Raw genomic sequence first — 72,089 nt, 5'->3', positions numbered from 1 at the left:
AAGGAGTAGTGGTGACCGAGATACCACAGACTCGAGATCCAGAGCACCTTAAGTGAAGTCGTAGTGACCCAAGGGAAGAACCCAGAGAAGGCACAAACTTCCGAAATCATGGGAAAGAGGAATAACAATGGAGCAATGAATGCCCACAATCTCACAACATCAGAACCTGATAAAATAGAAATTCAGAGATTCCTAGAAGATCAAATCAGGAAAATAACTGTAGAAATAATAGAGGTGTTTTGAAAAGAATTCAGAGAGAGCCAAAGAGAGATAAAAGATGCAATTAATGAAGTCAAGGCCTCAATTCAAAGTACAAACAACTGATTAGACCACATGGAGAATAGAATCTCGCTCCTAGAAGATGATCATTCAAAAAATGAACGCATAGTTTCTAATTTAGAAAAAAAAAATCCGACAGCAGGAATCTGACATTGAAGAAATATGGGCCCATTTTAAGAGAGCTAACCAAAGAATAATTGGAATAGAGGAGGGAAAAAGAAGGTGAAACCAAAGGGATCAACAATCTCTTCAAGGAAGTAATAGCAGAAAATTTTCCAAACATAGAGCAAGAGGTCGATACACAGGTCCAGGAAACTTATAGAACTCCCTTTAGACAGGATCAGAGAAGAGGATCCCCACGCCATATAATTGTCAAAATGACCAATGTGGAAGCCAAGCAGAGAATCTTAAAGGCAACAAAAGCAAAGGGCCAAGTGACATTCAGAGGCAAACCAATTAGAATCACTCCAGACTTCCCAAACCAAGTCATGAGAGCCAGAAGGGCTTGGAGTAACATATTCCAAACCCTGAAAGAAAACAACTTCCAGCCAAAAATTTCCTACCCAGCAAAACTTTCTATCAAATTATAGATGGGGAAATAAGAAGCTTCCACGACAAACAGAAACTGAAGGAATTTATATCTTCAAAACCAGCTAGAGAAAATACTCAAAGAGATTAACTACAAAGAAGAAATAGGTAACTTTACACACACCAGAACCAGAGAAACAAGATTCTCCATCCAACAGACAACTAAGATTGGTTATCTGTGGTGATTCATTATTTGTGTTAGTCTTTTACCTATCTCTAAATTGTATTGTTTGCTTTTATTGTTGCTAATTTTTAGGATTTCTAGTTGGAATATTAATATACCTTCAGATATAGCATTTGGAAATATTTTATCCCATTCTATCAGTAACTTTTAACTCTGTTTACATTGTCTTTGGATATAAATTTTTTTTATTTTTTAGGGAGTTTATTTACCCTTTTGTTGCCTGTGCCATTGAAATCATATCCAAGAAATCACTGCCAATTTCAATGTTGTGAGGTTTTATGACCCAGATTTTCTTCTAAAAGTTTATAGTCTTAAGATTTATATTTAGGTCTTTTATCTATTTTGAGTTAATATTTGTATATGTGTTAGGTAAGGGTCCAATTTTATTCCTTTTCATGTAATTATTATTTTTCAACAATATTTAGTTAAAAGATTAGTAGTTCCTCCACCAAATGTTCGTGGAAACCTTGTCAAAAATAACTTGACAATATATGGAAGAATTTATCTCTAGGCTTTTATTTAAATCCAATGGTTTATATATCTGCCTTTAGAACAGTACTACACTGTTTCAATTATTGTAGCTTTATATGGTTTGAAATCAGAAAATATACATCTTCTAGCTTTGTTCTTCTTCGAGATTTTTTTGGGTATCCATACCAGGATAGATTTTTTCTGAAAAATAAATAAATAAATGTATGATAGTTTCACCTAAAAAAAAAAATATATTCTCTGGTAAGAAAGAAAGCAAAAAGAAATATTGAAATGTTATCTTTAAGTCATCAAAAGCTTGGTATCAGACAAATGAAACCATTATGTGAGATTATCATCGTTAATATTGGATAAATTGCTATAAAACTAGATGTCAACCACTAAGCCAAGCATGGGAAGGAGGGATGGGAAGGGAACGGGGTGGGGATCGGGTAGGGGCTAACTGGGCGATGTGTGCATGTATGTCTACAAAAGTATTTTCTTTATACCATTATGATGTATGAATACATTGCACCAATAAAAAATAAATTAAAATAAAATAAAATAAAGACAAAGCCAGGCATGGTGACACATACTTTTAATTTCAGCATTTGGTAGGCTGAGACCCAGAGGATCATGGTTCGCGGACAGCCTCAGCTACTTAGTGAGGCCCTCTGCAACTCAGTGAGACCTGGTTTCAAAGTAAAGAATAAAAAAATAGGGCAGGGGGTGTAGCTCGGAGGTAGAATGCCCCAGGTTCCAATCCCCAGACCCGCAAAATAAAATAAAATAAAATAAAATAAAATAAAATAAAGACAAAGCTAAAAAATATAAATATAGCATGGTTAACCTGGATACTTATTATTGGGAGGGGTAGAAAAGGAAGGGGGACAGGGTACTAAGCATAATCTAAATGTATGCCATTTTCAATATGTTCCACGTAAAAAGAAAGAAAGAAAGAAAGAAAGAAAGAAAGAAAGAAAGAAAGGACAAAGCTATGAAATATAAATATTAAATAAAATATATCATTAATAAATCAAACTGGCCCTCATTAAAATAATTAGTAAAAGATGTGGTACCTTGTCAGAGAAAAAAAAGTTAAGATACAACAAATTACGAGCAACATCAAAACTTATTTGTTTAATGTTGCTAAAAATTAAGTAAATGTTTACTACATATGGTAGGGAAAATTAAAAGATGGCCCCCCCAAAGAATCCCTCCCTTGTGTTGGTGGTATCTGTGAATATGATAAGATATTCCAGCCATGATTATGTTATGTTCAAGGAAGAGCTGACACTAAGAAAGGGAGATTATTCTGGGTGTGCATGGCACCTCCTGCTGAGTTCTTCGGTGATTGGGCTCTTTTTAGAGAAATTTGAAACACAGAAAGATTTGATGTGGGAAAGAATTTATTGCTGCCCTTCAAGATGAAGGGGGCCACATGGGTGATCTCAAGGAACCAAGAATATCTCCCAGTTTTCAGACAATTAAGAAATGAGAACCTCATTCCTACAACCACAAGGAAGTGAATTCCGCCAGGACCACATAAACCTGCACGAGGGTCCTACGCTCCAAATGGGAACATAACACAGCTCTGACACCTTGACTTGAGCTTTGTGAGACCCAAAGCAGATAATCAAACCATGCCGTGCCCAGACTTCTGACCTACATAACCGTGAACAAATACATAGCATTGTTTTAAACCACTGACTTTGTGCAAATTAGTTATGCAACAAGAGACTATTTTAGATGGATTAGTTTAGCAGCTGTAATAATGATTGGTTGTAATAGAAAGAATCTAGAGACTGCCTAGACATCTAGGATGAATTAAAGTCCTGAAGTGAGGTATTGACCTCAGAAAACAGGAAGAACCTATCACGGATGATGACAGAAGAGTCCATTAGACTTTTGTCCACAAAACATGCAGAGACAGTAAACTACTTTAGCAATGATTAACTTGATGATTCACTGAAAATAAACCATGTGTTTTCTTCTAATACCTTTCCTGCTGTCATCTTGGAGCGTGGTTGAAATGTTGCATTTGATTTTTGTGTGTTTTGGGATTAGCTTCTCAACTAGAAGACAAGTTCTTTAGGGACAGAATTGTTTAAACTTCGTTAAATTCCCCCACACGATCATATAGAATCACATTATAGATGTGAAAGTATTTGATTAAATTACACCATAGTCTACTACATACCTATTTGTCTGGCTCAAATCAAAACAAGCTGACAACATCAAGTGTTAACCAGGACACAGAGCCATGGAAATGGGGAGCATTGTGGCGGAGGAATGGAAAATGGCACAGCCGCCTTGGAAAAGTTTGGCAGTCTCTTAAAAAGTTAGATATACGTACCATACAATCAAGAAACTCCGCTCCTAGCTATTTACCCAAGAAAAACAAAGCTATATATCTTCGTATGTGTGCATATTTACATATTTCTATGAACAGAAACTTACACCTAAATGTTTATAACAACTTTAATGATAATAATCAAAAACTTGAAACATCCCAATTATAACCATCAGTTGATGGGTAAATTATGACAGATCCTTACAATGATGTACTACTCAACAATAAGACAAAACCAGTTACTGAGATATCTACTAATATGGATAAGTCTCAAGAAAGATGCCATTTAAAAGAAGCCAAGACCACATACTGCATGATTCTGATAGTATTACACAGTCAAAATGGCACACCTCAGAACAAAGAGTAGGCTTTATAGCTGCCAAGTGCTGAGAGTGGACAGTTAGTAAAGGGGAACTTCTCAAAATAATAAAAATATTCTCAGCTGGGCATGGTGATATACAATTGTAATCCCAATACTTGAGAGGCTGAGACAGGAGGATCACATATTCAAGGACAGCCTCAGCAATGTAGAGACTCTCAGCAACCTAGAGAGACCCTGTTTCAAAATAAATCATAAAAAGGGCTGTGTTGGGTTCAATTCCTAGTAACACACACACACACACACACACACACACACACACACACACACACATCTCTATCATGATTGTAATGGTGATTACAAGACTGTGAATGTCTATCAAAATTTGTAGAAATGTATATCTAATGGGGTAAATTATTTTTATGAAGCCAAACTTAAGAAGAAAAAGGGAAATGAGAATTATAATACACCAATAAGCTCTAGTGAAATAAGCCCCCATTCTGATCCTTAGGGTTTTCTCAAGGATGAAGTCAAAGAATAATTTAAATTATCCTCCCTTTCACCACAAATCTTTGCAAGAAATACATGTTTTAAGCCAAATAAAATAAGCAAGGAAGACCTGCCAAGTCCAGACAGCACATCTATGAAAATGTGTACCAGAGCTTCCAATCTGGTTTGGGCACCAACTGGTAGCATCCTTTGCTTCTTCATTCTATTTGGCATCAGATATCAACAACAACTCGAATCCTGGAGAAATCTGAACCCATCGAACAAAAGATTCTGTGACCTTTTATTCTTGTTTTTCATATCCTAGAAAGGTCCTGCACATGGCAGGCCAGCATGATGGCACCTGTAACCCCAGTGAGTTTGGAGGCTGACGCAGGAAAATCTCAAGTTCAAGCATCAGCCTGGGCAACTTAGTGAGACACTGTCTCAAATGGGCTGAGGATGTAGCCCAGCAGCACAAAAAGGTCTGTGTTTGCATTCCTTGGTTTATTTTTCCACTGACAAAATGCAGATACAGATGATTTTCGGTCTGTCTTTGACCTGGTTTGAATATATTTCTGTATAAACAGGGAGAATGGATGATTTTAAGACTCATCTCTAAAATTAGGGAAAAGAAGAAGTACTCACCCCATTCTCTTCTGGCAGTTCTATGCATGAGCACCAGTACTTCCCCCATGTACCTGGCTGACACAGTTTAGGAAGGCGTGTTGAGTGAAGCGCTGGTGTCATGATGGAGCAGGAAGGAGCGGTCATAATAAAATAGGATTAGTAAATGCATTACTACTGAAAAGGTATTAGAAACGACGCAAAGAAGTTCTGTTTTATGGTAATGACACTTTATATTCAGAAGGCTATAGGCATTTCTGATTAACTATATTGGTCGTCTTTCTTGGGTTTTAGATTCAAGGTAGGGACATAAATTTAAAAAATAGATACTGCTTCCTTTAAGAATAGAGAAATTTGAATTTAAGATTAACAGTATTTTCAATATGATTTTAGTTCAATATTTTCTTAAATCATGATTGTATCTAACAGACCATTCTAAAGTATAATAAATGATGTATTCTAAATTCTAATAATGGCTGGCATTACTTATGACCCTTTCTGTAGCAAAAGCCAATAAAAAAGATCATATTTTCAGTATATACATACCATTTTGAAGACCCTAATGTTAAGAAGTGAGTCAATTTATTTAATTTATAGGAATATGAAAGCCATTCTAGGAATAACAATTTATGATTCTACTCTCATTAATATCGGATACTCTACATTTTCTTATTAAGCATCTCAATTTTCTATTGTCAAGTCTGAATTACCTTTATTATCGTATTTTACCTATTTAACGTCTACATCTTTTTCTTTATAAATGAATTCACCAGTTGAAAGCCACAATGAGCCTAGGAACATATGAGATATAAAATACACTTTAGTGATCATATAAGAAAATCAAATTAGTGCTCTCCTGATAAGAATTGTTTGTGTTTATCTTATTATTAATTCTGACTTATTAAAATGATCTCTTAACAGCAATTAAAGCAGAAATATATACTAAAACTTGACTTTGCTATTTTGGGACTTTTAAACAATATGGTTTTTTGTTTTGTTTCGTTTTGTTTTTGTGGTACTGGGGTTCCTGGAAGCCCTTCTACCTCCGGGCTACACTCCCAGACACCTATTTTGTATTTTTATTTGGAAACAGGGTCTCTTAAGCCAGCACACGCGCCTGGCTTCAAACCTGCGCGATCCTCCTGTCTCTGCCTCCCAAGCGCGGGGATTACAAGCGTGCGCCACCACGCCCGGCAAGGGGTTTTTAAACAATTTGAATGCTATTACTCCTGTACTTCCAACACCTGCCTCATGGTTTTGGTTTTGGTTTTGTGGTACAGGGAATTGAACACAGGAGTATTCTACCTCTAAGCTACATCCCCAACTCCATTTTATTTTTTATGTGGAAATGGCCTTGCTAAGTTGCTGAGGCTATCCTTGAATTTGTGATCCTCCTGTCTCATTCTTCCAAGTACCAGGGTTACAGGTGTGAGACTCCACGTCTGGCCCCACTATGTGTTTTACCTAAGAAAAAAATGAAATCCAATGAAAGAAATATGTACAAATATCAGAACTTGTATATGAGTAAAGATCTAAGAATCTACATATAAATATAAAATACATGTGAATAGCAGACAATACTGCAAAATGACCCAGTAAAACCTGTACTAGTAAAGATACTTCAACTACTAGAGATCGAAAAATTGTTAGATCTCTAGTAGTTTAGAATAGTAGTTTAGTTTAGAGAACTGGATAATTAATTTCAGATGAGCCCTTGTCTGGTCAATTAAGTCTATGAAAACTTTCTTCCGGTTTTTCATTCATCATTTATGTTTCCCCAGTAGGCATTTTGTAACAACTCAGAAGATAATTCTGATTTGTTATGACCTAACCATTGTGTGTTTACACTGTCTTATTTAACCCCATACTGTACAGGATCTACATATTTGCCTTCTATTTGAACAGATAAGAGAAATGAAAGAGAAATAAATACGGCTTTATTTCATAAAGATCAAAAGTCATCTAAAAGCTGGGCGTGGTGGCACACGCTTGTAATCCTAACATCTGGGAGGCTGAGACAGGAGGATCCGGGTTCGTGGCCAGCTTCAGCTACTTAGTGAGGCCCTCTACAACTTAGTGAGACCCTGTTTCAAAAGAAAGAATAAAATATAGGGCAGGGGGTGTAGCTCTAAGGTGAATGCCCCTGGGTTCCATCACCAAACCCGTAAAAAAAAAAAAAAGTCATCTAAAAATTTATTAGCCATGGCTAAATATTTGACCCTCATAAAAAATTTTTTATCATGTTTTAATCATTTTATATTATTAATTGCATTAAAGCTTTCAATATTTATTCCTCTGATTATTTTCTCTTCTCCCCTAGCCTGCAATGAGTTTTTCCCTTTGACTAGCTTATTTTAATTATCCTAATCACTTTATACAAACTAAATTTTGCATTTTCCACTAGAGAACGAATAAGATTGTCTTGGCTCTAATACTATTGTATACTATTGTATACAATTTAAATTGTTTTAGAATGATTAGATTCTAAAGACAGAAACTGAGTATGCATCTTCAGAAATTTATTGCTAGGTTTTGTAACATTTACCGTAGTTCTAATTTATGGTCTAGAAACTTAGATCAAAGTATGTGCAGTGATCAGCCATTCAGGAGAGAGTCTAAGTAACATACACCTGGCATCTTCCTCACAAATATTTTTAAAAATTGGGACTGATTTTGTAAAGCCAACAAATCTTTATAGTACATATTTGTTTATCCCAAAATGAAATGTTGTGTCATTTAAGATGTACAGCTGCTAAGTTTCGTGCACATCTTCTGAGCTCTGCACAGTCTACCAGCTCAGTTATCTTCATTTTCTACAGTGTGTTTCTGAGTTCACATTTTTTCAGTATACAACACCAGGAGACTGTGGGCTGTTGCCCTAACCTTAGGTTGGATGTCAGTCTTTACAACATTATACCAGGCAGTACAATTTTATTTTGTGAAATAATTTTTGTTCCCAACTTGCCTTTTTTGACATTGTCTAAATATGCTGGTAGAAAAAAAAAACATAAAATAATTTTAAATGTGTAAATGGAATAAAAGGCCAACAAAATAAAACTGTTCTCAGCACTGGATAATGGAGTTTTAATGTATTTCTGCTGTCGGGTTAGTATATTTGTGTGATAATTTTATGTGACAATGTAATTAAATTGTAAAACAATTCCCATTTCCTATGTATTTTATCTATTTATCATCATTTATTTCTTTACCTTCTTTTCCCACAATAAATATTATTGTAAAGAGAGTTAAATAAGTTAAACCAATGCAATTACTTTTACGGATTGAAATTAACTTCATATATCAATTTGTACACATTTATATGAAGTACCTACAACTTGCCTGGTATAAATAAATGTGTTTATTGCGGTATATTTATGATGTCACTGTGGTTTCCGTGTTTGCCTTCCTTTTGAGTAATGATATATATGTTTAAACTTGACATTTTAGCAGTATTTTCAAACAATTTCATTCATTATCAAATAACCATTTATTACTCTATGGCAATTTCATACCATTTACTGAACCCTTTAGACACTCCTAAACAATGATTTATCAACCAATACCAGATTTTAATGCTTATCACAGCAAATACAAAAAGTAACATTAAATAGTGACTTGACAAGAGATAACTAAATTATCTTCTTTTTTTTTTTTAATCTTGATGAGTCATGTCTAGTTACAGCCAGAATGCATTTACAGCTATACTGGAAATCCAGAGAAGATATTAGACTGTTACATTCTTTCTGCATTAAGATAGTTAGCTACAGACCTATAAAAATATTAACCACATCATTCCAAATGTTGATTTTAAAGAAAAAGAAGAAGAAAGAGTATGTCAAATGTCAGGATTCTGAGCTGCTTGGTAGGTTTTTGGATCTTGGCCTCTCCATAGGAGGAAAAATATTCCAGTTCAGAAAAGTCACTTCTGGATATCAAATCCAAGCCGGGCATGGTGGCGCACGCTTGTGATCCCAGTTCTTGGGAGGCTGAGACAGGAGGATCGCAGGTTCGAGGACAGCCTGAGCTTATGTAGTGAGGCCCTCCGCAACTTAGTAAAACCCTGTTTTAAAATAAAAAATAGCCGGGCATGGTGGCGCACGCTTGTAATCCCCGCGCTTGGGAGGCAGAGACAGGAGGATCATACGAGTTCGAAGCCAGCCTCAGCTACTTAGTGAGGCTTTCAGCGACTTAGTGAGACCCTGTTTCCAATATATATATACATACATACATACATACATGGTCTGGGAGTATAGCCCAGAGGTAGAACGCCTCTGGGTTCCACCCCCAATACCACCTAAATAAACAAATAAATAAATAAAATAAAGAGGGGTGGGGTGTAGATCAGAGGTAGACTGTCCCTAGGTTCCATTCTCAGTACTACAAAAAAAAAGAAAAGAAAAAAAAAGAAAAGAAAAATCTAAACAAATCCAGAAGGATCATGTTGTATGAGACAAGTGGCTACTTAAAGTAGTCCAATCTGTTTACTGCACACAAGACATAACCAGATCATTTTAATCCTCAAGAGTCTCGTCATACTGTACTTGCTGGAGCATCCCGCCAAAGGCATATGGTTGGAAAGTTCTATAAAATTTGATTTCTCTATCCGAGAAATTGGCTTTCTGAAGAAGCCAATTCAGAAGCAGCACGTGTTACCTTGGTCGTACCACACAGGTGATCCGGCGAATTGTACAGCTTTATGAGAAAGCTGAAAGTTTAGATTTAAAAACAAACAATTAACAGGGACAGAAAGGGAGTAAGAAGGAACAAGACAAGCTTCCTCTCAAGTAACATCATTTACATAAAACATTAAACCTGATAAAGGTGTCTGTCAGCGTGTGGGAGGGTCTGTATTTCTTCACATATCCACATCCAGAATGAATTAATTTGACACTAATTGCACAAGGATTAAATTTATTCAATCTCTATGGACTACTCCTTGACTATTAAAATTAAATGAAAATAAAAATGAATTATTCTTTCCTAGATAAAAATTTAAACATCAAACCAATTTATGAGGGGGTGGGAGGAGATGGACAATAAAGACCACAATCTATCATGTGTTATTTTTTCTAAAATAAGCTGAAATAAGAATCTTATTTTTGGATAGATTTACTAACTTAACAAAAAGATGTTTTATTTAGGAAGGTTCTGGGACACCTTTTAGAATATATTCTAGACAGAACCTAAAAACATCAATTTGTATTAAGACTTTAAAATACATATGTATATTTAGTTAAGCAAAAGAATTATTTGCGGAAGAATGACTTTGAAATTAGTAAAACTCAAAAATAATTATTAATACTGAAAAAAGAACATGTTTTAAATGATTTTTACTTCAGCACTGAGGCAAAACCATAATAAGAGACAGTCCTATAAACTAAACTAAAAGGAACTCCCCACTTTTACAATGGTCTTTTTGAATTTTATTTATTTATTTATTTATTTATTTATTTATTTATTTATTGGTGCTGGGGATTGAACACGATGGCCTTCTACCTCCAAGCTACACCCCCAGCCCTATTTTATTTTTATTTTGAAGCAGATTATTGCAAAATTAATGAGAGTCTCATTACTTTCTTAAGCTGTCCTCAAACCTGTGATTCTCCTGTCTCAGTACTATCAAGTACTGAGTACTTGATCTAGTACTATCTAGTAGTATCTAGTACTATCAAGTACTAGGATCATAGGCCTATTCACCCAAGCCCATGTTTTAAAAATAAACAATCACTCAGGCTCTCTCAGTTGAGTAGGTTATTTTTAGTATTTTAGGAAATACAATTATAGAACATTTACTCCTTGCAACAGTAAATTAAATGATGTTAACCTTTTTTTTTTTTTTGGTACTAGGGATGAAATGCAGGGGCATTCTACCTCCGGGCTATGCCCTGTTACACACACACACACACACACATACACACATACACACACACACACACACACACACACACACACACACACACACACTTTTTCTTTCTTTTTTTTAATTGTAGTTTGAAACTGGATCTCTCTACTGCTGAGGCTGGCCTTGGACCTGTGATACTCCATTCTCAGCCTCCCAAGTACTGGGATTACAGGTGTATGCAACCATTCTTGGCAATTTTTAATTTTATATTTGTATTAAATTAAAATATACTTGCCTTACATAGACCCATGTTAGTGCTTTGTCTTGTTAAATATAATAAAACTTAGAACTGATTCAGCAATTGCTTGTGAATTTTGAAATGCACTTCTCAAGTGAGATTGTGCTTTGACTCTGAAGATGTGGAATCATTAGAGCAGTGAATGATTACTGCATAGTGATAGTGCTGTATCTACCTTTTATTGTGGATGAGATGTCTATAATTGACCACAGACCAGTTCAGTTCATCAGTTCTCACTTTTACTCAACCCAGAACGGAAACAGGATCACCAATCAAAGCATCATCGTCACCATCAACCGATCAATTACTCAAACCAGCAGCTTTTTTTTTATTTTTCCTGTAGTGGGGATTGAATCCAGGGGCATTCTACCTCTGAGCTATTCCCCCACCTCTGTTTTGTTTTTATTTGGAAATAGGGTGTCACTAAATGGCTGATCCTGGCTTCGAACCTGGGATCCTCTTGTCTCATCCTCCCAAGTGTTGGGATAACAGGTGTGCTTCAACACATTAGGCTAATTAGCAGCTATTTCTTACTTAAATTTTTCTAAATATAGATGGTCATAGTGCTACTAACATTTCATATCTTAAAGGAGATAAGGAAAAGTGAGATTTACTTCTCTCTTTGAGGTTAATCTTTATTTTAATTATAAACCAGTCACGGTGGTATTATATTTTGATACTTTTGCAAGAGTATTAGTTATTAATTACAGTGATTTTTGCAGTAAATCTTATTCAGGACAGAAAATCTTGTGTTCTATTCAGTATAGAGGATTCAGTGTAAATAGACCTTTGTCCAAATGGCAACCATGTTAGTAACATGGTGGATTTTTCAAAATTTATGATTTTACATAATAAAATATGTACCTTTAGATAGTTTTAAACTCCTGTCGTTTAGTCTGCGACTCAAAAACATTTTCATAGAGGACTGGAACACTAACTGAATACTGACTCTAAGGTTTGTTCACATTATTGTTTTTTGGTTTTTGTTTTGTGGTACTGGGGATGGAACCCAGGGCATTGTACCTCTGAGCTACACCCCCAGTCCTACATTTTTTTTTAGTCTTTTATTTTTTTAAACAGGTCTCACTGAGTTGCAAAGGGCTCTCCCCCCAACCGTGATCCTGTGATCCTGCAGTCTCTGTCTCCTGCATGCTGTGATTACAAGAGTGCACTACCACAAGCATGCACCACCCTGGCTGGTTGTTGGTTTGTGTGTGTGTGTGTGTGTGTGTGTATGTGTGTGTTGCTGGGTATGGAACCCAGAGGCTTTCTACCTCCGGGCTACACTCCCAGACCTGTTTTCTATTTTATTTAGAAACAGGGTCTCACTAAGTTGCTGAGAGCCTCACTGAGGCTGGCTTTGAATCTGCACAGTCCTCCTGTCTCAGCCTCCCAAGTACTGGGATTGCAAGCCTGCGCTACCACGCCCAGCTATTTCTTATTTAAAAACAGGTTCTTCTCTAAATTGCAGAGGGCCTTGCTAAGTTGCCGAGGCTAGCTTCAAACCTGCGATCCTCCTGTCTCTGCCTCCCAAGTACTGGGATTACAAAGCATGCGGCTCACTATTGGTTTTGACAAGTAGCCTAAACTAGTATTAGTCTTTCCTCACTCCGCTTAGATAAAAGGCACATCCTCAAAAAATACAACGGTATGCAGATCTGAATTTTCACTCTTGCATAACTTCAAACCGTAACCCAGCTATTTTTCCCGAGTGGATTAAGTCCTCAAAGTCCTATGTACTAAAACCTTCTAACAAATCCACCTAGTTTTTCCCTAGAATGACTATAATCTAACTCTGCACATGGAAATATTTCTTATAAATGTGTGCTGCTGCTTCCTCTAGTACTCTCTGGGATACAGAAGCATCACACACGGGTGATATGTAATGTATGTGTAAAGTCCAATTTGACTTTCTGAAATAGGAAAGCACAAATTCTCTCTGGAACAATTTCTTTGACTAGTTCATTGTAGAAGAGAAACTTGTTACCATGCCAAAGACAAAACTGCTGCTGGGTTTAGTTTTGAATTTTATAAAGTGAATAAGTAAAAAATATATACACATTCATTTCAGACTCAAGTTATGAATAATTAAATGAATATATAATTGTATCCAGTTTTACCCTCCAGCTTAACTAGCAAAGACATCTGCAGTCCGTGTAAAAAGGGTACTTTATGGGTTTTTTTGAAAATTATAAGTGAGCTGCCAAACCACTGAATTTATATGCTTGTAAGCAAGAATAATTATCTGTCTATAAAATCCTAGTGGCGAGTAGAGCAGAATCCAGGATTCTGCTTAGGTCTTCCAAATTTTGAACTTATACCAGCGTTTTCGTAGTGTTATCTCAAATATCTTATTCTTTATCTCTCACCTTATCTTTGGTCAAGATGGGGTTCGAGGTTAGGGGGACAGGCCTAGTGAGCAGTATGAAATAGCCTATGTAAAGGTGTCTAGAAACTGCGCCTTCACATTCAGAGCCAATTCTCCAGAAATGCTTTACTAACAGGATAAAGGAGTCCTTCTATTAAAACTTTTAAATTTTTAAATTACACTTAATTCCAAGACCTTAGTGAAGAACAAGAGCCAGTCTGTCCAGGTGCATCGCACTCAACAAGGATGTCTGGGCTCAGATGGAAGAGTCTTTTGAAAATTTGCACAGAGAAGCCAGGCATGGCGGGTCATTCCTGTAATCCCAATACTTAAGACAAGAAGATTGCAGGTTAGAGGCCAGCCTCAGGAACTTAGTAAGACTCTCAGCAACTCATAAAAAAAAAGAAAAAGGCAAGCCAGGCGTGGCGGCACAGGCTTGTGATCCCAGTACTTGGGAGAGGGGGACTGAGATAGGAGGGTTGCAGGTTCGCAGCCAACCTCAGCCACTTAGTGAGGCACTCTGCAACTTAGTGAGACCCTGTTTCAAAATAAAGAATAAAAAGTAGAGCTGGTAACGTAGATCAGTGATATAATTCTTCTGAGTTCAATCCCCAGTACAACAATAAAATAAAATAAAATAAAATAAAATGGCTGAGATTCATCGAAGGTAGAGCCTGGGTTATAGCCTCAGTACTCCCCCTCCCCCCAATTTTTGTACAGAGTTGTCTACATGAGAATAAAAAACATCAGCCTTCAGCTTATCACCCTTGTCCCTGGGGCTTCATCTAGCCAGAGGGGATCGGTTACTTTGCAGAAAATTGCCACATGGACTTTATGGGAACTTTCTTGTTCTAATAGATACCTTGATTGTGTCATCTGTAAGTCAGGACTCGTGAGAAACATCAGGCAAAGCTGTGTGAGGAGATTCTCTTTTAAAGACAATTTGAAGTCAAACAACAGGCCTGATAGCACAGAGCAAGAGGACGCCCATATTTCTCCATTTATTGGGAGTTGCCAGACTTGACAAAGGAGGAGAGACCAGAAAAGCAGCAGAAAGGAGCTAGCCATGCATCTGTGCTCGCAGGGAAGACAGCACGGGACTCACTCACACTGTGGGAGGGGTTGGCCGGGTGAGGAAGGAATATCGGGTACTTGAAAGACCACGGCCTTCCATGTGGAAGAGTCCTCAACACATCCTCATCATCTACAACAAAAGGGAAGTGGGGTAGCGATTAGCACTTCCCGGGCAACAAATGGCTCTTCCCTGTGGAAACTTTGTGTAAGAGCAGGCAGAGCTTCTCCCCAGAGAAGTGACACTCCACCACTGCCCCTGAGACACTGTCATCACTCTGGCTTTCAAGGAGATGGCAAGGACTTACTCCCAGCAGTGCCTGGCAATGCCACTCTTTGCTAGCCTGGCTCAGATGGTTACTTCTACCTTACAAGCCAGCCCTTGTCCACACCCCCAGCCCTGCTTCACTTCCTGCCATTCTTGGTGCAGATTCGGCACCCCCTCAAGTTGATGTTGGCTTGAGCACTTTTATTTTGGTGCATGAAGTAGGATAAAGCGTCATGACTGATTTTAACACACACACACACACACACACACACACACACACACACACACACGGAGGCACATATTCAAAGGAATGGTGTTGCTGCCGGGCATGGTGGCACACGTTTGTAATCCCCATGCTTGGGCTTGGGAGGCGGAGACAGGAGGATCGTGTAGGTTCGAAGCCAGCCGTGCTGGCTTAGGAGATCCTATTTCCAAAAATAAAATAGGTCTGGGAGTGTAGCCCGGAGACAGACGGGCTTTCAGGAACCCCAGTACCACTAAAAAAAAAAAAAAAAAAAAAAAAAAAAAAAAAAAAAGAATGGTGTTCCCCTCAAAGATGCTCTCCCAGGAGGACTTGTCTTTTGATCTTTTGATCTCTTCTTATAAAGCAATGGCTAGCTCAGTGGTAGGACTTACCTAGCATGTGTGAAGCCCTGGGTTCAATCCCAAGAAGTGAAAAAGCTAAAAATAAACATATACACACAAAGATAAAATGATGGCTGGTAGTTTGTCTTGCTTACTATATTGTCTCTGAATAAAACATTATCATAAAAAATTACTCTTTTTAGGGTGTATTCATTTCGAGTCACCCCCCCATGCCATTTTGGCATGGGGCTGTATTTCTATCTTTTTAATAAACTTCTTTAAAAATTCAAAAAAAAATTACTTTGTAGTGTGTGTGTGCGCGTGCACATGCACGCCCGTGCGTGCATGCGTGAGTGTGTGTGTGTGTGTGTGTGTGTGTGTGTGTGTGTGTGTGTGTTAGGGATTGAACCCAGGGGCATTCTATCTACTAGCCATCCCCTCAGCCCATTATTTATTTATTTTTATTTTATTATTTATGTGTTTGTTTATTTATTTGCTAAGCTGCTGAGAGTCTGGTTACATTGTGGAGGCTATCTCAAACCTTCAGTCCTCCTTTCTCAGCCCCCCAAGTATTGGGAGCCCGCTGACAGCTTATTTGTATTGTGGGCGGCTCACAGCTGCCCCTCTTCCATTACTTGTGCGCTCATCATGCTAAACAGTGTGCAGTTCCAGGGCCTCTGAACCTGCAGAAGCCAAACCCTCAGAAGATCATCGCCCTCGGGTCTTTTTGCGGATCGTCTTTCTCACCTGCAGTCTGTTAGCTCACTTCTAGCTACCTGTACCTTAGAAGTGTCAAAGTCACCTCATCCCTCCAAGCACTTATGGCCCCTGTCCAGAACTTCACGTGCCCCTCTCCAGAACTAGCTGATGAGCTCTTAGAAGACAATGTGTCTTCGTTTCCAAAGCACCTGGCAGCTCTGACTTAAATATTGTTCAATCAAGACCTATCGAATGACTAGAAACTTGAAAGAGGTGGGTAACCTAAAATGACTACTTTGCCTGAGTCCTAGCTGAAGGATGACTAGATGACTCAATCCATCATGTTAGGCATACTAGTCAATTTAATAAAGTCAGCTTCCCTATTTTATTTTATAAGCATATACACAAAATTCTGATTGCATTTAATATTTATATGTGAAAAACAGAAACTATAATATCATCAGAAAAAAACAGTGGTGGCCATTTGTATAATTTTAGAGTGAGGAATATCTATTTAAACATAAGACCAAGCCAGAAACCACAAAGGGAAAGGTTGATGGTGGCTCTAAATGAATATATCATTTTCTACCTAGGGTCAACCTAGGGTCTGAAAGCCTTAAGTTTTTTTTCCTCTGAACTTTTTCCAATTTTTTTTTTTGTTGTTTTTGTTCCAGGGAGTTGAATCCAGAGGCACTCTACCTCTGAGCTACACCCCCAGCCCCATTTTTTTTTTCTTTTGAAACAGGGTCTCACGAAGTTGCAGCGGGCCTTACTAAATTGCTGAAGCTGGCCAAGAACCTGTAATCCTCCTGTCTCAGCCTCCCAAGTACTCAGATTACAAGTGTGTGCCACCACATCCAACTTTCTTCCAATTTTTGTAATTAACTGCTTACTTAGGGAGGCACATAGAAACAAAAGATGATCTTAAAAATACACTAAATATTGCCCCAAAAGTCTAGAAATGGGAATAAAGAATATAGTTATTTTAATGCATTGTTCTTCAGGTTAACAGCTGGATCCATTGGTTTCCAGTATAGAAATTGAAGAAAATATATTAATCATATTATCTGAAAATGTAACAATTATATGAAAATAAGCTATTTCTATGTTTGTGACTTTTTTGTTTTTTGCAGTACTGGGGATTGAACCCAGGGACATTCTACCTCTGAGTCACACCCCCAACCCTATTTTTTATTCTTTATTCTGAAATAGGTTCTCACTAAGTTGTGGAGGACCTCACTAAGTAGCTGAGGGTAGCTATGAACCTGTAATCCTCCTGTCTCAGCCTCCCAAGTACTGGGATTACAAGCGTACACCACCATGCCTGACTTGTGTTTGTGACTTTTGAACACACTGTGAAGTGCTGCTTTTAACTACAATAAAAGCACCTAGATGTTCAAAGAGGGTTGCTAATAAATAATCCATAATAGATATGATGGTGTTGAAATATATTTATTGACCTAAAAAGGAGTTCATGATATATATTTTTAATGAAAAGAAAAAAGGATATTAAGAACTATTAGGTTCATTACCTTATTTTTATAATGACAAATGAACAATTTATATAGTTATATGTATGTACAAATTTGAATGGATTACATAAATATATTAATAGTGATCTTTTTGGCTTAGATGTAGTTTCTAATGTTTCAACAATAAGTATGGATAATTCATGAGATGAAGATTAAAAAGACAAATAGTGGAATGCCTTATTCAAAACCAAAGCAAACACTGATCAAGCTTATTAAAGGATAGTTACTAAAATGGAAAAGAAACTAAAGATCACAGAAACGACTAACTCTACATGTTTTCAAATGATTTTCTGCCACCCTGTGGGGAATGGTACACATTACAAATCACTGAAACTGAAGTTTCTTACATAGCCCAAATTGTTGTTAAGTTCTGATTAATTTTGTCAGATATTTAGGGAAATTGCTAGGAGAAAAATAATGACGCCTAACACGTATATACGATTACAATACGCCAGGGACTATCCTTCTGTATTCCTTTGTCTCACAAAAATCCTATGAGGTAGGCACTACTTTTTTCCCATTTTATAGAGGAAGCACAGGGTTTACCCATCTGCCAACAGTGAATAAACATTGCCAAGAACAGCTGTAATATGGGCCAATGACTTAAATTGCTGACTTTTCTGTTCTTATGAAGACTGATCATTTCCTAACAGAATTACTCAATTCGTTGACTGCTGGACCTTTTTACCGATTTAGCAGAATGAAACTTCTGAAACTGATTATGTCCTCCAAACTAATCCCATCTCCCCGAAGCTATACAGCAAAGTAGCTTGTCAAAGTAAGGTCCAGTCAGGAGCCCTCCAGAGAGCTGTCTCTGTCCACAGTGGGGGAGGGGGTTACATAAATGTAAGACTTCATGGCATTTTACATGTGATTTTATAGCTGTTGACTCTAGTAACTCCAATATTTTGGCTGGGGCTTTGTACATATTTTCTTCGCTTTTCTGTTTTAATTTTATCAAAATAGGATCCACAACTAACCGAAAATTTTGAAAGACAGTTAACTGACCGCTCCCCACATTTGTTTGAGAAGCACTGCTGTAAATGAAAGCTGTTCACCCTGGAGAATGTTACAGAACTCTGATTCTTCTGAGTTTGGTGATCACTATGGACACGCAAAAAGAAAACGAAATATTCGTTGAGAAGGAAAATCGGCGTTGCAGCTGAGGGGAAATCAGGAGGAAATTCGGGAAGCTGGGAGACGCCTCCAGAAACACGTGACGCCCCGGGTCCGCCCATCAGGAGAAGCCGCGCATGCGCGCGCCTGCGGCCGGCCGAGGGCGGGGCACGCGGGACTCCGAGGCGAAGCCCCGCCTCCGCTTCCGGCCGCGGCCGCGCCCGGAAAAGGCCCGCAGGGCGTCACTTCCGCCGAGGCCGCTCTCTGCGTCCGGGTCAGCTGCTGCCGCCGGTACCGCAGCTGCAGCCCGAGGACTGGGCTGGGGCCCCTGCCGCCGACCGAGGGGAGCGGGCTCCGCTCGGCGCCGCCTTCTGCGACCTGGCCGTCAGCCCCAAGTCGCCGGCCTGGAGGGGCGAAGAGGACGAGGGGGCCGAGGCGTCCTCCGGGGTGAGTGCGGCCTGGAGGGCTCGGCCGGCGGGTCGGCCTGGGAGAGCGCCCGCGGCCGCCGCGGAGAGGAAGCCAGCCGGCGGGCTGTCCACCCACGGGCGCCCGGGAACCTGCTCGGGAGGCGCTTCCCGGGTCCCCGCCCCGCCGGGGTCCGCCCTTGGCTGTTTGCGTTTGCCACCCCCCCTTCCTTTTCCGTTTTTGATGGTTGTGCCTGGGATGGAAGCTCCTCCACTCCCCCACACCCTGGCCTGGGCGCGGCGACGGGCCACGTTGGTTCCGTGTTTATGACCAGCAGTCAGTCCCGGTGCAGAACAAAGAAACTTGGACTTCTGCTGAGCCTTTTACCCTTGGGAGATAGACGCGGAAACCGCATAAGTAATCAGGGCTTTAATAGATCTTCCTGGTCAAGCTCAACCAAATATAGATGTGTACATGAGAAGCCGAGTCCCCGCGTGTTTTCAACACTACCTTTTCTTTGTATGTCTGGCAGAAATGGCTTGGGTTTCTTGAATGCATTTGATGCCACTTGGAGAACTGTTAGATCGGCTCTTGTTCAATCAGAAACTTTTTGACGTCTTGAGTTGGTTGCCTGGGGCCTCCCTTTGTCAGTCCCGGTAGCTCTGTGGGCACAGCTTTTGCCGTCCTCTTCGAAGCCGTAGTGCCTCCCTTACGATTGCTGGTTGAATGAAGTGTGTGCCTTTTAGTGTTGCTTTTTCATCCTCATCTTTAATTGAGATCTTTTTTTTCCAGAATGCCTGATTTTTTTTTTACAAAAATTTCTGAAGTTGCAAAAGAAGTTTTGTAATTTATAAATAGTTACGTTTTCTAAGTTCTTACTGTAGTAAGCCAATTAAGTTACCCTGCAAACTAGTAGGTCTTTTTAACATGCACATTTTTTCCTTAGAGCTCGTTATTTTATGTTCTCTCTAAACTTCTTAGTCTTCATAATCTTCTCTGGTGCTACCAGATATCATGGAGTTTAGACAGGAAGCATGACATTCACTTCTCTATTACATGGAACTTAAACTACATTGTAATAACTAAGTTCTGTTACGGTCTTTAGGCATTAAAGGACCTTGAAGCTAAGAGTAACCAAATATAGCATTACTGACATATTCTGTGTAAAGTTACCAGTGAATTAGAGATGGTATTCTATATTAGAAACCGTTCTGGTCTTCAGCTGGGAACCAGGATGTGTCATTTGCCTCATATAAGATAACATGGGGATAGGAACGCTCACTCGTGTTGGTTGAAACATACATGATGAAGCCAGGCGTGATTTGCACACCTGTGCAGGAGGGTTGCAGGTTGGAGGCCAGGTTCAGCAACTTAGGGAGATGACACCCTGTTTCAAAATAAAAAGGGTTAGGGTTGTACCTTAGAGGTAGAATGCCCCTGAGTTAATCCCTGGTGCCAATAATAATATTAATAATCCCTAGTTCCACAAATATACTAGTAAAACAACAACCATGAGATGATGGATAAAAAAGTGATTAGTAAATGTGAAAAACACTCTTTGGGACGGTACTGTCCATTTTTTTTCTGGAGTAATGCTAGTAGGAATGTAAGGGAGGGAGGCATCTGAGAGCAGGAGCATACATCCAGAACCAGTAAATTAACCTTGGCTGACAGTGGATCAAAAGGTATTTTGTTAAATTTAAGTCTTATAAAACAGAATAGCAGTAATTTCATATCACTAATATAACTATAGTAGAGTGTTAGATATTGGATATTAGGCTTTAATCTTGTTTTGTTTTGCTGTGGTACTAAAGACTGAACCTAGGGGCGTTTACCTCTAAGCTACACCCCCAGCTTTTTTATTTTTTGTTTTGAAACCGAGTTGCATTACATTGCTGAGGCTGCCCTCTTACCTGCAGTCGTCCTGTCACAGCTTCCTAAGTACTGAGATTACTGGCCTGGGCCACCACACTCAAGCCCCAGCACCTATGCCATGGCTAGATTTTAATCTATTTAAAGCTATCAGAGCATCTTCAGTATGTTGTGCATACTGATAATTTAATAAATGGACCTTTTTAAACTGGCATAATTATCCTGTGCTTTATTTTCCCAATTTTGAAAGAAGTCAGAACCATCCTATTTGTTGTTTTTTGTTTTCTTTTTTTAATTTTGTGTTAACATTGCTGATAGAGCTGGTTTTTCTTTGTGCCAGCTGTAAATGATTTCAGCATACATGGTCATTATTTGCACCTATTCTAGCAGCAGTGTTAAAGTACATAATAGTAAAATTGCCGTGTAAAATTGTAGGTTATAATTTAGAAAGATTCTAAATCTGATCTTTTTTATCTTTTTATTTTTTATTGGTGCATTATATTCATACATCATATTGGGGTAAAAAGCTTGTGTGTACATACATGTACACATCACCAATTTAACCCCTACCCAATTCCCACCCCATTCCCTCCCCGTCCCTCCTTCCCTTGCTTGGCTTAGTGGTTGACTTCGATATGTTTAAGTACATTGTGTGTTTTAGAGATTTTCCTCTTCCCCTCTCCTTTTTCCTCCTTTAGGTTGTCTTGTTTGCTCCTCTATAGGATTTCCTTTTTCATCTAGAGTTTCTCCTATGACCCTTTTCTCCCTAGCTCTCACATATTAGGGAAAGCATCTGCTTTCTTATTTTTTGTGACTGACTAATCTCACTTAGCATAATGTCCTCCACATTTTTGCCTGCCACACTGTGTGTGAAAATGGCCTTTTTCATCTTGGTTGGAATTACTACAGCAGCTCCCCCTTTGAAGCTGTGTTGGGAGAAAATCTATTATCACCTTGATTTTTAACCTCACTGAGGTCACAGACTGTTTTGAATTCATCATTATGACCTCTTCAGAAAATTGACAGAAGAAAGTGCTACTACTACCACTGATCTATTGAGAAATCAGATTATTTCTGTTGTGTTAGGTTATTTTAACAAATAACATATTAAAGCAATAATCTCCTTTCTAATATGTTTTTTTTAATCTACAAACAAAAAGTGGGAAACAACCACAGTTAACATGTGAGTCAGCAATATCCTTATTTCCTACAAAGTAGTTATGCTTATATTAACTACTTTCTTGTTTGCTTCCTGTTCTTAGCTGCTTGGTGATAAAGTGCTTCCAAGAACAGTACTTTCTCAATTGTTTAAGTTGTTTTTATCTACTTACAGTGTACTGTTCTGAAGTTCTTGTTGAAATGCTGGAGTTAATACATTTGTGTGTGTGCCCATGCACATACATACATACATACCACATACTGGGAGTTGGGCCCAAGGACATTCTACCTCTGAGCTGCACCCCAGGCCTTCTTATTTTTTTGTTTGGAAACAGGGTCTCACTAGGTTGCTGAGAGTCTCACTCCATTGCTGAGGATGTCCTTGGAACTGGTTCTCCTGTCTCAGGCCCCTAAGTACTGGATTACAGGCATGTGCCACCACACCTAGCTGGAGTTAATCCTCAGGTTTATCTCTCCTCCTTTATTGCATTGAACTAATTTAATTAATTATCCCTCAAACTATCACAATATACTGAGGTGTATTAACACCGCTTGATTCCGTATATTAGAGCAAAAGTGAAAAAGTAGGCTGAAAGAGTTAAAAGTTTTTGATAAACTTGTTCAAGTGGTAAAGTAACTAAAAAGCATAGTTGACCTTCTAGGCCTCATATGAGAAATATTTTCTTTTAAAAGTAAGAAATACTTTTACCAACAGAAGTTAATAATGTGTGTATGTAGATTCCCATAAAATATTTGCACAAGATTGAGGGGTAAAATATAACAATCATATGTCTATAGTTTAAGAGCAAAATAAATATAAGATTGAGCAAAGCCCTACTATCCAGTATCATACTTTACAGTTAAGTATTTTTCTATTTAATAATGACAGGCCTATAATGTGCCCTGCCAGGAGTGGAGAGTACATTGATTGTAACTTATAATCACTGTTTTTATTCTTGAAATATTAATATTTTCTGATTATTTGAGATATTTGGAAAAGACACTCAGAACATCTTGATATTTTTCTGACACATAAAAGAAAGGTGAGACAAGATAATGGGAAGCTTTTTTTATTTACTGGATTTAGAGAAATATATTTGTTTACTGAGAAGTATAGTGAATTTAAAAGTCTGGGAGGAGCAAGCATGGTGGCACACATCTGTAATTCCATTACTTGGGAGGCTGAGACAGGAAAATCACAGCCTCCAAGCCAGCCTCAGCAACTTAATGATACCCTGGATTCAAAATCCCCAATACCAAGTAAAAAAAAAAAAGTATAAGTTATGTATTAGAAACAGAAAGTGCTAAATAAATCAAGATCATAGTATTTTCAGTGTTTTTGTATTAATTCCTCAAAATTATCTAGCTCACCTGGGCATGGTGGCACACACATATAATCCCAATACTTGGGAGCCTGAGACAGGAGGATTGCAGGTTCTCAGTCAACTTCAGCAACCTTGGGAGGCCCTACACAACTTAGTGAGACCCTGTTTTGTTTTGGGTGTTTTTTGGGTTTGTTGTTGTTGTTTGGGGTTTTGTTGGGGGGGGGGGGTTTCTGGGGTGGAACCCAGGGGCATTCTACCTTTGAGCTACATCCCCAGCCCTGTTTTTTATTCTTTATTTTGAAACAGAGTCTCACTTAGTTACAAAGGGCCTCACTAAGTAGCTGAGGCTGACCTTGAACTGTGATCCTCCTGTCTCAGCCTCCCAAATGCTGAGATTAACAAGCATGCGCCACCCCGCCTGGCTAGTGAGACTGTTTAAAGAAAAAGAAAGAGGACTAGAACTGTAGCTCAAAGGTAGAATGCCTTTGGGTTCAATCTCCAGTGTCACACACACACAAAATTAGCTGGCCCCTTGTTTTCTTGGGGGATTAAAATTGCCTGTTATATATAAATAAACTATTTTTCTGAGTAAACACTTTGATTATAAAGAATTATAATCTGCCACTTTTTTCTGTGCTAATGAGTGGATCTTCAAGAATTTAAACCTTTGGGGAATGTTTGAAACTTTCCCCTGAGTATAGGTAAACATTCAGACTAGAAGGAAAGCCTAAATTTGGTTTACCATGTGCTTTTCATTTTGAGTTTGATTATGTTCTGGAACATAATTCTGGTTCTTTCTTTGTTTTGGTCTGGTTTTTGGGGGGATGAGTTTGTCCTTTGAGGGTTATAGTGACAGATTAATAAAGCAACTAACAAAATAGGACATCTATTTTAGAAGACCACTTGCTATGAATGTGAATGGATAACATTTATTTGATACATTTTTAAAGTTACATATATATATATGTATATGTAATTTTTTGTTTGTTTTTTGTTTTGAACCCACATGCATTCTATCTCTGAACTGTGTATACCAGCCCTATTTTATTTATTTTGAAACAGGCTCTTGCTTAGTTGCTGGGGCTGGGTTCATAACCTGCGATTTTCCTGTCTCAGCCTCCCAAATACCAGCTACATATATAGTTTTTAAAAATCAAATAGTTTAAGCAGAGCATAGTGGCACATGCTTGGAATCCCAGTACTTGGGAGGCTGAGATAGAAAGGTCACAGGTTCTTCGACATCCTCGGCAACTTTTTTTTTTTTTTTTTTTTTTTTTTTTTTTTTTTTTTTACTAGTGTTCAGTTTCTAGAATCAACCTCTATCCAAAGGACAGAAGCTGGATGTTATGGCACATATTTGTAATCATAGCATTTGGGAGGCTAAGACAGGAAGATCGCTGTTCAGCTACTTAGTGAGACCCTATTTCAAAATAAAGAATAAAAAATAGGGCTGGGGTATAACTCAGAGGTAGAATGCCCCTGGGTTCCACCCCCAGTACCACAAAACAAAAATTTAATTGTGATTCTGTAATAAAGAATATATTTATTTTTTTTTTATTCTAGTGCTGGGAATCAAACTCAAGGCTTGCACATGCTAAGCAAACACTGCCATGAACTATACTCGAACCTTATATTTATATACTTTTATTTCTTGCCCCACTTCAATATCTTTTATTTAATCTATAGTATGAAAGACATTTTAAATCACAACCTGAAACCCAGTGAGCATATATGCAACTCTAAACAAGTGATCTCACTTAATAATATTTTATTACAGTCTTTCTCTTACTAGAATAATATGTACCATGAATATATTTTCTTCCTTGTTCTAATTCTTTAATAGACAAAATTTTGACCTGATAAATTGGTTTTATGACCAGACCATTGAAATTAAAAGCTCTAGGATTGATAGGGTGAAAGTGTAGACTAAGGTATTGTGTACCTTTTCAGCAGATAAGGAGTAAAGTGGAAATAAAGTTATTGTTACTCTTCCTCTCTTTGCAGGACATTGGCTCTCTGGATATTCAGGAGTCTGTAGTTGACATTGAGTCCAGGCTGAGAATGGAAGGAGTGGAGCTGAAAGAGGAGTGGCAAGATGAAGATTTCCCAATGTGAGCACTGCGTTTCCGTGAGAGCAGATTGAGAGCGCAACCTCAGGACTTATGTGTTCAAATGTCACTTAATGAATACTGGGCTTTTTAAGAAAAGTAGTACTTCAAGGTGATCACATGATACTAGGAAATGAAAGTTCCTTTCTAACATGTAGAATGGTTCTCTTATCTTTTTTGTATGTGTGTGGTGCTGAGGATTGAACCCAGAGGCATTCTCTGAGCTGCACCCTCAGCCTTTATTTTTTGGAAACAAGGTCTCACTAAGTTGCCATGGCTGGCTTCTTATATCTTACTTTCCCTCCAAATACACATGTGATCTTTAATTTTTCACTTGTTTTGCTTATTTAAGTTACAAAATTATGATTGTTACAAACAGTACTGTGTGTGTGTGTGAGACAGACAGACACACACACACACACACACATATACACACACACTCACACTCACACTAGGGATTGGATCCAGAGGTATTCTACCTTTGAGCCAAACTTCCAGCTGGATTTTATTTCTTATTTTAAACAGAGTCTCACTAGGTTAGTACTTTCTTAGCCTGTCCTTGAACCTGCGATCCTCCTGTCTCATCCTCCCAACTACTGGGATTACAGGTGTGTGCCGCCACACCTAGCTTAAACAGTATTTTAATGTGATGTGTTTTTTAACTAAGGTCTGAGGAGCTTTTAAAAGTAGTCTTTAGTTTTTGTCTATAAGAATTTTTTAATTGTGTGGTGTTTTTTCCCAAGAAAAAACCTTGGCAAATAAACAAGAGTCTTATATGTCATTTGACCGGCCACCTTGACACTTCTAAGAAGACAGACTTTACTTAATGTTTTCATGCCATAATGGTCAGAAGACATCCTGGTACACACTAAGGCATCTCAGCAATTGGGATGTATGTGGATAGCTGGTGGGAGAACTGAGTCAGGATGGCACGTGATGCTAATAATAAAATAGGAGTGCTGAACTCAGAGTTGTAACCATCATTACCATACTTTCATTCTGAGTTAAAAAAAAAAAAAGTAGCTTCTTCATATGGTACTTTATACATCACATTGTACATAGGTCTTATACTTGCATAAGAACTGTTACATAAGGAATTTCTGTCTACTTTTATGTGTTAGGTAGACATATATAAATCCAAGTGCTTTGTAAATGAAGTTTGAGAAACATTGCTTTATTCTGCTTTTCACATGATTGTTCTGGTAAGGTTTTTGTCTTATTTTTTCATGGTGCTGGAGACTTAACCCAGGGATATTCTACCTCGATCTATACCCTCAGCCCTCTTTCCTTTTTGGTGGTACTGGGGTGGAACCCAGGGCATTTTGGTTTTTTGTTTGCTTGTTTGTTTGAAACAGGGTTTCGCTAGGTTGATGACGGTCTCCCTACTTGCTGAGGCTTTAAGCTGACTGTGATCCTCCTGTCTCAGCCTCCCAGGTACTGGGATTACAAGTGTGCACCACCATGCCTGGCTCCACTTAGCCCTATTTTATTTTTTATTCTGAAACAGGGTCTCACTAAGTTGCAGAGGGCCTCACATGCACCACCACATGTGACTAGAAGTTATATTTTAATAGATCTTTGAACTGATTTTTGCTTTAATTTCTGGGTAAAGAATATGTTTGTGTCTTCTAGACCTTTACCGGAAGATGATAGTATTGAAGCAGATGTACTAGGTGTAACTGGACCAGAGAGCCAGCCTGGTAAGAACTTGTTACTTTTATTTTCAGTGGACTTTGTATTATTTTTAAACATACTTCTTTATCAGAAGATAAAAGAAACACCTTTTATTCTGTCATAGGGGGCCAAAAAATAAATTGGGCATTGAACAGAGCAGTTTTGAAACACAAAGAATTTAACCTTTCAAAAACTTACCGTTGGTTTTGGAAACTTTTAAGAGTGGGAGGAGATTACCATTAATACCTCATTGATCTCTTGCCAAGAATATAAGAGCAATAGTAATCATATTCTGAATTTTGTAAATTAGTGCCTTAGAATTTTGTTTAATGTATTTCTCAGGAATGAAGTGACTAAAATATTTCTCTTATTCAACTTGAGCATCTGAGCATTCCTTCTGATATATTTTTTTCTTTTGTTTCCCACTTCCAGGCACACTAGAAATTAATGGAAATAAAGTGAGAAAGAAACTGATAGCTCCAGATATTAGCCTGACACTGGATCCTAGTGATGGCTCTGTGTTGTCTGATGATTTGGACGAGAGTGGGGAGATTGACTTAGATGGCTTAGACACAACATCAGAGAACAGTAATGAGTTTGAGTGGGAAGGTAACTGTTTCACCGTTACTTATCTGATCTTTGTTAATGTTTGTCTTTACAACGGGGACATGTTTTTTACAGTTGCATTCTATTTAGGAAAATTGGGATAATTGAGGAACCTTAAAATTTGACCATGAAGTCTACTAAAATCAGTATGTTAATGGGATTTTGTTTAAAATGTTATTCTTTATAAATATTCAGATATTTGTTACTAAGGTAGAAAATTCTGCAAACACTTGAGTATCTGTGGTTTACAAAACTCTTTATACTAAATTAATACAGGTGGCTGTTTTTGTCTAACTTTCATAATTTTTTTTCTTAGTTCCCCAAAATAGTGCCTGATGATTATAACATCCTCCTTTTCAGTTGGTTAAGTAAGGGGAAAAACCTTTGAAAAGACGTATAACATAGGGGAACTACTGAAAGTTTGGAGAAGGAGTTCCAAAGGGAGATTGGGGAGGGGTGGTTTTTTATTTAAGCCAGTTTGCCTGACACTTCTCCACTTTGTGCAATGGCCAGCTTGAATGAATGTACACTCTCAGCCTCTAAACTTCGTAGTTACCATTTTAATTATTTTGAGTTCAAAGGAATTGGCATGTATTTTGCTTTGCATGCTTTCTTGAATTAGTAAGTGCTGTCTGTAATACTTTCATATAGTTAACAATTTTTATATATGTATTGTATTCTTAAAGTGATTTTTACTTCAAAGCAGCGTATAGCATTAGGTTATTTTATCTATCATAAAGTTACATGTCTATCTTTTGTTCTTTTTTTTCTTCCTAGTTTTACTGGTTCAATAAATGGTCCAGTAATAAACAGTATTTTATAAAGATACTGAAATAGTTTTCTGCCTATGTGTTTTGTCTCTTCTTTCTTTAATGCTGCTGTAGTCATTTCCGGGAAGGATATTTTCCGTTAACAGCTTTGTCTTGGAACAACTAACATGCAGTAGGTTTCCCCTTCCCCCATCTTTTGGGTAAGGACTATGACACTAAAAATTTTTAAATCATTACTTCATTAAAAGATCAACTAAACTGCAATCATGAAACTTAAATTACACCTAATCGTTGATGCTTATGCTTTCACTATGTTAGTTTAAATGGACTTTTGCATGTCTTCTTCAGAATATTATAAATACATTTCTGCTTTATGAGACTGATCAAATGAGAAATGATCAATGAGTAGTTAACTACTTTCTATCTGGTATTATAATTTGGGGGAATTAATTGATGTGCTAAAAAAAAATTGGCTCTCAGATAGTTACTTAAAGTAACCGCTAGTAGTAACTATCATAAACAAATCTGGAAAAGCATTTTGGGTCCAATGTAGTAAGATTTTGATGGCTCTAGAAATTTTTCTGAATTGAAGGATATACATAAATGGCTTCATATTAAGAGCAAGCCTTTTCCTGTGTTATGGGAGAATGTTTCAAATTCCAAAGATATATAACAAAAATTCTCTGAATAGCAGGGAAGCATACACTTGTAGTCCCAGCTATTCGCTGAGGCAGGATTATCGCTTGAGCCAGGAGCATGAGGCCAACCTGGGCAATGTAGTGAGTGAGACCCTGTCTCAAAATTTAATTAATCGACTAATGATAATCCAGATAGTAAAGTGGATAACTTAAAATTTGATTTTTATTATAAAAACAACAAATTTTGACTCAAACCCTTTTATGTTGACAGATGATCTTCCAAAACCCAAAACTACTGAAGTAATTAGGAAAGGCTCAATTACTGAATACACAGCAGCAGAGGAAAAAGAAGATGGACGGCGCTGGCGTATGTTCAGGATTGGAGAACAGGACCACAGGGTTGATATGAAGGCGATTGAACCCTATAAGAGAGTTATCAGCCATGGAGGTAGAGTTACTGGAAACTGAAGATTTCTTTAATGCAATATCAGAAATCTAAATGCTTTTAGAAGATAATCTGAGAGATCTTACATAATTTTAAAAGAATAATTAATATTTCTTGTGTCATTTAAAGAACATAACAGGTTTTTCAAATGTGTTAGGTGTGGTGGCACATGCCTATAATCCCAATACTTGGGAAGCTAAAACTAGAGGATGGCAGGTTCAAGGACAACCGTAGCAACTTAATAAGCCTCTCAGCAACTTAGCAAAACCTTGTTTCTTTGGGGTTTTCTTTTGGGGGGGGGGGTTGCAGTATTAAAGATGGAATCCAGGGGCATTCTACCTCCAAGTGACACCCACAGCCCTATTTTTTATTCTATATTTTGAAACAGGGTCTCACTGAGTTGCAAGGGCCTCACTAAGTCACTGAGACTGTCCACAAACCACGATCCTCCAGTCTCAGCCTCCCAAATGCTGGGATTACAAGTGTGCACCACCACGCCTGGCTGTTTTTTATTTTTTATTTGTAAAAAATAAAATATGATATAGCCTGGAGGTAGAATGACCCTGTGTTCCACCCCCAGTAACCACAAAAAAATAAGATTTGTTAATAAGATGTTTACAGTAATTTCAGAAAGAACAAAATAACATGCCATAAAAACCATCTTCCTAAACCAGGCGTGGTGGCTCATGCTTGTAATCCCCGCGCTTGGGAGGCAGAGACAGGAGGATCACGCAGGTTCGAAGCCAGCCGCGCGCGCAGGCTTAGGACACCCTGTTTCCAAATAAAAATGTAAAAATAGGTCTGGGAGTGTAGCCGAGAAGTAGAAGGACTTCCAGGAACCCCAGTACCACCAAAAAAAAATCTTCCTTCACCCGTCTCTATACCACCAAAACTGATTTATTTTCTGTGTTTTGTATGCATTTATAATTTATATATGGTCATCTACTGTGATCTTAAGTATATAGTTCAGTAAGTTTTGGCAAATACCTATATAACCATATATGTTCACGTATAACTCACACTCCAAAACATAGAGAACATTTTCATTGTCCCAGAAAATTGTCTAATACACCTTTCCAGAATCCACTGCTGTAATGTCATGTGACATTAGTTTTGCCTGTTTTCGAGTATCATGTGACTAGAATCATATAGTAGCAGTTGTATTCACAGCTCTAGTTCTTCATACTGTTTTTGAGATTTATCCATTTTATTACATGTATCCAGAATTTTTGTTTTGATTTGTTTTCTTTTTGGACTGGGGATTGAACCTCAGAGCGGTCTACTACTACTGAGCTAATACCACACCTCTTTTCATTTATTTTGAAACTGTCTTACTGGGTTGCTCAGGCTTGACTAGAGCTTGTGATTTCCATTCTTCAGTCACCCCAGTAACACGGATTATGGGTGTGTACCACTTTGCCCAGCTATAGTTTATTCCTTTTTATTGCTAATATTCAATTGCATGAATAAACCATATTTACATATCCATTGTCCTCTTTTTTTTAACTTTTTTTTTTTTGGTGGTACTGGTGGTGGACCCCAGAAGCTTTCTACCTCTGGGCTATACTCCCAGACCTTTTTTATATTTTATATGGAAACAGGGTCTCACTAAGTTGCTGAGAGCCTCACTAAGTAGCTGAGGCTGGCTTCGAACCCGTGTGATCTTCCTGTCTCAGCCTCCCAAGCGCGGGGATTACAAGCGTGCACCACCATGCCCGGCTTCCATTGTCCTCTTGATGGGCATGTAAGTCATTTCTGGTTTGGGGCTATTATAAATAAAACTCCTGTGGACGTAAGTTTTTTTCTTGGATATTGGTAAGTCTCAAACTTTTTAAACTGTAACTCTTATTTACTTAAGACCCTGAACAAATCATTTAGATTTAATAGAGAACTAATTCTTTCCACAATTTTATGGAGCACCCACTTTGCATATTTATGGGATATACAGAGATAATCTTAGTTCTTCCCAAGTCAAATAAGAAAGCTACAATTATAACTCCTGTCAATCTAACTGTACCATTTATAGCAGTTTACCTAGGTACTGTGTAAACAGTGTCAGAAGGTTAGTGGTAATCAAAACTCAGCTCATTCTATTGAGCATGTTAAATTTTTGTATATCTTAATACTGGACAGAACACATTCGTGGATCAAATTGGGCTTTTTTTTTTCTTACATAAGAGTCATTTCCACTTAATTTACTCTGTGCCAAATGCATTTATTTCTCTGCGTATTTCTACAGTCTTCATTCATCTGAAAGCAAATCACTTGAATATTTGTAGTTACATTCTTCTGCCTAATTTAATCTTACTCAAATGAAGAAAACAGGATAATATGGACCAGGGCCTCCACAGACATATTAATTCAGCTAGTTGGTCAAGATGTGAGGCCTGCCTTATGGTTTAAACGTAATAACTTTCAGAAATAACATTTTATTTTTCTTGGGGAAAAATAGGGAATTTTATCTTACTAGATTATCAGACTTGAATGTTTTATAAGTGTGGCGTTTTGGGGGGGGGGGTTGTTTGGTTGGTTTGTTTTGTTTTGTTGCGGTACTGAAGATAGAAACCAGGGGCATTCTAAACCTCCAAGCTATACCCCCAGCCTTATTTTTATTCTTTATTTTGAAACAAGGTCTCACTGAGTTGCAAAGGGCCTCACTAAGTAGCTGAGGCTGGCTGAGAACCAAGATGCTCCCAAATGCTGGGACTACAAGTATGCACCATCACACCCAGCTGACTTGAATGTTTTATGATCAGGGGATTAAGTTAGTTAGTGAGGATTCTGATGTTGTTGAAATGTTCAGGGTTTTTTCAGTTCATGTTTAAAGACAAGAGAAATGACAGTTTAAAAAAATATATTACTGAATATAGCTTAATATCTAAAGATAGCAAATGCACACGCATTTTTAACTTTTCTTATGGAGAATTATATCAGAGATTATCTTGGTTTTTTTATCCTAAATGCTACAAAATGTTAGGCATTGTTGAATATAGAACTGTCTTTTAGAAAGCATCCACCTTAACCATTAAGTTGCATAAGAAATGTCTTATTTCAGATATTTTATCTGCTTAGACCATATCACTGTTTTTGCCTACATGTTAAAATATGGCTAGCTTTTTAACTGTGCTAGTTTAAGTCATTTTCTGTTGGCCATACAAATGGCCTTTGAAAAGTCTTGAGTAAAATCAGGCTGATGAGTTTGTCTTTTATTTCTTTTTCAGGATATTATGGGGATGGATTAAATGCCATTGTTGTGTTTGCTGTCTGTTTTATGCCTGAAAGTGGTCAACCTAATTATAGATACCTGATGGACAATCTCTTTAAGTAAGTATATCTTAAAATGTTTGGACAGGATTCTGAGCTAATAAGTAAAATTAACCAGGCGTGGTGGCACATTATTATAATCCCAGTACTTGAGCGGCTAAAACAGGAGGATCACAGATTTGTGGCCAAGCTAAGCAACTTAGTGAATCCTCCACAACTCAGTGAGCTCCTGTTTCAAAATAAAAAATAGGGCTGGGGTTAAGCACAGAGGTAGAATGTCCCTGGATTCAATACCCAGTACCACAAAAGAAAAATGTCAACTTAAGCTGTGTAAATTATTCCAGTTTTGAATTTATAAGTCCTTGTTCTTTGGCATTATGAAACTGTAATTTTTCAACTCAACCAAAAAATTGGACCTTTAAAATTAAAGGTGTATTTCAAGCCAGGCATGGTGGCACACGCTTGTAATCCCAGTACTTGGGAGGCTGAGGCAGGAGGATTGAGCAGGTTTGAAGCCAGCCTAATCTACTTAGGCTTTCAGCAACTTAGATCCTGTTTGCAAATAAAATATAAAAAAATAGGTCTGGGCCAGGCGTAGTGGCGCACGCTTGTAATCTCAGCATTCGGGAGGCTGAGACCAGAGGATTGTGGTTCGCAGACAGCCTCAGCTACTTAGTGAGGCCCTTTGCAACTCAGTGAGACCCGGTTTCAAAATAAAGAATAAAAAAATAGGGCAGGGGTTATAGCTCAGAGGTCAAATGTGCCTGGGTTCCACCTCCAGGCCCGCAAAAATAAAGAAAAAAAAAGGTCTGGGAGTATGGCCCAGAGGTAGAAGGCACCTGGGTTCCATTCCCAGTACCACAAAAAAAAAAAAAAAAAAAAATTAAAGGTGTATTTTAAATGATCAGTTCCAACTTTCTTATTTTAGTTTTGTGTACACATTAAATATAAAGAAGTGACTTTCACCTCAGAACCATATGGCTAAGTTACATTTATCCTTAGAAGCCCAATGTAATAAATGATTTGACTTAAGTTCTCTTTACATTCCCAAGAGTCATTTTATTTCTCAGGTTAATGTAGTTTGTAAGATCTTTGTTGTGGGAAACTTTCAGATGTACACAGTAAAGAAGTTTATCGAGTCTTAATGTGTCAGTTACCCACCTCAACAGTAATCAATTTAGATTGTGTTCCCACTGTTTCCCACTGTATAATTCTGAAACAGATCCAGGGTATCATGTCATTTAATCTGCAACATTTCAGTATGTATTTAAAATATTACTGTCTTAAATAATCATCATACAAGCTAATGCAGTTTTAAATTTTTAATTGTGGTTTGTTTCATTGGGTGAAAATAGAAAATCGTTTACTTTGGAGAACCTAGTTTCATTCTGTACATTGATACTTAAGACTTATACTTAATTTGCTTTGACAGGTATGTTATTGGCACTTTGGAGCTGTTAGTAGCAGAAAACTACATGATAGTTTATTTAAATGGTGCAACAACTCGAAGAAAAATGCCCAGTCTCGGATGGCTCAGAAAATGCTATCAGCAGATTGATAGAAGGTAATGTGTTTACTATGGCTTTATTAGATTAAATTTTATTTTCTGTTGCCACTTAAAAAATACTGTATCAGCCAGGTCTAGTGGCACACACTTGTAATCCCAGCATTTGGGAGGCTGAGACTGGAGGATTACGGTTCGCGGACAGCCTCAGCTACTTAGTGAGGCCCTCTGCAACTCAGTGAGACCCAATTTCAGAAATAAAGACTAAAAAGAAATAGGGCTGGGGGTTCAGAGATACAATGCCCCTGGGATCCATCCCCAGTACAAAAACAATAACAAAAAATACTATATCACTTCTTAAAATAACATTTGTTAATTTCATAAGTTTCTATTCTCTAAAGACTATCTTAGAATTATCATAAAGGAAACTAATTTTGACCTATTTTTATAAAGAATAACTAATTATTCAAAACAAACATAGGAGATTGCTTTTTTTTTTTTTTGGTGGTGGTGGTACTAGGGATGGAACCCAAAGGCATTCTACCTCCAAGCTACACCCTCGCCCCTATTTTATTCTTTATTTTGAATCAGGGTCTCAGTGAGTTGTGGAGGGCCTCACTATACATAGCTGAGGCTGCCCACAAACCTGCGCTCCTCCTCTCTCGGCCTCCCCAGTACTGGGATTAGAAGCGCCCACCACGCCTGGCAAGATTGCTCTTGCTTTCCCTCATAACATTTGGGACACTTAACTACAGTGTCTTGGGAAAAAATTGAAAACAATACATTCCTGTTTTAGTTTTGCCTACTTATATTACTTAGCATGTTTTATGTTTCTTAAAGATAGTAGTTTGTGGGATTTTTTGGAACAAACTCTAGAAGTACATTATTTTGGGAATTAGTTCTTCCATGCTAATGGAAAAACTTTAATCTTCCAGTTGGTTTGATTTTTACCATGGCTAATTCAAATTAGTTTAATCAACTCAGACCCATTAATAAGTTTTTCTCCATACCCAAACTTGTCATTAGCTAACTCTGATGTATAAATCTATATCTAAATCTATCTCTATTTATATATACACATATATATAGGATCACTTTATATGTGAGATTTAATGATATGATAAATAATAAGTTTTAATTGTTATTAAGGACAATGCCTTCAATTTTTAGTAAAAATTTTTAGAGTCTTTAGTAATAAACATTAGATTTGATTCAGTTGTTTCTTTGGTCATCTCTGCCTACATGTTCCTTTCATGGTTTTGACAAAAAGCTTGCTTTTATATCCAGTATTGACCTCTTTCTCTGGTTGACAGAATCCTGAAGACCAGTATAAATGCGTACTAAGAGACATTTTTTGTTGGTGTTGTTTTGTTTTGTTTTTACAGTACTGGGGATGGAACCCAGGGGCATTCTACCTCCAAGTTGCACACCCAGCTCTATTTTTTATTCTTTATTTTGAAACCAGGTCTCACTGAGTTGCAAAGGGCCTCACTAAGTAGCTGAGGCTGTCCACGAACTGCGATCCTCCTGTCTCAGCCTCCCGAATGCTGGGATTACAAGCGTGCACCACCACGCCCGGCTCTAAGAGACATTTAATAATAGATGATGATACTACAAACATCAATTTGACCAAATAAAATAGCTTATTTCATGGCAATAGGAGAGATTTTTCAGTGACATTTTTCAGTTTTGTATAAGTTTGCATAAACTCATGTCTTTTAGCATTAGAATTTGTTGTTGAAATTTTTAAACTTTCTTTATATTTAACTCCAGGTTACGGAAAAACTTAAAATCTCTAATCATTGTACATCCTTCTTGGTTTATCAGAACACTTCTGGCTGTTACAAGACCATTTATTAGGTAATTTTCTGAGAGTCCTTGACATAGAAAAAATTTTCTTGTGTAAATTTCTTATCTGCTCTATTAGAAATACTGAGGTAATTGTTTTTATTTTCTCCCATAGCTCAAAATTCAGCCAAAAAATAAGATACGTCTTTAATTTGGCAGAACTAGCGGAACTTGTTCCCATGGAATATGTTGGCATACCCGAATGCATAAAACAGTATGTTTTGTTTTATTTCTTTAGTTGTATTTGATTTTTATATTTTGATGTGCAAGAGGTAATATTTTTCAATGATCATTTTTTTCTCACTTCATATATTTGTAATAGCCCTTTTTTTGTAACAAAAAAATGAGGAAGAAGCCATTTTCCACATTTACCCCCAAAGTCACCATTTTTATCAGACTATCAATTGAAGAACTAGGTAAAACTATTTCTGGTTATGATTCAATTTCTACTTTTAAAGACTGGTTACAATCTAAGATTTGATTTTCCTCTTGATCTGTATTGAAAGAACATTTTCTAATCTTGAACATGTTGACCTTCAAATTTGAGTAAACTCATCATGGCAATGAAAAATTACATTGAGTAATTTTTGAGTATATTTTGAGTAATTTTTGAGTAAATTTTGAGTAAACTCATCATGGCAATGAAAAATTACATTGCTAAAGAAAACTATTTAAATCAGCCTAACAGTAATACAGTGACGAATTTGTTCTGTTTAGCATAGCCTCTTCCATCTAACATCTAAAACGACTTATTCTAATAAAGGGATTAACATAAATACCTGAACATCACAATGCTGTTTTCTTGGTTCTGTTTATCTGAGGGTTAATCCGTTTAAAGTGTCTAAGCCAGATTTATTAAGTCAGTTTTTACTTTCTACATGGTGTGATAAATATTTTGGGATTTTCCTGCAAAATTATATACTTTATTTTTACTGTGTGCTTTGTTTGACTTTTGGTTGGGGGAGGTTTATTTATTTTTTAATTTTATTAATCTCGTGTATTTACTGAAATAACTCTTCCCTACCAAGGTATGAAGAAGAAAAGTTTAAAAAGAAACAAAAAAGGTATATGCACACCTTGACTGGGTTGCATCTAGACTAGTCCATTGCATTGCACAGACTAACTCTTCTTATGAGTTGGTTAGCGTGTAGACAAAGATAAGAGCACTTGTAAATATAACTACACCCCGGCATTCCAAAGAGAGATGAGCCAGAGTTCTGGTGCTGCGTGACTTTGATTGGCCCTGTTTTAATACCTTATCTAATGCCAATTAGGAATTAAAGCCCCTTCTTTCTTACTGGCCTCACTACCCATGGTGAAACCAAAGAAATTACTAAGAAGAGTATTTGAAATACCAAGTCGTTTTTAAAAGGCTTTCACTATTTTCTTTAAACCTCTACTTTGTTTTGAAATTTTTAAAGGATCAATATACTTCCTTGGGGTTGATGATTATATTTGCAATGCATATATTCTTTGGCTAACCAACATTGATTCCCTTGTATGCTTAAATAGCCTGCTAACCAGTCAAATTCTACATGTAAAATACCTTAAAGTTTAATGTAACATTTAACAGTTAAACACTTTGCTTTTCATTTTAAATTAAATTTGAACACTTGCTTTGAGCATAACAAACTATTACTTGTTAATATTTTGGCATAGAAGATGAAAAAGGCAGGGGTAATTTAAAAAAGTAGGAATTTGGGTCTGATTTGTTAATAGATTTTTTTTAATTGACAAATTAGGAAAACAGCTAGGTGGTACATGCCTGTAATACCAGTACTTGGGAGGCTGAGACAGGAGGATTGCAGGTTAACGGACAACATGAGCAACTGTGAGACTCATCAACCTAGCAAGACCCTGTTTCAAAATAAAAGATAAAAAATAGGACTGGGGGTAGAGCTCAGAGGTAGAATGCCCCTAAGTTCAATCCCTAGTACTGTGTAATAATAGTAAGTAAGAATCAAGGGGAAAGTTTTATACGTATTATTTTGTCCAGCTAAGTTAGAACCAACTGTAATTTATTTCTGCAACCTTTTTTTTTTTTTTTTTTTTTTTTTTTCCGGTACTGGGAATTGAACCCCAGGGTCATTCTACCACTGAGCTACCCCCTTCACTCCTAGTACTATTTTTTATTTTGAAACAGAGGCACACTAAGTTGTGGAGTGCCTTAAACTTGCAATCCTCCCATTTCAGCCTCCCAAATACTGAGATGACAAGCATGCACCACCACGCCCAGCCAACATTATTAATTTTGAACACATTTAGCTCTGTTGATGAGAATTTAATTGACCATAGATGATAGAATCATCGCTTTACAGTTCTACATGATACTTTAACCAACACTTAACAAAGAGATGTGGATAGTAATTTTTAGATCACACTGATATCTCATCCCTTTTAAAGCATTATGCATTTCCCAGACAAGTGGCTAAAATTAAAAGTATAGTCTGTAATTATAGATTTTTTTTTTTATATTCTTTACTTTGAAACAGGGTCTCACTGAGTTGCAAGGGCCTCACTAAGTAGCTGAGCCTGTCATTGAACCATGATCCTCCTGTGTCAGCCTCCCAGATGCTGGGATTATAAGCGTGTGCCACCACACCTGGCCTTTTTTAAGTTCTCAGTATTTTATCAGCTGTCAAAAGTAATTTAGGAGCTGGGCATGGTGGTACATGCCTTTAATCCCAGTGCTTGAGAAACTGAGACAGGAGGATTGCAGATTCAAGGACAGCCTCAACAACATAGTGAGACAGTTTCAACACAAAGAATAAAAAGAATAAATAAAAAGCTCAGAAGTAGAATGCCTCTAGGTTCAATCCCCAGTACCACCAAAATAATCATGATCATCTAGGCATTAGAAAAACATGGAACTTAAGCCAGGTGTGGTTTTGCACACTTTTAATCCCAGTACTTGGGAAGCTGAGACAGGAGGATCACAGGTTCTCGGCCAGCCTCAGTTAGTGAGGCCCTTCCCAACTTAGTGAGAAACTGTTTCAAAATAAAGAATAAAAAATAGGGCTAGCAGTGTAGCTTGGAGTTAGAATGTCCCTGGGTTCGATATCCAGTACTAGAGGGGAAAAAAAGTAAAAAGTGGAACTCAGACTTTTTATTTAAATGCACTATTTTAAAACAATCGCTAATGTTTTATCTGGGTTTTTGTTTTGTATTTTAACTTTTTTTTTTTTTTTTTTTGGTGCTGGGGATGGAACTCAGAGGCTTTCTATCTTCAGGTTACACTCCCAGATTTATTTTCTATTTTATTTGGAAACAGGGTCTCACCAAGTTGCTGAAAGCCTCATTAAGTAGCTGAGGCTGGCTTCGAACTTGTACAATCCTTTTGTCTCAGCCTCCCAAATACTGGGATTACAAGCATGTGCCACCACGCCCAGCTTGTGCTTTAACTTTAAATAGGATCATTACATATATCTTTTAAGAAGTTAGTTTTTCAAGAAGTTGGTAAATCTTTGTCAGTTTGAGAATGACAAGGTTTTTGTTTTGTTTTGTTTTGTTTTTGGTGGTACTGGGGGTGGAACCCAGGGGCATTCTACCTCTGAGCTACACCCCCAGCCCTATTTTTTTAAGACCAAAACTTAGACACGTGTGGGTACTTAGGTAAGATGACATCTCTGGGGATACAAAAGTATGAGTATTGAAGTATGGTACTTTTAATGTTTCCAGTGTTTCTTTCAAAAAACTGGGTGCAGTTGTGGCCAGGCAAACATGGATTGTTAGAATGTTTCAACAAGAGTTTAAGAATAAAATTATCATTGTGGCCGGGAGTGGTGGTGGAAGCTTGTAATCCCCTTGTAATCCCTGCGCTTGGGAGGCTGAGACAGGAGGATCGCACAGGTTTGAAGCCAGCCTCCCCTACTTAGTGAGGCTTTCAGTAACTTAATGAGACCCTGTTTCCAAATAAAATATAAAAAAGGTCTGGGAGTATAGCCTGGAGGTAGAAAGCCTCTGGGTTCCACTCCCAATACCACCAAAAAAAAAAAATTATAAAAAATTATCATTGTGTTAGTTCAGGTCATTTCAGACTTGAAAGGATTGGCTGTATATTGCATACCTTATTAGGACTGTGTACCTTTTAAATATCTGATACCAGTGTAAAATAGACCTTAAAATATTAACCTGGCTTTGCATCAGGCCAGGGCTTTTAGATCTGATTCACTGATACTCACGTGATCACCATCATGGGTCCTGATCAGATCATGGAAGCGCATATAAAAGCTCTTCCTACGTCATAACACTGCTTTAAATGTACCCACATCAGCTATTCAAGCTACTAAAACTGGTAGTAATAGGTTGCTCTGTCTACCTTTACGAGTTGGCTATAATTATGTGGTAATTGTGTGATTCTTCTAATCCCGATGTGTCTTGTTCTGCCCACCACTACTCCAGTGAGATTTTTAATGCACATTTAATTATTTCTGAGTGTTAAATTCTTGGAGCTTCTTATCAAAATAAATGAAAGATATTTACAAAGTGCCAGTTAAGTTTCAAGCATAAGTAGGTTTCTATAGGCATTTGATTGCTGAATTTAAAAAAAAAAAAAAACATTATTGAACTATTGGTGGCTTTTGTGGCAGTTGCATATTTCAGTTTAAGAGATTAACCTTTGAGGGAATTGTTTTTCCTGTTGCCAGTCTCTTAGCACTTTGGATTCCTACTGCAGCAACACTACAACATGAACTTTTAAGAAAGCTTGTATGTGTTTGTATGTAAGGTGTTTTATAATCTTTAAAGAAACTACAATCACATTTCTTGCCAGCGTTGTCCTGCCTTTAAAATTTCTCTTTTGTGGTTGGGAAACTGGTCGTCTTTACTGTGTCTGCTTCTTTGCAAAGCTTTGTTTTTATAATAGAATAATATTCAATGCTAAAAGTAGTTATTTTTTAGAAAGTTCTTCAGTTGCTAGTGTCTTATCTATATTTTTCATTCAACAGAGTTGATCAAGAGCTTAATGGAAAACAAGATGAACCGAAAAGTGAACAGTAAGTTTGGCATCTTGTCCAAAGCAGACTGAAGAAGGTGCTCCAGGAGCAGCTCCCATCTGGAGGGCACGCACTGGCGTGTGTTTTTATGTAATCTGCTGCAGAACTGACTCGACTTCTTCTTAATGGATTTTTGTATAAGGGACTGTTCACTGCTGGATTGGTTTGCAAATCTCTTGAATTTAGCTTTTTAATAGCTAATTGTAATCATCTTATATTTTATATTGCTAAACAGCAAAGAACTATACTTTATATAAAGCAATTTTTCATGTTTATTGAATGATGCATCTTCAGTAAAGTATTTATATGCATAAATGGCAAAAGAAAGAAATAATATATATTTTTATGTTTTTGAGCAATATTTTTTAATGTATACCTATTGTGGAGGAATAGGCAAGTAAATAAGGCCATGGTTTTATAATGTACATGTTACAATTTTTGTTTCTGTAAATGGTTGGATACATTTCCTGGGTAACTTTAAAATTAAGTTGCTCTAAAGCAAGGGACAGTTGAACTGACTCTCACAAATACCCAAAGATCATGTACATAAACTAGATTAGTACCATCCCCAGCATTTTCTCACTTAACATATGTTATTTCTTAATTTACAAGTTCAAATGCAAGTGCATTGTACAGATTTTTCTTTTTAAAAACAGGTCAAAAAGCCATTTTTAGAACTAGAAATTTAAGAGGCTAGAAGTTGGTGTTTGTATATATGTATATACGGGATATTTTGTCTTCTGGCCCAAAGTCAGAGCTATTACAAAAATCTTGGATTTGTTCACTGATGTGAAATAAGGTATGTGTCCAGGGTATTGCTTCCCTGAATGTGTGTGAGTGCTTTGTAGAACTGCAGAGAATGTGTTAGGTATTTGCTGTCACACCCTCTTCTGTAGAAACGGGCTGGTCTTTAAACTGCTCTCACTGTGGGCACTTTACCAAAATACTTCCATGTCAATTATTTGAACTCATAGTAGTTTGACCTAGTCAGATATGTGCATTCAAGTTTTTGTTGAATCATGCTTGACAATACTATAATTTAGGTTAATTTTATAAGTCTTAGAGCATCATTATATTGTGCTGTTTGGGATGAAATATTTGATACAAGCATGTAAGCTTCTAGTTTCATTTGGTAAGTAGCTTTACATTGAAGTAAATTGTATTTGTGCCTCCAGACAGAGCTTAATTACCCATAAAATGATTCTAAAAACACAAATTGGTTAAGTATTGTGTTCTATACTTGAGTCCCATACACACACATTTAGTACAATTAATGCCCTCCATATTTGAAAGTCGTACTATCCAGCCCTTCCTATAAGTTATTTTACAAAATAGAAGCCTAGAATAGCAAAATTCAGTGGATGTGAGCTAAGCTTATAAGACTTACTCTTTCCTATTCTGAACACATGGCTTTTACTGTTGTCATTTTTGGTGTAAAGTGTCTGTTACAAAAGGGAATTGACCTTTACTTTTTGTCCTACTCAGTCATAAACTTTGCATGCTAATTTAAAATCAGTTCTGGGAGATGCTGGAGGATTCCTTGGATGAACTATTCCTCGGCAGCCTCTCGACTTGGATTCCAGTAGCTATAGGTAGATCTCATACTAAAGTCATTACAGTGTATTAAACCAAAAGAAATAAACTAGTCATAACCACTTAGGCATTCTTTCAGAATTTACCATATGAGAATTATGAGTAAATATATTGAATTTTATTGTAATTTTAAAGTCTTTCATCTGTTTGTCTTTATCTTCTTCAAATGGACTGAGCTTTTTAACATTGTTTTTTACCACACTAAGTATGTAGCTATTCAGTTACAAAAAATATAAGGAATAATTTCACCTCTTCATTATGTTTATTAACTTTTCTTTTGTGTGTGTGGTTTTGTTTTTTTTTTTTTTGTTTGTTTGTTTTTAATGCAGTACTGGGGATGGAACCCAGGGGCATTCTACCTCAGAACTACACCCTCCAGCCCTACTTTTTTATTCTTTCTTTTGAAACAGGGTCTCACTGAAGTCAAAGGGCCTCACTAAGTAGCTGAGGTTGTCCAGGATCCACAGTCCTCCTGTCTCAGCCTTCATCACGCCCAGCTCTGTAGTTATTCTTAAGTATAGTTACAGCTTGTTGCAAAAGTGCTGTCTTTGTTTTTTGGTACTGGGGTTGGAACCCAGGGGCATTCTACCTCTAAGCTACACCCCCAGTCCTTTTTTATTTTTCATTTTGAAACAAGGTCTCACTACATTGCTCAGGGCCTCTCTTAAATTCTTGAGGTTGGCCTGGAACCTGGTATCCTCCTGTCTCAGCCTTCCAAGAACAGATTACAGGCTTGCACCACTATGCCTGGCTTAAAAATGATGTCTTTCTAAAAATAGAAGTAGCCTATATTCTGTCAGTACATCAAAGTTCAGAGGGAACAATGATAATCCTTGAGTTAAAATGAAAGGGATGTGCTTTGAATTGCTACCTACCTTCAAGCTACACTTCCAGCCCTATTTTTATTCCTCATTTTGAAACAGGGTCTCACTAAGTCACGTCGGGCCTCACTAAGTAGCTGAGGCTGGCCAAGAACCTGCAATCCTCTTGTCTCAGCCTCCCAAGTACTGAGATCACAAGTATGTGCCACCATGCCCAGCTAGGACACCTGCTTCAAATTGCCTTAAGGGTATCTGGTATAGGGATATACGCACAATAAATGTTTCATACCCAAGACTAGTACCTCGTAAGTTAGGAAAAAAACATTTGTTAATTTTATTTGTAATATGTAATTATATAATACTTTTCCATATTCAATTTTATTTTACGTTGCTAATTAGGATGAAAGTACATATAATTATTATTTTGTCTTTCTTCTAGGGTAATGCATCTTATGTAACTGGTTTAATTCAGTGTTTCTGTTCCTACCACAAGAAGTAATTTGACCCTACATTCATTTTGATCATTTTGCTAAGCAAACACCAAGGAAAGATGTCTTAGTGACCCCACATTTAAGCAGTATAATGGTGTTCAACTCAAGGGGGAGGAAAGAAACGAAGAAAGATGATTTCTAAATAGAGTCTAGCCAGAGTAGTTGAAAAGAACAAGAAAAACTTCAGAAAGAATAAAGACTTGGCTGTTGTCTAATATGCCACTAATCTGAGACAGGAGGATTGTAGTTTTAAAGGAAGTGTTACCTATGGCAGCTGGTATTACCATTTTTTATATTATTCAGCAGGAAAACCTGTAGGCTACACATAATATGTGAGTAAGGAGACCGTGGATTGAAAGAGAAATGCTAAACCCTGTAGTGAGAGTTTGTATTTTCCTTTGCTTTCTTTGTCTTTTTTTATAGCAGCCAAGTTGAACAAAGTGGGTTAGCAATTAGAGTGCTTATAAAATTAAAGTTTAAGAATATTATTTCCTTTTTCATGGTTGGTAAACATTAATGTACTCATGAGAGATATCACTAGTAACTGCACTGAATACTGCAATCTGCTAATTAACAGGGACATAGAATTTCTTCAACTGCAATTTCAGGATTAAAAAAGTAAGGGGTCTGCTGCTTGATAGACTTCTTCCAAAGAGCCAACGTTTTATTTGGCCGTGTATGTGAGTGTTCACAGAGTCTGAAAAAATGTTAGATTTAATGCAGAAGTGGCTTTTTTTAGATTTTTTCCAGTTGGTAAATAGCTAGTAAGTAGAACATTCCAGTTTTTTGATGTATGTAAGGACAGCCGGGTATGTAATCTCAGTCTTGGGTGGCTGAGACAGGAGGATTGTAGTTTCAGGGTCAGCCTTAACAATTGAGCAAGACCCTCAACTTAGACCTTGTTTTCAAAATAAAAAGGGCTAGGACTGTAGCTCAGAGCTTGAATGCTGCTGGATTCAGTCCCCAGTACCAAAAACAAAGATACCTGCAAAGGTACCTGCAGCCTTCTTCCCATGCTGTTAGCAGAAAATTGTAATTGTTAACATTGCTTGATCAGATGGAAGCCAGAGATAGGCCGACAGGAGCTTGGCTACACTATTGTTTGCAATCCCATTTTCTCCACGCTGTATGGATATTTGAAAAATAGATCACAAACCTTAGAAATAGGGAAATAAGAGGAAATACACTAAAAAAAAAAAAAAAAAAAAAGTAAGCCCATTGCCTGGTGTTGTGGCGCATGCCTGTAATCCCAGTACTTGGGAGGCTGAGACAGGAGAATCTCAGATTTGATGCCAGCCTCAGCAATTTAGCAAGACTCCACAACCTAAGGAGAGAGTCTTTTAAAACAAAAATAATTTAAAAAGGGCTGGTAGTCTGGCTTGGAGGTAGAATGCCTCTGGGTTCAATCGCCAGTACCAAATAAGTAAGCAATAATTTAACTATTTTGCAGTTAGATTTATCTTGTCATAGGGGGTAGGAGTTGTGTAGCTTGTTTCTAAGAAAGTTAACTTATATTGCATGAAAATACCAACTAGAGCCAGGTGTGTTGGCGCATGTCTGTAATCCCAGTACTTTGCAGGCTGAGGCAGCAGCATTGCAGGTTTAAGAACAGCCTTAGCAAGCAATGAGACTCATCAAGCTAGGGAGACCCTGTTTCAAAGTAAAAATTAAATTGTGTTAGGAATATAGATTAGAGGTAGAATGGCCCTGGGTTCAGTCTCCAGTGCCAAAAAAAGAAAAAAAGACCAACTAGGGAGGAAAGTGTAGGGTATTATCTACTGAACATTCTAAGCTAGTACAAAATAACCACCTAGAGAAGCCCTCACGCCCCCTCCCCTTCTTGAGTTTCTGTTGCAATTTAGAATCAGATCATTGGGTTGGCTCAATAATGGAACTTTAAAGTCCTAAATAGTCATTGAAAATAATTTGTTGAACAGTAAGGAGTGACACTAAAAATTAGTTTGTTGCAACTACGCATAACCTTCCTTGTAATTATGTTTTGAGAACTTTTTTTTTTTGGTGGTAGTACTGGGGATGGGACTCAGGGGCCTTCTACCTCTGAGCTACACTCCCAGACCTAATTTGTATTTTTTATTTGGAAACAGGGTCTCTTAAGCCAGCAGGGGCTGGCTTCAAGCCTGCACGATCCTCCAGTCTCAACCTCCCAAGCGCAGGGATTACAAGTGTACACCACCACACCCAGCGAGAACTAAATTTTTAAATGCCATGAAAAATTTACATATAGGACTTAAGTCAAAGGTTCTTTGAAATGAGTAGAGAATGATATTAAGCTCTTGGCTTAGAAAACTGACTGCCTTACAAAACATGTACAAGTGGAGCCTGGTGGTGAATGTCTGTGATCCCAGTACTTGAGAGGCTGAGACAGCCTCAACAACTTAGTAAGACACTGTTTTTTTTAAAAAAAAAAAAAAAAAAAGCTGGGTGTGGCTGTGCACACTTTTAATCCCAGTCCTTGGGAGGCTGAGACAGAAGGATCACAGATCTGAGACCAGCCTCAGCTCCTTAGGCCCTCCGCAACTTAGTGAGACCCTGTTTCAAAATAAAGGAAAAAATAGGACTGAAGGTGTAGCTCAAAGGGAGAATGCTCCTGGGCTCAATCTTCAGTACTGCAAATAAATAAGGGCTGAGAGTATGGCTCAGAGGTGAACTGCCCTTGGGCCCCATCCCAGTTACCCCCCCCCCCCACCAAAAAAAAACTGCACAAGAGGTTAAAACATTTGCATTTGAAATTTAACATTTTCCAATAATTTTTTTTTTAATTTAACACTTTCACATTCAGGAATGTGAATGTGAATTTGGAAAATAACATTAACACCTAAAATAAATTTCACTGTACTTTTTGAATATGTACTTTGTGAAGTCCTTTAGTGGTTTGTTGTTTGTTTTTTTTTTTAATCATTTACAAAATGATTAGTGATTGTGCAGCCCTTAGGGCACTATTCATGGAACAATTCAGGTTTTTAGACACTAATGCACTTTGATATGTATTCCAAAAATGTTTCCATCACAAGTTCACATCCTGTCATTTAGTGTGACCTTTTTGCTATTAAGATGATGTTCACTAGCCTAGTACTATCAATTCAGTGTGAGAAACTCAACTTTGGTGTATGTGTAAAAGATGTTGCTGTGGTCCAGGTAGGAGAAACAAGGATTGGTTACTCATGGCTTACTAAGGAGATGCAATCTTTTCTTTTCCTTTGACCTGTTAGGAATACAATAACTTGTGTCCTGATTTGTTGCACATTATAGTTTGCAACGTTAATGACTTTAAATAAATTAATTGGAAAACTTGTTTTGCTTCATTTTATCACATCTTTCTCTTGTGCTACCGAATTTCTACATTATCTAATGAACCTTCAAATAATTTCAGACTTTGACTCTTACTGCTGCTCTTTCTGTAGTTCGTGTTCTTTGAAAGGTGACCAGTTCAACCTGCTTCAAGTTTTAACATAATGTAAATTGCAATCAAATTTTGTGTTCCTGTTTAGAATTACTTTAATTCAGTAAGGAAATCCAAAGATGAGATTACAAAACTGCAGCATTTAATCCCACTATACCACACACCTTGATTGAGAGCTACAGGAATTAACTGAAGTTTTTTTCACGTGGATATTAGGCATAGGTTTTAAATGCAGATTCTCCCACGTTGAAAATCTAAAACTAAAAGCTTGCCAGGCTAAATTAATTGCAGCCCTATTTTGAATGGTGTTACCAATTTGTAATGGTGGTGTAGGCTCTTTTCCTCTAGTCAAGTAAATTTGCTGAACAGAGAAAAACTAATAAGTAGCTCGGTGGTAGTAAAAAAAATTATGATTACAAAGTCAGTAGGAAATAGGAGAAGGAAGGCAGCGTTCCGCTCAGGCACACTGGAGAACCTGGAGGTGGGATTTCAGCTCTCCTCTGACCGACCCCAGCCTCAAAGTTTCCCATTGGTGTGTTCATATGAGTGGTCCCGGAACACCCGCGCTAGCAACTCTTTTGGGGCCAGTGGTATTATCTTGTTGCTGGTGGAGTACTTGCTAAAACTAGCTTTTCCTACCTCTGCTGCATCAGTTCCTTGTTAATTGGTGGTGCCTTGAAGGAACATACTGGGCTTACATCCTGCACATCAAGGCCAGATCACAAAGGAAAATAGAGAAACAGGCACCAATTACAGCTTGCATCTTGCATACCAAGACCTGGTCGCAGAGGGAAATGGGGAAACAGGCCCTAATCACAGCCAGTGCAGTGGTGTGTAACCTTTCAGGGCAGGGCACAAGGCTCTTACTATCGCCGCAGCTTTTACGATGTGCCAGGCTAGGCTTACTACATTCTTACCATGGATTAAAAATAGGGCAAAAGGAGGGGACGGTGAGTTTTAGAGTGTAATGGTCCTTTTGTTTTTTCTTTCTTGCTTGCTTGCCTGGAGTTGCTTAGCACCCAGGCTCTAATCTTTTACATTTTTATTGGAAACCAATACCGGGGCAATCTTCCAATACTGGCACAGTAACAATCTTCAGAATTTGTCTTCAATGTAGTATTGCAAGGTATTCTGTGCTCCCCTGAACACGACCTAGGCATACTTTGTGTGGCATTGAAGATTGGACCCAGGGGCATTTTCCCTCTGAGCTACAACCCCCACCCTATTTTATTCTTTTTGTGGGGTGGGATGGGGATGGAACTCAGGGGCATTCGACCTCCGAGCTACACCCCCTGCCCTATTTTGTATTTGTTTTTTGAGCCAGGGTCTCACTAAGTCGCAGAGGGCCGAGGCTGTCCACCAACCGCGATCCTCCGGTCTCCGCCTCCCGAATGCTGGATTACAAGCGTGCGCCACCACGCCTGGCTCCTATTTTATTCTTTATTTGGAAACAGTCTCACTAAATTGCTCAGGCTGGAAGCGAACCTGCGATCCTCCTGTTTCAGCCTCCCAAGTACCGGGATTACCCGCGCGGCGCACGCTACCACGCCCCGCAAACGCCGAGTGTCGGGTCTCTTCTCCCGCGCATCCGGAGCGCCCCTCCCGCGGTGGGCGTGGCTGTGGGCGTGGCCTCGGACGGCGCGGGGCCACTTCCGGCTCCGCGAGCACTTCCGGGTCGCGGGCGGCGCTGCGGTTCCTGCGGCGGCTGGAGAGGCGGCGGTGGGCTGCGCACCCTGGGGCTCGGCGGCGCTGCTTGGAGCCGCGGACGCGGACTCGCCTGGCGCCAGGTAGGGGCGTGCGGGCCGGGGAGGGTCTGGGCGCCCGGACAGGCGGCTCCCCGCCCCGCCATCGCGCCGAGGCGCCGCCCGGGTCAGCGGCCTGTGGGTTTTGCCGAATTTGGGGAAGGATCCCGCGTTTCAGTACTCCACCTGGTCGCTGGTTTGAAGTCGGCCGTCGAGCTTCCCCTTTAGGAACTTGGACAAAGGAACCAGTTTAGACTGGGTGGCTTAATCCCGAAGGACTGGTGACTTCCGAGTTTGAAGCCTAATTTTTTCTTTTTTGTAGTGCCGTGGGTTGAACTCGGGCATTCTACCTCCGAGGTACACCCCCAGCTCTATTTTGTTTTTTCAGTTTAAAACAGGTTCTCACTACGTTGCGGAGGGCCTCACTGAGTAGCTGAAGCTGTCCAGGAACTCCAATCCTCTTGTCTCAGCCTCCCAAGTACTGGGATTACAAGCGTGTGAGCTAGTAATCACCACCAGCCAAGCCTCCTACTTTTCTAAACTGCAAAATAAGTACTACTAAATTTCAGCAACCTGTACCACATTTGAAGGATTTGAACACTTCACGGGAATTCTTAAGAATTCCTTGGTGCATGCGTGTAATCCCAGTACATCGGAGGCCGAGGTAGAGGATTGCAGGTTCGAGGCCAACATCAGCAACCTAGTGAGGACCCCCCCATTTCAAAGTAAGAAATAAAATAGAGCCGGATGTGATGTCCCATGCCTATAATCCCAATGTTTAGGAGGCTAAGACAGGAAGATCGCAGGTTCTAAGCCATCTTCAACAATTTAGGGACACCCTCTTCAAAATAAAAATTAAAGGGCTGTAGGTGTAGCCTAGATGTAGAACAGTGCTAGGTTCAATCCCCAGTGCCAAAAATAAATAATAAATAGGGCTGAGGGTGTAACTTAGAGGTAGAACATCCCTGTGTTCACGCTCCAGTATCACACACACAAAAAAAACCTAAGTTCATTAAAGCAGATGATTTTAACAAATGCTGAATTACCTCATAGTTAGGTTCTAGGTAATTGTCAGATGTTAAATGAGACATGACCACCGGGGGTGGTGGCAAATGCTTGTAATGCCAGCATTTGGGAGGCTGAGACAGGAGGATCGGGGTTCCTGGACAGCCTCAGCTACTTAGCGAGACCCTCAGATGCCATTTCAAAATAAAGAATAAAAAATTGGGCTGAGGGTATAGATGGGAGGTAGAATGCGCCTGGGTTCCTTCCTCAGTACTGCGGGGGGGGGGGGGGGGAGCACGGAGATGTGACCCAAGATTCTGTACTCCTACATTCTAAACTTTTTATCTCCTATTGAAACTGCTTCTTGCCCTTTCACCCTCTCTCCTCTTAAAGTTTACCTTCGTTCATTTATTGAACAAATTTGACTCCCCTTATTGTCAGGTAATGTTCTAAATGTCCCCACTTACTTCTTTGAACAAGAGGGGAAAAAGTCTCATCACCTCATGGAGCTTGCTTTCTATTGTAAGAAGCAGAAAATAATTATAAAATAAGTACATTATGTATTGTGCTAGAAAGTGATGGTGCCATCAAGAAAACTGAGCAAGGGTGTACTCATTCGAGTCATCCCCTCATGCCATCTTGGCTTGGGGCTGTATTTCTATTTTCTGTATTTCTATCTTTCTAATAAACTTATTTAAATCTTCAGCAGCTGACCAAGCGATGAATACTTATTCTTAGCTTAGGACAAGAATCCACAGTTTTTCTGTTTGTCTCTGTGTGTGGTGGTGGCGGGGGAATTACTTCTCCCCATGCACACACCACGCACCTGCCCCCCCCAACCTATCCCCTGCAACATAAAACATGTTCTTTATGTTAACGGGTAATGTACTAAAATATTGTACGGTTGTTTAAAACAATAAATATTTGATTCAACCTACAAGAAAAAAAAAAAGAAAACTGAGCAAAATAAAGGTTCTGGGATGTTCCAAAATGATTGTGAGGATTGGTATTTGATTCTTTTTATTTATTTATTGGCAGGTCTTGGGGTGGAACCCAGGGGCATCTGACCTCCGGGCTACACCCTCTGCCCTATTTTTTATTTATTTTGAAACAGGGTCTCACTAAGTTGCGGAGGGCCTCACTAAGTAGCTGAGGCTGCCTGTGAACTGCGAGCCCCTGGTCTCAGCCTCCAGGATGCTGGGATTACAAGTGTGCGCCACCACGCCCAGAATTGGTATTTTCAGTATGGTCAGCTTAGGCCTTATTAAGTAAGTATTCTTTTAGTCAAAACAAAAACTTGAAGGAAGCCAGAGAGCTAATGGGTAGCCAGATCTTTGTAAGTGCTGAAGGAAGCCTTGGAGAGGGCTGTGTAGAGAAGAAACATGTTCTAAGTACATAATCAGTAATGTTACAGTGTGATCTTTTTTAATGATTTTCTATGAAACTTTTAGGACATCAATGCAAGCCTGAAGCAAAAGCAATTTCTTCCTAAGCCATGGCATATCAGTTATACAGAAATACTACTTTGGGAAACAGTCTTCAAGAGAGCCTGGATGAGCTCATACAGGTGGGAGACTGAAAGTCAAGCATCTCTGTTAAATGGGTCATTAGTAATTCTTGTCATATCGCTTATTCCAGGGAAAGAAATAGGAAGTAAAATTAGACTATTTGACCCTGTAAGTATTAGACTGTCAAGGTGACAGCACAAAGCATGATTGAATGATATAGTTGAGTACACATAAATCTTGGAAAGTTTAAGTTAAAATTGATTTTATCGTCATATTTAGAAGAAAGACATATTCCCCATAGCTTTAAAAAAAAAAAAAACAATCTTATCCAATGTAATAAAGGCTTTTGATATTTAAAGTGGAGTGTGGGGGGGGGGGGAGATACTGGGGACTGAACCCAAGGGCATTCTACCTCTGAGCTGCTATTTTATTTTTATTTTTATTTTGAAACAGAGTCTCAGTAAATGAGTCTCTTTGCCGAGGCTGTCCTCAAACCTGTAACCCTCGTGTCTCAGACTCCCAAGTACTAGGATTACAAGTGTCTACCACCACTCCTGGCTTAAATTTATATTTACCTTCTTAAAAATTAATTTTTATTTAAATCCCCTATAAGAATATATTAAATATTTTTAGCCAGTCATGGTACCACAAAATAACTTAAAAATGTGATTCGAGGTGTACTCAATAGTAGAACACTGCTTGGTTCAACCCCGAATAACCCCACACAAATAAAAAAGAAAAGAAAAAAAGAAGTAGAAGCCAAGCATGGTGGCACACATTTGTAATACCAGTACTTGGGGAGACTGAGACAGGAGGATCACAGGCTCCCAGGTAGCCTCAGCAACTTAGTGAGGCCATTTGCAATGTAGTGAGACTATGTTTCAAAAATAAAGAATAAAGTGTGGTGGTGCATGCTTGTAATCCCCGCGCTTGGGGCTTGGGAGATGAGACAGGAGGATCGTGCTGGTTCGAAGCCAGCCATGCTGGCTTAAGAGACCCTGTTTCCAAATAAAAATATAAAAATGGGTCTGGGAGTGTAGCCCGGAGGTAGAAGGGCTTCCAGGAACCCAGAAAAAAGTAAAGAATAAAAAAAGAGCTGGGAGTGTAGCTCAGAGTTAGAATGCCCCTGGGTTCAATCCCCAGTACCTCAAAAACTAAATATTTCCATTTGTCTTGGTATCGAGTGGACTTTAATAAGATTTCATTTTTTCATAGGCCCCGTTTTTTATTTATAGTAAACTTGTTTTCCCAAGTTTATTGAACACCACTTTCCAGGTACTGTGAAAGGAAGATAGACAAAACTTTGTTTTGATTTTGTAAAATCACTGTATGTTTCCTTTTTAAAACTATTTCTTTAGCCAGGTGTAATGGTACATGCATAGAATCCCAGTACTTGGGAGGCTAAGAGGAGAGGGTCGCAGTTTTGAGAACAGCCTTAGTGATGTAGCGAAACCCTGTTTCAAAACAAAAAATAAAATGGGCTGGAGTGTAGCTCATAGGTAGAATATCTCTGGGTTTAATCCCCAGGACCCCCCCACACACACACTCAACACACATACACACTCACAACTATTTTTTTGTCTAGATAGTGCAGAAAAGGTATTTCCAGGCTTTGCTTCTTCATTGTCAGTTATAGCAAAGAGAATAGGAATTCTAGTTGTGAGGCTTTGGTTAACCTCGATTAAACTTTAGATGGTAGTTTGTTTATTTTTACTTTGCCTTTAGTGTTCTTCCCTAAGACTATCTTATGACCTTTACTTTTTCTCAGTCTCAACAGATCACTCCTCAGCTTGCCCTTCAAGTTCTCCTCCAGTTTGATAAGGCTATAAACTCAGCATTGGCTCAGAGGGTCAGGAACAGAGTCAATTTCAGGGTAAGGATATTTTTCTAAATTTAGAAGCCTGCGCCATGGAAAGTTTAGCACCCCGACATGTTTAATCATAAGAGGAAGAGATGATTAATCTAGTTTTGGGACTTGTGTAAGAACTAGATTCTAATCAACCTGTGTGTGTATTTGGCTATCTTCCCTCAAAAATTATTGAGATTTCAAGTTCCAGAAAACATTAACTGCAAGACTGAAGGTTTAAGTGGCAGATTTAAGATTCAGTATTGGAGCCAGGTGTGGTGGCTCACGCTTATAATCCCAGTACTTGTGAGGCGGAGACAGGAGGATCACAGGTTCGAGGTCAACTACTTAGGCCCTTCACAACCTAGTGAGACCTTGTTTCAAAATAAAGAATGAAAAATGGGGCTAGGAGTGTATCTCAGAAGTAAAATGCTCCTAAGTTCAATCTCCAGTACCTCAAAAAAAACAAAAAGGTTCAGTTATTGTTTCTGTAGCCTTTACCCATTTCAGGAAGAGTACAGTTATTTCTAGAAACTTCATGTTGCCTGTTCTTAGATAACCTGGCTTATAAAAGCTTCACTGGTACTAAATAATGGTCTCTTCTGATCGCTCATTTAAGTTATTCGTACCTTGAAGAGTCATCCAGATCTAGTTGACAAATTATCTCAGTTTTATGGTGATTTTGTATTAGGAGCCCAATACAGAGAAGAAAAATAACTTTATCACATGATATTGGTGGAATGATATATATGAAATTATAGTGTATAATGATGTCAGTATCCTGTTATATTTATGTAATGTTTGCTTTTATATTATGTTCTAAGCCATAACTCAGTTATAATATTTTAAAAGAACTTAAGGGTTACCTTTTTTTTTGGTACTGGGGATGGAACCCAGGGTCATTCTACCTCCAAGCTACACCCCCAGCCCTATTTTTTTCATTCTTTACTTTAAAGCAGGGTCTCACTGAGTTGCAAGGGGCTTCATTAAATAACTGGAGCTGTTCGAGAACTCTCAGCCTCCAGAATGCTGGGATTGCAAGCGTGCACCACCACGCCTGGCTTCTATCTTGCCTTTTTGTGTGTGTGTGCTGTACTAGAGATTGAACCCAGAGGCATTCTACCTCTGAGTTGCTTTCCAGCCCTTTTTATTTTTGATTTTGAAACAGGGTCTAACTAGGAGGGTGAGAATCTCACTACTTGGTGAGACTGTTCTCAAACCTGCTGATCCTCATGTCTTAGCCTTCCAAGTACTGAGGCTAAAAACATGTGCCACCACACTTGGCTTACCTTGCATTTAAATATGTAAGTCTCTTGTTTATTTCACATGCCTAAAAATTATCTGGAATAAGAGGTGTGTTTAAGACTAATGAAGAATATACTGATCAATTTTATGTTTTTAGGACTATGAAATTTCACCAGTAAATCTTAAATTTTTGCTCATTCTAGTAAAGTTCATTTTTATTTGTGTACCCATATGCAAACTCTGCCAAGTTTGCCATTTGAAACCAGCTCTTTATTTTTAAATTGATCCGTATTGCTCAGAGGGGTGGTACATACCTATAGTCCTGAGTATTTGGAAGGCTGAGGCAAGAGGGTCACAGATTCAATGCCAGCCTCAAACCTAGTGAGACCCTGTTTCAAAACAAAAAAATTAAAAAAGGACTGAGGGTATAATAGCTCAGATAGAATGCCTCTGAGTTCAGTCCCCAATAATACAAAATAAATAAATAGATTTATCCATGTTAATAACAAACTTTTGCCCATGTAGAAGATGCAGTGGACACTTATCAGACACAGTAACGTTCACAAGGTCTGAATAATCTAAGTGCATTGTGATAGGATTGTAGTTTGGATCTCTTTGGGTAAGGGTAAAGGTAATTTGATACTTGTATTTCTCTTGCATAGTGTTTTGTAAATTTGTGTATTTTCCATTTGAGGGGGAAAGAGTTCTGGGGATTAAACCAAGTGGCTTTCTACCTCCAAGCTACACCCACCCATTTTTGTTTTTGTTTTTGTTTTTTAAACAGGATCTTGCTAGGTTGCTGAGAGTCTTAACTACTTGCTGAGGCTGTCTTCTAACCTGCGATCCTCCTGCAAGCACCTCCCAAACACTGTTATTACAGATGTGTCCCACCATGCCTGCTAATTATTTTCTAAAAGCTGTACTTCTCAGTCTTTTACCACAGCTTTTTCATTCTTTTTCTTTTACCACTGCTACTGATAAAGCTCAGATTTCATCATCCAGCCTATTGAATTACGACAGACTCGATCAAGTTCAGAATATTTGTAAATAGGATTCCTTTTTTTTCCTTTTTTTTTTTAATGGGATTGAACCCAAGAGCATTCTACCTCCAAACTACACCCTTAGCTCTATTTTTTATTTCTTTTTTTTTCTTGGAGGGTCTGAGAATGGAACCCAGGGGCATTCAGCCTCTGAGCTACAGCCCCTGCCCTATTTATTATTCTTTAATTTGAAACAGGGTCTCACTGAGTTGCAGAGGGCCTCACTAAATAGCTGAGGCTGTCCTCGAACCGCAATCCTCCAGTCTCAGCCTCCCAAATGCTGGGATTACAAGTGTGCACCACCACACCAACTTTTTTTTTTTTTTTTTTTTTTTTTGGTGGTGGTGGTGGTACTGGGCGTGGAACCCAGGGGCTTTTCTACCTCTGGGCTATACTCCCAAACTTATTTTATATTTTATTTGGAAACAGGGTCTCACTAAATTGCTGAGAGCCTCACTAAGTAGCTGAATCTGTGGGATCCTCCTGTCTCAGCCTCCCAAGGGCAGGGATTACAAGCTGTGCGCCACTACGCCTGGCTTTATTCTTTTATTTTATTTTTTTTTTTTTTTTTATTTTTTTTTTTTTTTTTTTTTTTTATTTTTTTTTTTTTTTATTTTATTGGTGCACTGTATTCATACATCATAGTGGGATACAAACTTTTGTAGACATACATGCACACATCGCCCAGTCAGCCCCCACCCGATCCCCACCCCATTCCCTCCCCATCCCTCCTTCCCATGCTTGGCTTAGTGGTTGACATCTAGTATTATAGCAATTTATCCAAAATTAAAAATGATAATCTCACATAACAGTTTCATTTGTCTGATGCCAAGCTTTTGATGATTTAAAGATAACATTTCAATATTACTTTTTGCTTTCTTTCTTACCAGAGCATATTTTTTTCTGTTTTTTTGGGTGAAACTATCATATATTTATATATTCATTTTTCAGAAAAAAATCTATCCTAATATGGAATATGAATTCTAGATACCCAAAACGATCTTGAAAAGGAACAAAGCTAGCAGATATATATTTTCTGATTTCAAACCATATAAAGCTACAATAATTGAAACAGTGTAGTACTGTTCTAAAGGCAGATATATAAACCATTGGAGTTAAATACAAGCCTAGAGCTAAATTCTTCCCTATATTGTCAAGTTATTTTTGACAAGGTTTCCACGAACATTTGGTGGTGGAAATAATAATCTTTTAACTAAATATTGTTGAAAAATAATAATTACATGGAAAAGAATAAAATTGGACCCTTACCTAATCCCATATACAAGTATTAACTCAAAATAGATAAAAGACCTAAATATAAATCTTAAGACTATAAACTTTTAGAAGAAAATCTGGGTCATAAAACCTCACAACATTGAAATTGGCAGTGATTTCTTGGATATGATTTCAATGGCACAGGAAACAGAAGAATATACAAACTCCCTAAAAAATAAAAAAAAATATTGTATATCCAAAGACAATGTAAACAGAGTTAAAAGTTACTAATAGAATTGGATAAAATATTTCCAAATGCTATATCTGAAGGTATATTAATATTCTAACTAGAAATCCTAAAAATTAACAACAATAAAGGCAAACAATACAATTTAGAGATAGGTAAAAGACTAACATAAATAATGAATCTCCACAGATAACCAATCTTAGTTGTCTGTTGGATGGAAAATCTTGTTTCTCTGGTTCTGGTGAGTGTTACCTATTTCTTCTTTGTAGTTAATCTCTTTGAGTATTTTCTCTAGCGCTGGTTTTGAAGACATAAATTCCTTCAGTTTCTGTTTTTCATGGAAGCTTCTTATTTCTCCATCTAATTTGATAGAAAGTTTTGCTGGATAGGAAATTTTTGGCTGGAAGTTGTTTTCTTTCAGAGTTTGGAATATGTTACTCCAAGCCCTTCTGGCTCTCATGACTTGGTTTGGGAAGTCTGGAGTGATTCTAATTGGTTTGCCTCTGAATGTCACTTGGCCCTTTGTTTTTGTTGCCTTTAAGATTCTCTGCTTGGCTTCCACATTGGTCATTTTGACAATTATGTGGCGTGGGGATCCTCTTCTCTGATCCTGTCTAAAGGGAGTTCTATAAGTTTCCTGGACCTGTGTATCAACCTCTTGCTTTACGTTTGGAAAATTTTCTGCTATTACTTCCTTGAAGAGATTGTTGATCCCTTTGGTGTCACTTTCTTTTCCCTCCTCTATTCCAATTATTCTTAGGTTAGCTCTCTTAAGATGGGCCCATATTTCTTCAATGTCAGATTCCTGCTGTCGGATATTTTTTCCGAGATTAGAAACCATGCGTTCATTTTTGGATTGCTCATCTTCTAAGAGCGAGATTCTGTTCTCCATGTGGTCTAATCGGTTGTTTGTGCTTTGAATTGAGGCCTTTACTTCATTAATTGCATCCTTTATCTCTTTTTGGCTCTCTCTGAGTTCTTTTCGAAGCACCTCTATTATTTCTACAGTTATTTTCCTGATTTGATCTTCTAGAAATCTCTGATTTTCTGTTTTATCAGGTTCTGATGTTGTGGGGTTGTGGGCGGCATTCATTGCTCCAGTATTATTCCTTGTGGGCCACAGAGGAGAAATCCCAGTACTGTACCTCACTGAGGTACTCACTGTACCCAGTGAGGGAGTGGTGGTGGCAGAGATACCACACCATAGGAGAACGTGCAACCTGGCACCCCCCATAGTTTAAAGCAGCCTCTATTGACTCCCTGGGTCAGAGACTCTGTGATAAAACCCAGTAAAGGAGTAGTGAGGTCTGAGATACTACTGACTCGAGATCCAGAACACCTTAAGTGAAGTTATAGTGACCCAAGGGAAGAACCCAGAGAAGGCACAAACATCCGAAATTATTCTTTTATTTTAAAACAAGGGCTGAGGGCCTCACTAAGTATCTAAGGCTGGCCACAAACTGGTGATCCTCCTGTCTCAGCCTCTCGAGTACTGGGATTACAAGCATGAGCCACCACGCCCGGCTCTGCTTAAACATTCTGTTAAGCTTGGTGTAGTATATGGCAAAGACAGTAGGAATAATATATTGGTAATTTTTAATGCCATATTCCTAGATCACATTTGTTATTTTGTTGTTGTTGTTGTTTGTTTGTTTTTTGTTTTTTGTGTTTTTTTGTGTTTTTGTTTTTTGGTGGTACTGGGGTTCCTGGAAGCCCTTCTACCTCCGGGCTACACTCCCAGACCTATTTTTTTATGATTTTGAAACAGGGTCTCATAAGCCAGCGCAGCTGGCTTCGAACCTGCGCGATCCTCCTGTCTCCACCTCCCAAGCGCAGGGATTACAAGCATGCGCCACCACGCCCAGCTTGTTTATTTTTCCTCAAATTTTATTGCTGGCCTAGCAATAACATTAGGCATACATTAAAGGAATAGGAAAACATTAGGTGGCATGTTAATTTTTTGGCTTGAAATTTGTATATGAATTCCATAAAAGCAAGATTACTTAGTGGGAAACTATAAAAAAAATAACAACCCTGGAATATGAAAATTAAGGCTTTAATTGTATGTTGAAATTATTAGTAAAAATGTCAAAATTTATGCACTTGAACTGGACTGATAATTTAGAGACAAAATTCACATTGAACTGGTATACAGAATTAGGATTAAAGAACTGTTGTATGTTTAAGAGAATATATTCCCACAGAAACAGTAATAACTGCTTAAACATCTTTTGGGGGGTTTTTTGTTTGTTGTTTTGTTTTTGGCAGGACTGAGGAAGGATGGAACCCAAACTACATTCCCAGCCCTATTTTTTATTCCTTATTTTGTAACAGGGTCTCACTGAGTTGCAAAGGGCCTCAAGTAGCTGAGGCTGGCCGTGAACTCTGATCCTCCTGTCTCAGCCTCCCAAGCGCTGGGATTACAAGCGTGCGCCACCATGCCCGGCCATATATAATTTTTAAGATGTTAATTTCACTTCAAAAAAGAAAAAAACAAATGCAGCCAGGCATGGTGGCACATACTTGTAATTTCAGTACTTGAGAGGCTAAGACAGAAGGATCATAATAAGTTCGAGGCCAGCCTCAGCTACTTAGTAAGGCCCTCTACAACTTAATGAGACCCTTTTTCAAAATAAAAAATAAGACTGAAGATGTAGCTTGGAGGTAAATTACCCTTGGGTTCCATCCCCAGGTCCACCAAAAAAAAAAAAAAAAAAAAAAACAGATGTTGCAAAGCCAGTAATGGTGACACACACCTGTAATTCCAGTACTTGGGAGGCTGAGACAGAGAATTACAGGTTCGAAGCCAGCAGCAGCAACTTAGCAAGACCCTATTTCAAAATTAAAAATAAGGCTACTGTGTAGCTAATCACTTAAATTTTTTACATTTGTTGGCTCAGAAGTTACTAGCAGCTGGGCCTGGTGGCACACTCTTGTAATCCCAGGGCTGACCCTGTTTCCAAATAAGAAATAAAGTTGGGCTGGGGGTATAGCTTGAAGGTAGAATACTGCTGAACCACACACACACAAAAAAAGTTGTTTAACTAGTATACTCAATTTGTTAATCACATTATTCTCTAATTTCTTGATTTTTATAACATTTGTTGGTGCAAAAATTAGATAATATAACCAATTTGTTAATCATCAGGTTATTTTAATATAGAGGAAATCACTTTTATATATAAAATTAACAGTTTTCACAATCAAGTTTTATAGCATTTTACTTTCTCAGCAAAACGAAGTATGTGTTTATGCTACAACTAAGAGAATTTGAACATATAACTAAGTATAATTTTTTTACTGCCTGCTACACTAAAATGCTATCTCTATTTGAAAGTGAATATTCTCATCCTAGCCACACATCTCAGTGAGAAGCTTTGTGAAAGTACTGGCAGAGCTAACATAGTTGGGAATGGAACCTTCACATCCATAGCGTCACTGTTACACACAAGTTCAGGACGCCAGAAATGAACGTCGAGTTGGCATTCGCTTTTACACTCTCAAAAGCTCAGACTGTAGCAAAGGAGCAGACCTAATGTTTAAATGCATTCTTAACATTTGCTTTTATGGGTTTTTTTTTTTTCATCTAATACTGTCATAAGTGATTTTTTTCATACATTAATCTCTCACTACTCTACTGAAACTGCGTTTGCCAAGTTAGTTTTGCTAAATTTAGTGCATAATTCGTGATGTTGCTGATTACTCTGTTTTGGAACCCGTACTTCATAGAATCCCTACTTTGCTATACTCTGATCTATTCTCTAGTCTCAGTCTTTCTTCCTCTCAGGCTTGTTACTCTCTTTTGGTGGGAGAGATACTGGGAATTGAACCGAGGGGTATTCTACCTCCAAAGCTATATCCCCGGCTCTTTTTGTTATTTATTTTTTTGAATATTGAAACAGGATCTCACTAAATTACTGAGGGTTTCTCTAAATTGCTGAGGCTAATCTTGAAGCTGCAATTCTCCTATTTCAGCCTTTCAAGTAGTGAGGTTTCAGGTGTGTACCACTATGCCCAGATGTCCTGTTCTCTCCTGTCACAAGTGTTGGTATTCATGTTATCTTGGGCCTCCAGATATATTCATATCTAGCTATCTATCCCTCCCCCTTCCTCCCCCTCCCTCTCCCTCCCTCCCTCTCTCTGCCTCCAGATATATTCAGATTCGTATTTCTATCTCTCTCTCTTTTGGTGTGTGTGGTACCAGAGATTGAACTCAGGGCATTCTACCTTTGAACTACACTCCCATTCCTATTTTTATTTATTTTGTAACAGGGTCTCACTAAATTGCAGAGGGCCTCACTAAGTAGCTGAGGCTGTCTGTGAACCTGCAATCCTCCTATACCAGCCTGCCGAGTACTGAGATTACAAGCTCAGATAACTCTCTTTGATGGTCTCATCCAACCCATGGCTTCAGCGAAAGCTGGCATGCTCAGACTCCCTTGCTGTCCGGTGCTTCAGATGCTTACTCCACATCGTGGCCTAGGTGTATCTCAAACTCTCCAAGTTCCAGATTTAACTTTTATTCCAAGCTGGAAGTCCTTGACTTAGCTCCCAGGACATGAGCATAGGGCAGAGGCTTTCCAGACTTCTCTGTGGTCTTCACCGTAGGACCTCCTAAAACATTGCTTTCTGTAATCTATCTCGTTCAAGGTTTTGTCTTCCTTTCCACTGTTGTGGCTCTCCTTGGATTAGCTTTTACTCACTCCAGAGCCAACTTCAGCTTTACTTTGTGAGAAATGCTTCTCTGCCCTGTGTCCTCCATACCCTGAGCGTCCCTGCTGTACATGAAGGCTTTGTGCCAAAAATTCATTAACGAGTTCACTGCTGCCTGCCATTGTTTCTGCAATCATTCTCGCTCAGTAACACATTTGGGATGAATACAGTTTTTGCTGTTATAGATAATAGCACAGGGAGCATCTTTGTACTTGATGCTATTCTTTAATTAAAGATTTATCTTATTAAATTTCATGTTAATATATGTGTAGATGTGTGTATATTTGGGGCTTTTATTGTATTCTGTTTGTATCTATCCTTGGCACTATCTTTAAAAGTCTTTTAATGTTCACGTGTATATTTATATTCCTTTAAAAAGATTTTAAAAACTTTTTATAAGAAGATTATTAGTTGTACAAGACAATGTTGTAGTGGCTAGCACAGTGATCTGACTTACACATGGGGTTAAAATTGATTTAGTGTTCCTAAGAAATCTCTGCTTTACAAGTTTGAGAAATTAACATAATACTTTTAGGTATGTATGAAAATTATATAAAAATAAAATTTTTTTTTAAGTAAAGTATATACCATCTGGGCATGGTGGCACATATTTGTAATCTCAGCATTTGGGAGGCTGAGGCAGGAGGATCATGGTTGGAGGACAGCCTCAGCTATTTATTAAGGCCCTCAGCAATTTAGTGATAACCCTGTTTCAAAATAAAGAATAAAAAATAGGGCTGGGGGTGTAGCTCAGAGGTAGAATGCCCCTGGGTTCCATCCCCAGTACTGCAAAAAATAAAGCATATACAAAAATTTAAAATGGACTTCTATAATTTAGCCACATGGAGGCAGTAGAAATACAAACTCAAGTTTTTATACAGCTTCCTTTCAGGTACATAATTTGTATTTTTTATAGTGCCAAAAATAGTCTGCTAAATAAAAAAAAAAAATGGGGGGGGGTTTACTGGGAATGTAACCCAAGGGCCTTTTACCTTTGAGATATAGCTCCAGACCTATTTTACTCTTTTTTTATTTGGAAACAGGATCTCACTAAGTAGCTGAGGCTGGCTTCAGACCTTCAATCCTTCTGTCTTAGCCTCCCAAGTAACGGGATTACAAGCATGTACCACCACACCCTGCTAACTAAAATATTTTTGAACTCTTTACCAGATGTATCTAGGTTTTGTTTTTACTTATTTTTGTTTGTTTTGTTTTGGTAGATATGATTAAATTAAGGGAAATCTTAAGCAAACTAAGCATTAAATATACTGTTTTAACAATCAGTATGTTTGTTAGCTAAGTTCTCTTAAATTCCTTGGAGAAAAAAATATCAGGAAAAAAATGACTTTTGATGTTTTGTTTTAAAGGGCTCTCTAAATACCTACAGATTCTGCGATAACGTGTGGACTTTTGTATTGAATGATGTGGAATTCAGAGAGGTGACAGAACTCATTAAAGTGGATAAAGTGAAAATCGTAGCCTGTGATGGCAAAAGTAAGTGTTTGTCTAATTACTATAAAAACGAAACTACTTGACATTTTGTTTGAGTCTTCAGGTGATCTTTATCTATCTAAAAAGCCTAAGGGGAAAATGGCCAAATGATCAACTCCCAGGTGAAGACCTGGCTTCTCTAGGATTCCAGCACTCTGTCCTCATACATTTCAAGTGACACAGAGACTGCTTACACAGATTGAATTTATGGAAAAGGAAAGTAGACAAGCCAGTCTTCCTTCCCCATTTCAGTTGCAGATTTTAAGGATTTATCAGGCTTGTCACAGCCACCTTTCTCTTTAAGAAAGTTTTGTCTAAATCTAATAATTTATCTCAAGGTTTCTATGTTGCTGGATACCATTTATTTTATATGTAAAAGTTAATTATTTTTAAGAAGATTTAAATTATTCATAACCATTTTTATCTATTACATCTTTCCATGCTGGCAGAGCCAGGAACTGTTCAGATTCTTAAATGTTTCAAAATCTGCACACCATTTCTCTTTGTTTCATGATTAGCTAGTTCCTGTTTGCCAATTATACTTTAAATATGTGTTTACTTTATAATCTGGGCTGTTTGTGTTTAAAGCAGCTATTTCTACCCAGGAGTGGTGGTGCATGCCTGTAATTCCATGACTTGAGAGGCCAACATAGGAGGATCACAGGTTGAGATCTAAGCCTCAGTAACTTAGAAACTTGGACTCTATTTCAAAATAAAAATAAAGGCTGGAGGTGTAACTCAAAGATAGAATGCCCCTGGGTTCGGTCCCCAGTGCCACAGACAGACAGACAGACAGGCAGGCAGAAAACAGCTCTTCTGAACTGAAATTAAAAAAAAAAAAAAACCTGCTACTCTCCCAGAAGGATCATTTTGAGAAGCCAAAGAGATTGAGAAAGTAGGTTCCTCGTTTCTTCAGTGGCTACAGGTTTTTGTTTTGTCTCATATATTTTGGATTTGAAAAGAAATAGCTAGTCACTGAAGAGAAATACAGAAAAGCACACCAAAGAAAAATATTAGTCACACCACCTGGAAATAATTGATCACTATTAATAGTAAATTCCTAGTCTTTATTTATGAATACTGTGTGTGTGTGTGTGTGTGTGTGTTTTAACTGGGGATTGAACCCAGAGGTATTCTACCTCTTATCTACACCCCTAGTCCTATTTTTATTTTTAAATTTAAGACAGAGTCTTGCTAGATTGCTAAACGTCTCACTACATTGCTGAGAATGTGTTCAAATCTGCAATCCTCCTGTCTCAGCCTCTCAAGTATGGGTATTACAGATGTGTGCCACCATGCCCTGTTAGGAATATTTTTTTAAACTAATGTATGTATACAGATAGACACATTTGTAAATTATCATTGTTCACACATAGGTTAGCTACTCTTACGGATTTCTAATGGCTGGATAAAATTACACCTTCAGCCCTGGTTTATTGGTGGTTTTCTTTTGTTGCTATTTTTGGCACTAAGGATTGAACCTAGAGGCATTTTACCTCTGAGCTATATCCCCAGACCTTTTTATTTTTCTTTTGAAACAGGGTCTTCCTAGGTTGCTGGGCGTCTCACTAAGTTGCCAAGATTGGCGTCATACCTATGATCCTCCTGTTTCAACCTCCCAAGTACTAGAAATACAGGAATACAACACCACCCCCAGCTCAGCCCTGTTTTAGTCAGTTCAGATGTTGCAAAGTCTTGGAAATATTACATTGACTTGACTTGTACAGTTTAGAAAGTTAACTAGGAATAATCTTTCTAAGAACTAATGGCATTACTATAGTCTTAGAAGTCTATATTATAGACTTCTTAATGTTGTCTTCACATACTTAAGATCTTTTGTTGCTTCTAACAATATTATTAGATATTTGGATCTTTTCTCTTTTGGTTTTGTTTTTTTGGTTTGGTTTGGTTTGGTTTGGTTTGGTTTGGTTTGGTTTGGTTTGGTTTGGTTTGGTGGTACTGGGGTTCCTGGAAGCCCTTCTACCTCCGGGCTACACTCCCATGGGCTACACTCCCAGACCTATTTTTTAATACTTTTTTCTGTGGAAACAGGGTCTCTCAAGCCAGCACGGCTGGCTTCAAACCTGCCCGATCCTCCTGTCTCCACCTCCCAAGCGCAGGGATTACAAGTGTGCGCCACCACGCCCGGCTTTTTGTTTTGTTTTTAATTCTTACAAAGATTATGCTGTTTCTGGATCACAAGATCATAACATTTCTCTATTTGAGATAATGTATAATTTTCATATTTCTTGTAATTTAAGATAATAGCATCTTTATAACCCTTGTTTTTAAGTTTTTACTAGACTGTAGAACATGGACCTTAATTTATAATTCCTAAGCTGGGTGTGGTAGAATATGCCTGTAATCCTGGTACTTGGTACAGAAGGATAGCAGATTCAAAGCTAGGATCAGCAACTTAGCACTCTCTAGCCACTTACTAAGATCATATTTCAAGTTAAAAAATAAAAAGAGCTCAGGATGTAGCTTAGAGATAGAATGCCCCTAGGTCAATCCCCAGGAACCCCCGCCCCCAAAAATTATGATTCCTAGACCTCTGTCAAAATGAGATAATATACACCATTATATTCAGAAGAACTTTTTTTTTCTATAAAAAAGAACTTTTTTCTCTAAAATTAAAATATAGATCATTTAGCCGGGTATGGTGGCGCACACTTGTAATCCCAGCATTTGGGAGGCTGAGACCGGAGGATCGCAGTTCGCGGACAGCCTCAGCTACTTAGTGAGTCCCTCTGCAACTCAGTGAGGCCCTGTTTCAAAATAAAGAAAAAAAAAAATAGGGCAGGGGGTGTAGCTTGGAGGTCAAATGCCCCTAGGTTTCATCCCCAGACCCGCAAAAAAAAAAGAAGAAGCAGCAGAAGCAGAAAACAGGGTGATAATAGGTAAAATTTGGTCTGTTTCTCACCAGGAAGACAATAGAAGACCTGGGGAAATGTTGTTATATAATAGTTATATGAACCAAATATGATGTTTCTTGCCTTTCTTCTCTAAAATAAACACGGAGAACTAAGTGCTGTTTTTTATTTTTCTTAAAGGTTGTTGGCATTCTTAAGGTTTTCCATTATCAGCTTCCCTCATCAACTTGCCTTCTCTTCTTTCTCCCCAAAATCATCACCATCATCAGGTTTTTGTTTTTGTTTTTTTTTTTTTTTGTTTGTTTTTTGTGGTACTGGGGTTCCTGGAAGCCCTTCTACCTCCGGGCTACACTCCCAGACCTATTTTTACATTTTTATTTGGAAACAGGGTCTCCTAAGCCAGCGCGTGCGGCTGTCTTCGAACCTGCGCGATCCTCCTGTTTCTGCCTCCCAAGCACGGGGATTACAAGCTTGTGCCACCACGCCCGGCTATTTTTTTTTTTAATTGATATTCTTAAAATATTTAAGCTTAAAGTAAGTTGCTCCTTGAATTTACTTTCTTTTGTTTCCTAGATACTGGCTCCAGTACTACAGAATGAATAGGGGGGAAAAATGTTTTCAGGCCATCTTCTGTTATTCATCGATTGTTTTGAAGAGAAGCATAGAAGAGACTTTTTTTCTCCACGTCATATTTAATTCAAAAATGCCAAAAATTCAGAACAAAGAAACAATTTTAAAACTGAGGAGACAAGCACCAAAGCAGTTATGTAGGCGATCCCAGAGAGGAACAGCGAGTATCTGATTAATTATCTAAAATGTGCCAAGCACCTGTTAGCACATTTCCTTTTCTATACATCGTAATAAAACAGTGATGATGTGGTTATCACACACCCTGCTTCCTGTGCATTCTGGGATGTTGAGAGTAAGGTGATGGACAGGTAATGACCCCCGCTGCTGTCAGGAGTGTCCTCCTGGTCGTCACATGCTGGCTCCCTCCCTTTCTGTAGCTGTCAGCTCATGTGTCAGCATCAGAAAGATGGCCTCTGACCAAAGAACTCCCCAACGCTCCCGTACCACACTACCTACAAACTCCTCTGGGTCAGGTGATGAGAACTCTGGGCTTTGGCAGGTTGTTGGGAGCAGTTTCAGCCACATCCACATTCAGGCCATACAGGGCACTGCTGTCGTACAAGAGTCTACTTTCAGGCCTCCCACAGCCGTATTTAGATTGGCTTTGCCTAGATTGCTAAGAATCTTCCCATGATTCTCTTGTTTGTTTGTTGAACATTCTCTTTTTTAAGATAAACGTTTCTTTCTCCCAACTCCTGGATCTTTGCCTGTAACATGCCTACTTCATTCTCAAACCTTTGGTAATCATGTCGTAATTCTTCATTTCAACTTTTTGGTACTCTGGCTTTACATGGTAGAGAAGAACTCACGTTTTCTAATATAGGTCCCATGTTTTTGTAGTTCTGGAACAAGTCTTATATTGGTTGGTTGGTTGGTTTTTCTTGTGTCTTTAACAGCAGAAATATTGTCTTTCTACCGAAGCCATATCCAGCATCCTTGTTCATAGTTTTCATTTGCATTTGAAACTCTTGGTCTTCTTTTATGTCAACTCTTAACCAAAACTGGAGTCCTTTATTTTCTGTATTATAAGAAAATTCTCATTTATATTAAAAGATGACTGGCAGGTGTACGCCAGGGACCTGGAGCATGCATGAGATGGAAAGGGTTTTTTTAAACTGGGTGTTCTGTTCAGGAAATGTCTGGAATATCACAGAGACCGGCACTCCAAAGGTATCTTCCTCATGATCCTATACTCAGTTTGTCAAATTAGAGTGTTTAAGTTGGTTCTTCCTTTGGAGTTACCATGTTGTAGTTCTTATTCAGAACAAGGAGAAATTGTGATGGTTTCACAAACTTGGAAGAACCTCTGCTTTATTTCATATAAACAGCACATTTTCATTTTTCCACCCTTAAGTTTCCTTTTCAGCACTTCCTCATACTTTTACACATGAAGTCTTGATAAACTGATATACTCTGCATTATAGCCTTTATTCCTTTCTGCTTCTTGAGAAGTTTCTTGCAGATGGGCAAAAGGAACTGGCTTGATTTGATTTTCAGACTCATCTCTGTCCAGGTGCAAGTTCCTAAAATAACATCCTGTGCCTGGCTGTTGTCGGCATCATCAGCCTCTTGTGGCCTTCCTCTCGTGTCACTTCTGATTGGATGTCCTGATGGCATCAGGCGCCGTTATTCCTGAGTCTGGAAGAGTGGTAGCTTCCAGTGACCAGGTTTTTCAGAAGATTCCTGCACATGTCCTTTTGCAGCATTCTTTGACCTGTCACCAACACGTGTGGAGCACACTCAGACATGCTCTAGGTTGAGTGATGATAAAAGATGAGGAATGCCCTGGATCTGTGCTGATGTTTTGGGAAGGATTCCAGCCATTATGCGTTTGAACAAAGAGAAGCCACGCCACCGCAGTAGGTCCGGCCTCCTGGGGCTGAGCTTGCTTTGATCTTGCCTTGATGGCGGAGGTTCCCCTGCTTCTCTTACTTTTGTTCGCCCGGACATTTGCTGGCTTGTTTTCAGTATCATTGATCTTTTGTTGTTGTTCTTCCTTTGGTCTCTTTGGCGTATAAAGTGCCCTAAACAGGCTGGAGTGGGCCGTGCAGCAACATGGCGACACAGGCCCACACACGCAGCATGGCAACTGCCGCCTTTTTCCCAGCATTACAGAAATGACTGTTGTGCTATACTGCCGGAGAACTCCAGTAAAAAAAGCTTATAACTAAATGCTTTTAGGTGTATTCTCTTACACTACCTTTATTAAACAGCATGAAACTATTTTTGTTGTTTTGTTTTTGGTGGTGATACTGGGGATGGAACCCAAGGGCAAGTAAAAATTGCACAGATGTGAATGGATATGTTGTTAGGAGGGGAAAAAAGCTACCTCTGGGGCTTGAAGCCCCAGAAGTACGTATGAAAACTTTAAACGGAGAAGAATATAGTAGGGAGAGAAGATAAATTTGGAGAGAAGATAAATTTTAAAAGCCAGGTAAAAATTGTTTCTTCTTAAGAACATTCTTTAATAAACTAACTTTAAATCTCAATACAATAATTGGTACAGTTACTTATTTTTTGTGATACTGGGTATTAAACCCGGAGAGATTCTACCTCTGACCTATGTCACCAGACCTATTTTATCTGTGTGTGTGTGTGTGTGTGTGTGTGTGTGTGTGTGTGTGTGTGTGTGTGTGTTACTGAGAATTGAACCCTAATGTATTCTACCTCCAAGCTACACCCCCAGACTGAAGTCCCACTACTTGCTGAGGCTGTCCTTGAACCTGTGAGCCTCCTGTCTAAGCCTCCCAAGTACTAGGATTATAAGCATGCACCACCAGATTCAGCTTATCTTTTATTTTGAAACAGGGTCTCAATAGCTGAGACTGACCATAAACCTGTGATCCTCCTGTTGCAGCCTCCCAAGTACTAAGGATTACAAGTATATACCACCATGATTGGCTTTGGTTCAATCCCTACTACCACAAAAAAAAAAGGCAATGTGAAGATAGTATATTGGATAAACATGTTGAAAACAGTATTCCTTTCAATAAAACTTAGAAAATGCATTCATTTCATTAAAGTTAGGTTAATTTTGTCAGTCATACTTTTATCTGATGAAAGCATTAGCAGGGTGGATGGAATTCTAAGAAAATTCCCTCTGCAAAGCACAAAACCAAGGATAATCATTGGTATGAAAACCTATATAAAATTTGACTACGAAAAGAACAATCTGTTGACAGCTCTTACAGCCAAACCAAAAACCCTATTTCAAACAGTATAAAGTAGTTCCCACATAACAGGGTGTGTGTGTGTGTGTGTGTGTGTTTTATTGGAGATTGAACCCAGGGGCATTCTACCTCCAAGCTGCGTCCCCAGCCCAAGTTTTTATTTTGAAACAGGGCTCAGTAAGTTGTGGAGGGCCTCGCTAAGTAGCTTAGGCTGGCCAAGAACCTGGATCCTCCTGTCTCAGCCTGCCAAGTACTGGGATTACAATTGTGTGCTACCACGTGCAGCTGGTAAGTTACTTTTCAAACCATGCTCTGTGTGTGTGTGTGTGTGTGTGTGTGTGTGTGTGCGCGCGCGTGCTGTACGAGGGATTGAACCCAGGAGCATTCTACCTCTGAGCTACATCCCCAGCCCTGTTTTATCTTTAATTTGAAAACAGACTCATTAAGTTGCTGAGGCTGGCTGCAAACATGCAATCCCATCTCAGCCTCCCAAGTACTGGAAATACTTGTGCTGCCACTCTCAATAGGCTTTATAACTTTTTAAATGATGTACATCTCACCAATTATTAGACTTCAAATAAGAAGGCCTACTTAGGAGAGAATGTCAGATACCAGGTGATTGACTAGAATTTAGCATCTGACTATAGATAAATCAAAAAAGACTTTAATACAGACCTGGCCCTCACCATCCCCATCTCATGGTTAAACCCCATTTCACCTGCAGTTCAATGCCTAAGCTACTACAGAGATGAAAGGAAGCTACTCCTTTTCTCTACTGAGAGAAGAGTTAGCAGTAATGTTTGGTGAAATAGGTTTTCATAAACCTATTAAAATGTTAAATATTTGTTTATACTATCTATTCTTTGAGTATGGATACCATCATTTTTAAACACCCAAAGCTGAAGTCTGATATATTTAATAGCACAGTAATGGAACTTCTTGTTTATAAAATAATAGCCAACATTACTGACTTTGTGTGTGGGAGACCAAATGCTATCTGTGTTACTTATGTTCTCCTGAACACTCTTCACAATTACTTTGGAAAGAAGTTTGTATCATTTTTCAGACAAAGCTTAAGTTAACAATGGCCACATTATTAGAATTTCTCTGTGGTCAAAAGGCCTTTTTCGTTAGACTTCAAAATAGTGATTAAGAACTAAGTATGGACAGAATACTTAAAAGTAGTTCTAAAAATTAGAGCCTGTTACTTGAGCAAATTATGGTTTAAGCTTTTTCTGGTATTGTCATGAAAATATTACAGATAGGGCACAAATTATAGATACCTGTTGAAGGACTTAAAATCATGTAAATGCTGTCAATTGATTATGCTTGGAAAAGAAACAG

At 38.2% G+C, this 72,089-nt stretch overlaps 2 protein-coding genes across 7 annotated transcripts; both read left to right on the top strand.

Moving 5' to 3' along the window:
* Positions 1 to 25,880: 25,880 nt before the first annotated feature.
* Positions 25,881 to 41,698, top strand: BNIP2 (BCL2 interacting protein 2; the record flags this gene model as incomplete). Of its 6 annotated transcripts, none has more annotated exons than XM_080692644.1 (10): positions 25,881 to 25,954; positions 27,584 to 27,651; positions 28,058 to 28,234; positions 29,911 to 30,087; positions 33,306 to 33,408; positions 34,781 to 34,912; positions 36,626 to 36,712; positions 36,816 to 36,914; positions 37,729 to 37,764; positions 41,647 to 41,698. In XM_080692644.1, the coding sequence occupies 10 exons, from the start codon at positions 25,905 to 25,907 to the stop codon at positions 41,696 to 41,698; spliced, it is 981 nt and encodes a 326-aa protein (XP_080548770.1). The 6 variants fall into 6 exon arrangements, with proteins under 6 accessions (XP_080548770.1, XP_080548765.1, XP_080548767.1 ...); XM_080692639.1 differs by having other exon boundaries at positions 25,905 to 25,954; positions 28,067 to 28,234; XM_080692641.1 differs by lacking the exon at positions 34,781 to 34,912 and having other exon boundaries at positions 25,905 to 25,954.
* A 10,564-nt stretch (positions 41,699 to 52,262) lies between these two features.
* GTF2A2 (general transcription factor IIA subunit 2) lies at positions 52,263 to 67,544 on the top strand (the record flags this gene model as incomplete). Its single annotated transcript, XM_080690716.1, has 4 exons — positions 52,263 to 52,334; positions 54,044 to 54,148; positions 63,949 to 64,075; positions 67,519 to 67,544. 4 exons carry the CDS (start codon positions 52,263 to 52,265, stop codon positions 67,542 to 67,544), a joined length of 330 nt encoding a protein of 109 aa, XP_080546842.1.
* Positions 67,545 to 72,089: the final 4,545 nt, after the last annotated feature.

The sequence above is a fragment of the Muscardinus avellanarius genome (genome assembly GCF_963383645.1).
Source record: "Muscardinus avellanarius genome assembly, chromosome: 3".
Classification (NCBI taxonomy): Eukaryota; Metazoa; Chordata; class Mammalia; order Rodentia; family Gliridae; genus Muscardinus; species Muscardinus avellanarius.
Note: the sequence above shows the minus strand (reverse complement) of the source record. Positions and strands in the feature narration are given on the sequence as shown.